This window comes from Gnatocerus cornutus, chromosome 5, assembly GCF_029298725.1.
Source record: "Gnatocerus cornutus isolate USDA-ARS CGAHR chromosome 5, icGnaCorn1.1, whole genome shotgun sequence".
Lineage (NCBI taxonomy): Eukaryota > Metazoa > Arthropoda > Insecta > Coleoptera > Tenebrionidae > Gnatocerus > Gnatocerus cornutus.
In genome coordinates, this window is record NC_142237.1 from 17,074,938 (window position 1) to 17,147,026 (window position 72,089).

Here is a 72,089-nt window from a genome sequence, read left to right on the forward strand (position 1 = left end):
TAAATTTAAAACCGTCTGAATATTGTGAGAGTGGCGGTAAAGCCGTTGGAATAACTCCATAACTTCGGTAATGAAACGACAGCTTGAGTTTTAGGTAAAAACTTAACGAGTCTCAAACTTCATATACATGAACTTACAGATGATTGTGTGTACTTTGTGATTAATAGATTGACTTTGGACGCCACCATCTATTTTGGAGAAGTTTTAATCGACATTTTCAACTTGGCTATATAAACAAGTAAGTAGAAATTAATACGGTACCTTTTTGAGTTTATGCATATTTCATTAGTATACACATTGCTTAATTTATCTCTAGCAAAATTTAGTTTGAAATTTCTGAGCGATCCTTTAATCTCGTTGAGCGTACAGCCATTTAGAACAACTGTGAAAATATATAGGTTCCCGTATCTTGCCATTTCGAATAATTTAAAAGCCATAAACTTTTGAAAATAAACAAGATTAACGCAAGCTTTTAATAAGTAACTACGTTTATATTAGTTTATACCTTTGCGTAGAATTTCGATTTTTTTTTGGTGATAATGTATTGCGGAGCAGACTGTGAATGCATGCAGCAAGCATTTGCCATTTCATAAAATTTATTAAGGCAATTTTTATTTCCTTTGTTGCACAAAAGTAAACTTTGCACGTTCAATGTTTGGAGTGGTGACTAGAGTGCAATCTTTCTCACCTGCATTCTGTTGCAGATTTGAATAATTCTTCGCTCAGAGATTTTTATTGATTTGTCACGTACAGCTTCTGAAGCAGTCATGCTCAAGACGTTGGAATTGACACAAATTATTAATTTATGCAAATATGATGGCTGCTTGAAACATTTGTTTTCAAAATTGGCGATTTGTTGACTTACTTTATTTTTAATTGGAAACGAAGTTTTTGGTGCTTCATATCTTCGGAACTATGATAGAAATACATATACGGTTTTCCTCATTGTATTTCTATTGATTTTGTTGCTAAGAATTTGCTCTTACATTATCCCAAATTCAAAGCTTTGAATATGAATTTTTTGACTAAAACTTGTAAATTAGTAAATTTATCTCGGTATTATGGTCGTTACTTTACGCAGATTTTCGCGCAAAATCAAAAGTTACTTTATTTTTTCTGTACGTCAACAAATGACGGAATTAGAGGCCATTGATAATACGGAACAATAATTTTAAATTTCAAATTTATTTTTGGTCCTACATTTCCGAATCTAAAACAGCTAAAAAGATACAATGTCATTTTTTTAGAGTTTTTAGTGCTTAGAATCCGATTTCAACTATTCAAAATACTATTCGAATTTTTTTTGGAAAAAAATCCAACTTAAACGATGGAAAAGTTGATCAGCCAATATCTCGTTTATTTATGAAGGAAACTTAAATTATTGGTACTCATTTAACGCAGAATTTCATGCAGAATTCAAAATTCGTACGTCAACAACTAACCGAGTTACAGTTCACCAAACGATCTAGTGCGGTTATGGCTTTGACTTTTTAAATCTGTTTTTAAGCCTATTTTTTACATAATTTTTAGTTTTTTTTGCATTTTCTTTAGATTTTTGATTTTTTATAATTTCTAGTTTAGATTGTCTTACATTATAAGATCTAAAGAATTTAAGTGATTTAAAAAAACGTCTGAAGTTTTAAAAATGTTCATTGTTTTTAAAAAAGCCAAATGGAAGAAAGCAAAGTGCATAAATGAGTAAAATGTTGATAATATAAGAATGAAAAAATTATAGAAACATACTTACAAAAACAATAAACTTACCATTTTTATTTATTGCTGTTTACTACTCGTTAAATGAAGTTGTAAGAACTAATTTATACACAGCGAGAAATTGTAAGCACGCACACATAATTTAAAAATAATATCAAGATAAATACAGTAACAACACAAAACAAAAATAGCGAATCAGATAAAAAATCATGTAAAAAAATATAAAGTACAATGAAATTTTGTGATTAGAAGCAAACAAGTAGTTTGTACTTTCGCCATTAAAAATTCATGTTAATTGTACTTGAGCGTGAGAAAACTTGGCTCTAATCACAGATAAAAACTGCCCACACCTTAAGTCCTCCCATCAACCCAAACATTGAATGAACGCCTTTTTTATTAATTAAAACGTCAAATATTTAATATTCATCGCAGTGATGAGTCGAAATTACTAATAACACCCTAGCAAGTTTCTCATAAGGAAATCGTTGAATTCAAGTCTAAATAATTAATTAAATTCGGCACGGGATTTATCCTCCCTAAATGGCATAAAAACATCTATTTAATTATTCAAAAGCGACTTGGTAAAATTCAAAGAAACGTTACTAGTTCATTTATAAGCCTTTTAGAAAATGATTAAATTTTAATGAGCAACTTTTACCATTATATTAGACAGGATTATTTAGTTCTCTTTGTGAATATTGAAGTTCGATCCTATTTAGGGTCCCAACAACCAGATTTCGTAAATGACACTTACCGTTGTGATTAATTTGAAGAAGCTTCTGTTTTGAACTTGAGGTCTGTTTTACTTTAATTAATTACAGAAACATCAAAAAGGAGTTAAAATAAATAGTTTTTTCATCGCGCTCTGAAGCCACTGAACTCAAAATCTCACTAATTATAATTTTATTGGTCTTGAAAAATGTTGTGTCAACATAGTTAAAAAACCTGCATATCCTTCGAACTTGCTTTCAAAGTTATATTTGAAAATTAGCCTGTTTAAACTTTATCCATTGTATGAAGGATTTGGAGAAATGAATTCAGCTCTATTATGTTGTGTCAATATAAGCGCATTAGCTATCTCTTCTGTCTAATGCAACGCGACGCTAATGGTGACAAACATTCCAAGTTATACCTACAATACACATTGACAAGATATTTCCATTTCAAATATCGTCTTAGTATCGCGACGAGCGACATCCAGTTTATCTTCTTTAAACAACAAATATTTAACAAACATCAAAACTTCGATGTATCTCTCAACTCATCATATTTAAATTAGAAAAAATCTATGGAAAAAATATGCTTAATTTGTGATTCCACGTACATTTTTGATGATTCGCAGGCATCATTAGAGGAGTAATTAATTATTGATTGAAACGGTATAAGTGTTAATCAATATCGGGCTGATTAAATGACGCTGAGCCTTAGTCCGTGCCATAATTTAAATTTAAACCGTGGAGGAAAATGTTGCTGATTTTGACCATCCGAAAAGTTTTTCTTGTTTGTTGTTACAATCGCAACGATTAGATCTTTGTAATAAATTCCGTTTCTGGTCGTATTGTTACCGAACCAAATTAATAATAAATGAACTTTGAAATAATAATTTCCTTCTGTAAAGTGATTTGTGACCTATATCATTAACCGTTTCGTGACACAATCAAAACGCAAATCGATTTTCTAAAATGTAGGGCACAACCTGCTACAAGAATGAAATTATCTCTTTTCTGAAATGAAAGTTTTTCCGCTTGTCGTGAAACGACTATTATTAGGTAATTAACGAGCAATTATTTATGTGCATATGCGGTGCAACCTGCAATCAATATCCCCCCATAGAAAGGAATTAGAATGATGTAGAAATTGTATTTACCGTCACCTGATTATGTCCAGCAATAATTTAATGTTAACAAGCGCAATCTATATTTTACGATATAATTTTCCACTTTTTTCCATTGCACAACTGAAATAAAGCAATTACTTGCTTCACAAAACCACGCAAAGCTCGCTCGAATTTTTTATGTGAGCACTAAAATGTATTATGAATCTTTGTAGTTCAAATGTTTGTCTGCTAAACCATTTTCTTTCTCGTTAGAAAAACTTTTAAACATTCAGAGCTAGTCGATAGTCGAATACCTGCATTGTTTTCCGAATGAGTTGGATCGCATTATAAACGAATAGAATCGCATACCAGACGAGATGTGCGAACGTTTTGGGAACATCAAAGACACATTTTTTCGGTTTTTAAACTTGTGTAAAGGGAAAAAAACTTGCTCGAAAATGTGTTCTTTTCGGCGGTTATAATCGGGCGCGACCTGTCATCTATCATTCAATGTCCAATGGTTTTCGGGTCTTTTCTTTGCCGTTTTTTTCGCGGACGAGGATCGAAGCGCAGTTATCACACTGTTTAATGGCTAATTAATTTACGAAATTGATTCATTTTGTGCAGGGGATGACTTTTGTACATAAAGTTATTATTAATGAGACTGTAACCGAAATTTCAGACTTTTACTACCTTTAAGTGTTTGACAGAGACGGACTAAGGTCGGTTGAGGCCTTTTCTTTGATTCTGTTTGAATTTGCTAGGTTTTAAATTCTCTCTAGGTTCTCTAGATATACAGGGTCCGGCAACACTTGTGTCCACCCCCAAAATCGTCTTAAATTTTAAAGTTACAATTTTGAAAATTTGCATACGAGTTGACAAAGCTCTAGAAAAGCTCTAGTTTTTTATCACAGTTTGGTTGGCGTCGCGACGCCTAAGAAGTATAATTTTTAGCGATTTTTGGGTTTTTGCAGAAATATTCGCGAATTCAATATTTTTTCAACATAACTGTGATACAAATATCTGAGTTTTTATCTTAAATCTAATGCAAATTGTGTTTAAAATATGCGAAAAAAACGTTGTTTTATCAAGTTAGTTTACAAAATTATGACAGCGCAGCGGCAAACTACGTTTACACCAAAATTTCACAAGTCACTTCATTCACTCTTATAAAGATTAATTTTGATTAACACGGGCATGTTGCACTTTATGGACACCAGAAATCGTTAATTAACATCGACAAAGCGACAATTTCACCAAGTAAGACTTTTGTTACAATCTAAAACGAGCCAAAGGATAAATGTCATTAGTGACACAAGATCTTGACAGATGGGTGTAAACGTAGTTCCCAATTTTGACGTAATGAAATTGGAAACTAACTTGATAAAACAGCATTTTTTTCTCAAATTTTGAAGACAATTTGCATTGAATCTAAAATAACAACTGAGATATTTTTAACACATTTATATTAAAAAAAATTAAATTAGAGGTTGATGTCACAAACTCTCACAATTAACTAAAAATTACATTTTTAAGGCGTCGCGACGCCAAAACTATCGGTGATAAAAAACAAATTTGTGCGTCAGCTTTTAGAGCTTTGTCAACTGTGAGCGAAAAATGCAAATTTTCAAAATTTTATCTTTAAAATATTTAAAGTATACAGGGTCCGGCAACACTTGTGTCCACCCCCAAAATCGTCTTTAATATTAAAGTTACAATTTTGAAAATTTGCATCACTCATAGTTGATAAAGCTCTAGAAGCTGACGCAAAAATTTATTTTTTTATCACTGATAGCTTTTTAAGTTAGATTTTTAAGTTTTTGCGGAAATATTCGCGTATTAAATTTTTTTTCAACATAACTGAGATACAAATATGTAAGTTTTTATTTCAAATCAAATGCGGTTTGATTTAAAAGGGGTTTTGTTTTTTTTTTTTTTAATAAATTACATGTTTAAGGAGTCGTCACGCCAAAACTATGACTGATAAAAAACAAATTTTTCTATCAACTTCTAAAGCTTTGTCAACTGTTGAGCGTATGCAAATTTTCAAAATTTTAGCTTTAAAATTAAAGACGATTTTGGGGGTGGACACAAGTGTTGCCGGACCCTGTATTTCTAGATTGTACAAAATTATTATTGAATTTGCTTTGTATTCACGAAATCTCTATTATTTTTTTTTGGCTTTCCCTAAAATTCTGTTTTCTTGGATTTTTTCTCTACATATATCGTGCTTGTATTTGTCATATATTATCTTAATGTTTAGAATTATCCCTAAACTGTTGTTTTGATTTTTTTGGATTAACTTATTTAGTTTCTGGATATTCTTGAGTAGTTTCCGTAAATTTTTGTTTAAAGTTTTGAATTTTTCTTGCACATTTTTTTTTTAGTGTTTTACATTAAAATTTTTGGTGATACTAAAATGTGTAAAAATTTTTCGTCTAAAATCCGCCATCTGCTAATTTACAAAACTGTTAAATGATCGGGACAGCCTTGCCAAAACTTCAAAATAAAAATTAAATTTTGAAATATTTTAATTGTCAAATATTTATTTTCGTCCCCATTGTTTATCCAAAACCCCAATCACAACATGTATGACCCCAAAATATTAATTAACATAAACATTTTGATTTTAATTCCAATTATTAAAACGGACAGTAGAAACATGTAAAAATGCGTGCCATCATATGGGCACAAAAAATCTCTAAACAATTCATTTGTAATTTTCCGGTCTCACTTCCCTTAATGTAATAAAAGAATGGGTCTAACCATGAAAATTTCTCATTATAGCTCTTTTATGGAAGAAACATCTGTTGATAAGTTATGGAAGGGTTTCTGTCCTCAGCTCTGTTAGACCATAGATAGAGAAAATAGGGTCACTATCTACCTGAATCACGAATTATAGCGTTAAATTTTTTAATAAAACCTCCACGATATTAGAAATATTTTACATTAAGTGTATTTATGTGAAATACATTTGTGACATTCGTTTAAAATGAGTGTTTACCTTGCGTTTATTTATTGCTTTTTCATTTTAATTTATTGCTGTCACGTAAATATAAAAATAACCGCATTTTTAGTTTTAGAACTGTCTGTTATTCATTGATTGATATTTTTAAATCGCGTATGAATAATGTGAAGTTACATCCGTTTGCTTTCTGCAATGTGCGAGTCATGTCGGCACGATTTGTCAAGTAAATAATTATGTTGGGGTAAGGAGGGTAAAATGTGCCGTGTAATTTTGTTTAATTTTCCATTAAGGGACGTTATCGGGAAACAAGAAAGAGTTGAATGATTTGTTGATAAGATGAAGATATCAAAAACCGATTCTGTGTTATAAATCCTAGCTGTGTTAATAATTTTTGTACATCAAATAAATTCTATAATGCGCTTTTATGTATTGTAGAATGATAAATACCCCATTTCGCTCGGTGAAAATGCATTGGTCTTCGAGCTTTTCTTATTTGAATGTAGACCATAAATTGTGATACCGAAGAAAAGAGAATAAATTAAGAAACACGTGGGTTTCAAGTAAATTATATTTTAGTAAAATTGGAAAAGCAGAATTTTAATAAATCTCTCCTTATGTCTACACTAATATTTCGATTATTCTGCATCCGCTTTGATATCGTTTCAATAAGCTACAAAGGAAATAAGAAAATGAAAATCAATATGATTAATCTTTTTGTTTCATTTGTATGTAAATTTTCGTTTTTCATTTGCCTCCTAAATTGGGACTAATAACAATAAAGGACTCTACATTACCTGCCGAGTTGGATTGAGAATTGTTGTTTGTATTAAAATATTTAAAATTCTTGGGGCGTCGCGTACTGATTTCCTCCAGCATCAAAGAAAATTGAAACATTTTATTTCGTGCAGGTATTGATAAAAATTAATGAAACACAAAAAGCTTGGGGCGATTTCGTGATATCGAACGCGTTCTGCGATATTTTATATTTGCTGCTACCACTTGTACACCATAGCACTGTCAATTAAACGTCAAATTTACGATACGAGTACAGACAAACGTTTCCTACATTACAACCACCTTTGTCTGGAATGTTTGTATGTTCGGTGTCATTGGTATATAATAATAACACTCACAATAAACAAACAACGAGCAAATTTATTTCATCGTGCCAAACTACTGAAAAACAATTCTATGACATGACTTATTGTTTTATTTGATTTTGCAAAATAACGCAACTCATGGCTAGGTCGCAGGATCAAACAATAGCAATGGCATTATAGCAACCAGTACCTTTCTGGGGTTACTTCATCACCAATTCATTCACTGGATAAATGTGCAGTTTCTGTGGCCATTGTTAACGAGTGAATAGAGCCGTAATATAAATGTAAACAAACAATCGAAGAGGAGTTCCCGCCCATCGACGCCCAACTCCGAACGAGTTCCGGAACGGAGAACCGCATCCGGTGCGGCCGTCAAATTTAATAATCCGACACCAAAATGGGAGGGCAATGTTATGACAGGACCAACAGCAAGAGTCTTCGTCTGCCGGAGCCAAGCAGGAGATGGATGCTGGGGCGCACATTTATTTGTTTGGATAAGGGAAATTTCAGTAGACGATTTGGAAAAGCGGTACTTCGATTTTCTAGAACACATATTTTAAAATTCTTTAGAATTTCCGCAGGATTTATTTCTAATATCATACTATTTTGAAAAACTGCAAGTTGAAAGCATTTCTGGAATTTTTGCGATACTTTCATTCTGCGGACCTTATGTTTAAAACTCTAGAAAATGCCTTAGGTCTAGAATTTTTCTCTGGTTGTCCTTCAATAGAAAACTCGTCTAATCTCTAGAATTTGCCCAAATATTATGGGCACTGTTTTCCAAGGTTTTGCGAGACATCTTGTGATTTTTTAGGATTTAACAAGTAGTTATTTAACAAAAAAAAATTAAAAAAAACTGTAGGTGAAATGTTTTTTAACAATGAAAAGTTATGCGACCAGTAGGTAATAAGCTAGATAATGTATCTAAACTTTATTTCTGAACAATGTTTAAAATTTCAAAAAGATGCCGTTGTAATAGGCTTTGTTACAATTGACACCTGTTACAATTGACACCGGTTTCCCCTACTTTTCAAGCCAGGACGAAATTCTCGGTTTTAGTAAACGCGAACGGCAAGTCGAGTCACATTCTCCTCGATTTCCACCATAATTATTGCATAATTAATGTGCCATTTTAGCTACAGGAAAACTGCGGTAAAATCAGAAATTTATTTTCGAATAAAAGACGACAGTTAACTAAAAATTCTGTTGCTTACATTATTTATGGATAAAAGCAAAGAGTAAAAAACTACCAAAACATAAACAAAATAAGTTCTTTTTCGTGAATAATGGTGTTGTCGTTACCAGTTTACGAATATTGTAAAAGGAATAATTGTCTACAAATAATGGCTCCCAAAATTAAAAACCTTCGAACTTTACAGATTTTTTGGAATCCTTTAAATTTAGGATATGAGGCCTAAATTCTTTAAGATTGTTCACGACCACCAGGCGATTTTCGGAGAATTTTAGAATCTGCAAGCCTTTTTTAAATGAAGGTTTATAAATTAATTTGTTGTCAATTCTAATAGGTACATTTGATCCATCTTCATTGACAGATAGTCAGTCAGGGAATAACCATAAATAGACAACAAAAATATTTTATCGCTAATTGCCGGATTAGTGGAATTATAAATTTTCCTTTGGGACCACTATATCCATTTACAACAGAACAGCCTACGCGAAAATACAAAATGATGAAGATTACATTTTCAGGAAACTTCGTGTAGCGGATTATGCAAGTTTTCAGAAGTATTTTTTTAAGTTTTAGCTCCTTTTTAAGACGATACCAGGGTAATGAAAACTTTCAATGTTAGTGTAAGCAGGTAGATAAAGCTCTTTTTATTAGCACTAAAATAATACAGAATAGATTTAGATGTCATAGAATGCTCGGCTCGTTACTTTCTATCAGAATAACCAACAATGTAAGTTTAATGGGGCAGTTTAAGTTGAACTTGTTCAAACTTTATAGGACTAGTAAATTACGAGATAGTAATTCTCCTTTATCTTCAAATGTTATACTATCATAATAATTTTATTACGGTTTTTGGAGATGTGTTGAAAATTTTAGTTGCAAAATAGATATTGATCTATACGTGAGTCAAACATTGCAGTAGCTGGTGTGGATTTTCATATTAATATCCAAAAAGCACTTTAGCATAATTCAATCAACAAAGTGTTTAAATTATTAACCTAAAGTTAGTGTTTCAGTATCTTCTCTCTTTAATTTTGCAGATCATTTTCCGTGCAGATTTTCCCTGACGCTTTCAAGACAACTGTAAATAATGTATAAATACTCACTTACCTAAGTGAAGAAGAACGAAAAATAAACAGATATGACGAGACATCCTGACCATTATTTATCTTTTATTGTTATGTTTTATGAGCAAGTTTACGACGCCCATGTTATGGTTTTATGCCCTAAAAATGACTCACGTTAATCATGAATATGGAATTTCGTTAATAGTTTAATAGTGGATGTCTGCTGGAGTTCGTTAATATAATAAAGCACCCTTTGTATTGAATTCAGTGGATTAAAATACCAACGTTGCCCTCCGCAGCCTTATAGAGTCCCTTTTCCTAGTGCTTCTTCCCTGAATATTAAACCAGTGTAATAAACTAACGGCTGAAATCCAATTTTAGAAACTTTATTCGTTCACAACGTCAGAAAAATTCGTGACCACGCAATAACTTCTTCGTGTATGCATGATGCGTTTTTAAACACAGGTATTAACATATCTATCTGCAGGCACATCGCGGACTCGATTTAGCTCCTTCTACATAAAGATATCATCATCCACAAATGCAGGTAGAAATGGAGAAGTCGAACTTACATATTCATAAAGCAGCATTTAACGTCCCAACCATACATCAGATGTTCTTTTAATTAGAGCCTCAGATTTCAGTAAGAACCTTTGATGTTCGGAAGGGTTGGGGTGGCGTCGACACATTTAATCTATCGTTATTAAATTCATTCTGAAAACCCGACGCTATAAAATTCCGTGTTGGAAAAGTTTTCCGATAGTTTTAACAAAATGTGAATGAGCTGGAGCTACATTTTATCGCAATGAAGCGCTAAATTAAAATTTTGTACCAAACCACAAAAACTAGTGACATGTGAAGTTTTAACAGTTATGGGTAATGCTTATGTAGAATGCAAAAACGAATATTAAGTGGATAATTAAATTAGAATTTATATCCATCAAAATCTCTTTATGAGGAAAATGTAAAACCCTAATCAGCTGCGGAACCATTTTGGGAAGGGTTGATATTTATTTTGTCAAATTCGGGGGTATTACCCAATAAAAACCCTTCCTCTGACATACATTTATAATACAACAACGTGAGGGAAATATAAATTCAACACAAATATTCAAAGGAAATTATTTATCTATTGCTTGATTACAGTAAACTGATGTTGATTCACCTTCATCCATTAAACAGTAGTTTTGAAAATTTTAATGCTGCTCTTCACCAAAAGTTCAGGAAATTTGATACAGATATCTAATGCTTCTAATAATGACAGTCCGGATGGTAAATTATTTATGGTGGACGCATTTGAAACAGATTTAGAGCAGGATAATTAGATTAGTTCAATAGGTTAAAATACTATTGTCACCATATTGTTGACTGTTGATTTGAAAATGAATTATAATAATTCATACCTAAAAGTATTAATAGCTTGTACAGATCTATAATTGTTAACTGAATTATTTATCTAGTCGGCTAGTACCCTACGAACGTGTGTCTTAACTTACCCTTATCAGACTTCATTTCAGAAATTTTAAGTGAAGTGAGCCACCCTAAAAAAATTTTATTTAATTTTAACGAAACTTTGCTACCTTCGAGAACGTAATTCGTCTGTTACACATAAATTCTAGAAATAAGGCAAATAATAAATTTTTTGTAAGACTATAACCTAAAATGACATTTTTGACACTCCTTACGAACGTCAAAAGTAGGGCTTTTTCGAGGAGCGTTAATTTTTTTTTTTCACAGCGTGATAAAAAACTTGAACAATAGATTAGAACATGTAATTGTAAATAATTCAAGCTGCAATTAATAATTTAACCATTTTTAATAAGATTTTATTCGACATTCAAGTACAAATATTTAAAATTCTTAATAAAAAACATAAAAACTTGTTAACGAAAAGTAATGTGGATTGTACTATTTTGAACATTATTAATGTTTATTCCTAGAAGTAAAGCTTCCGAGGAGCATGTAATATTAGGGCCACGTATCTCACACTGAGCTGAAGGTTCTGGATCAGGAATATTAACTTCGCCTTCAAATTTCGCTTAATTTTAGCCACTTGTTGTATAAAATACTATTTATTTAAAAAGTATGACACTTAATTTTTTATTTTAAACTAAAGTATTCTTTTCAAAATTATTTTTAGAACCATGTTCGCAAATATACCAAAGTTTTGTTGAAATTAAACCAAATAATTTTTCAGGTTGGCCCATTTCACCTGGATTTTATTTGTACATTACCATTTTAATAGTTGTATTCCATAAATAAGGAACTTCAATCGGTCAGATTCTTTAAATTCTCGTGGTTCCACAAATTTTGTAACTTTTTTCTTCGAGTTTCTTAGATCCTGGAAATCCTTCAGATATTTTGGTGTGAGATTTCAATTTTAAAAATATCAGTAATATAACTTAAAAAAACAGACTTTCTGCCTTGAAATTATTTTTTTAAAACAAATAAATAATACTTCCAATAATTAATTTGTTAAAATTATTGAATTAACTCTCCAAATTGAATAATTGACAAAACAATTCCTGTCAAAGTACACAACTTGTTTATTTATAGTCCCAGAGTACATAAATAAAACTCCACGATAGGTGTCGAAACAAATCAAATCAAGCACAAAAATAGACTCCAACAGTATCAAATTCTAGTCAAACTGGCGATCAGATCGGCTCTACGAATTTTGAAACCACTTAAAAAGTTTAAAACCGATCTGAAATAGGATGACAAATGTAAAATAGAGGAGGGCCCTTCGATGCTCATCAAAACTGATACCCAATCGATACAGGATGAGTTTCAAAAATCTTGGCCGCAATAAACTGAAGCGCACCCGCAGTGGGAAAAAATTAATAAAATTTTCACAGATGTTCATTTTAATAATGCAATGGTCGCGCCATGACAAAACAGTGCACAGAAGGGGATCGAATGGCTCTGTGAAAAAGTCACTCTTGTATTATTTGTTCCTTTCTTTATGAATCACACAAAGGTTTGTCTGTGGATAGAGACACTCACATGTGTGTCTAAAAATAATAAGATTATGGCATATTTTATTCTGGCTCCAGTGTACATTGGGCTAATTAACATCCGTTTTTTTATTCTTTTAATTGAGTAGGGATTTTCGTCTGAAGGAATTCATTAGCATAAAGAGTTGAGCTATCTGGTAACATATGATAGATTGTGTTGATAAGGATATACATATAATAACTGTTATTAAGATGCATTAAAGTCGTGCATTAACTATAATATTTTAATTGACGTTAGCTCACTTAACTATAGAACCAGTAGCGGACAATTAAAGACCGACGAGTATCTTTACGAAGCCGCACATGTCGTCTGAAAGGCGGCAACAAAAAATCTGACTAAAGATAATATTTGATGGAGCACTTACGAGGTGCTTTGAAATGTCAGTAATTATAGCAATTTTTGTTTTTGTTGATACCACAAACCTGTATTTTATATAAAAGACGAATTTGAACAGTCAATAAAATAAAGTCGATGACTGCTCTTGAGAGCACGTAAATTACCGCTAATCCCCTTCTGCAAAGGTTTTACAAAGCAACTTGGAGTATGTAGCTATTTGTTAAACAAAACGTTTCTCAACTTTGCCCACTAATTACAAAAGCAAGTTTCAGGTCAGTTTCTAACGATAATTATAATTCCGTTAATGGATTAAGGGGTTGAACTGTTTCAAAAGTTTTGATTTTAGGCTTCTAGTTTGAATTAGCAACAATGCGCGTGCTGAAAAATTAGACTTTTGATATGATGACAACGGGAAGTTTATTCTGCTTTTTAACCTTTTCATGATATTTGAAAATTGTGGTAGTTAGCGGATTTTTTAGCTTCTCGTGGACATGCCATATACAGATTTTACTAATCTGATTATATGATAAATTTAATAGTGTCGTGACACATGAACTGCGATCCAATTGGACACAAAATAAAAATGTCAGTTATTATTATATTATAAATTGGTGAATAATGAGAAACGTGCAAGGATAACTGCTGAACTTTTCCTCTAACTGCAGCAACTGAATAATTTCAGATCTTTCTTTCAGATTCTTTCCTTCAAGTAAATAAAAATTTGTTCTTTAGATTACTTAACGTTTTCAATTTTTTTAGATCCTGTTCAGTTTGATGAAAATGTGGCCATTTCAGAAACTTCTAATTTGCAGCAGTGGTAAAGATAATCTCCGATTTTAGCCTTGCAACACGCCTAAAGTCTATCTTCCCCATATGTTGTTGTTTGGCGCAAGTAATACCCCAGAATTAATCAAACTAATGCACTATTTTTATTACCAGGCGTTTTAAAAAAAGAATAAATTCTTGATTATGTTTCCTTTGATAATAATAATAGTTGGTGTTATTTACGACACGATAAGGGTTCCCTGCTATTGGGGAGAAAAAACATTTTAGCTTGACACTTCCAATGAAATCGAAGGGGCTAGAAAACTACACCGAAAACGACTTTATCAACATAAACTAAATCAATGTTACAATCAAGTTCGGGTATAAATTATGACAAAGCGAGTAGTGATATTGAGACCGATAAGAAATAGAAGCTAGATGTAATAAAACCTGTCGCAATAAAACAAAGTTATTGTTTAGATAATTGTAATTTTAACTTTGAGAGTTTAGTTCGAAGCAAATTCTATTTAGTTATCAGTTTATAAATTTATCGCAACTTAATATATATGTATAATAAACGCTGCTCTTTAATTAACAAATACAAATGATACCAACCTCCATTTATGTGAAATTTTATTTAAAAATAATGCAATAAAATTGAATTTAATTTATCATTTAAATGTATGAATCCATTGTTTTTTGTGAAAACAAAGATTAATTACAAATTTCCGAAAATTAATTATTTATATTTTTCCACTTGTATTTACAAATTCCATGGACGCGTAAACTGTATCATGTGTAATTCCCGTGTCCCCACCTCCATTACATTTTACAAATTAAATTTGTTGATATAACATTTCCACAGCATTTTATCAGAAAATCAAATAAAATACTCTGGTAAGCATACTGTACAACCCCCATGGGAGTCTCGGCATGCTGAATCCAACCACAATAGTAATCATATCAAAAATAATCTAATCTTGTAGAGCCATCATTGATCAAGTCCCCAAATATTACATTTTGAAATGCAACGAGTGAATCGTTTGTGTGTTCTAATTACATTACTTACAATCATAAATTTCCGGACGACCCTTTCGTTATTAGCACAAAAGCATTCTAAAAGCCACAATTAACGCGACGTTCTGAAAACTCCACAACCATCTTTTAATGTGGAAATAACAGAATTGATATCAGGATCGATGAAATCATTATTTTCGGATAAAGTCTGTCTTATTACAAAGCTTTGACTTGGTCGGTGCGTTTTATTTCGCTATTGCCAGCAATTTATTTCGCTCGGAAAGTCAGAGATTTTTTGCATAATCTCAGTGATTAAAGTGACCATTTAGCAAATTTAGTCGAAGCGCGGGTTTAATTGAAAAAGGTTAAATAAATAAACATTCGTATTGACATTCTCCATTTATTTAGTTGACGGTCATAACCGATATTACCAATTTTAATCTGTTTTTTCTGACTTATGTTAAAAATTGTTTACCCACAATAGTGTTTGGTCAGAATTAAAAAAGCGACACCCGTGCTTTTGTCGTCGTATTTCACACATTTTAGCCACAGTTGTATTTAGTTTGGTATTTAGTATGATAGATCGTGTACTGCAACTCGGCATCTAAACTCGTTTAGTCTTTGGCTTTAAAGAACACCAGTTGTTTTTTATTACAGTTTGTTGTTATGAATCTTCACTTCCACAGCGATTATCTCGCAGATTGTTGCACAGAACGATTCCATAAAATTTAACAATCTCGGTTTTACATACCACTTTATGAGGGCGTAAATTAAGAAGAACAAGATAAAATGTTTCCGTCACTTTCAACTTTGTTTATCAGAAGTAAATCACAAAAAAGACATTCTTTTTTAACAAGACTATTTTAGTACTTTTTGGCAAATCTCATTTCGGCGCGCATTTAGCTCTTAGGTGGAACTTAATGGGTGATTTCGTCCGAACAAGAGCTCTGGAGGAAATGGGTTTTCTTCGCCTAAATATTTTAAGTGCAGCAGAAACATTAACGAAGCTTTTTCCACTCGAAAAATAGAGAGTTATGATCCTTATTTATAATTTGCATGTGCTTAAAGCTCTCCGATAAATATGAATTTCGCAAGAAGTTAGTTTTCCCTGGCACTGTTTTGCGGGACATCAATGCAATGTTTTCAAAACAGAACGAAAAATGAATGAATTACACTTTCCGTTTTGGAATCGCCGCGTTCTGTAATTTCATCAAGCACAACGATTTTGTTTTTGCGATTAAAATCCTCGCTAAATTAAGAAGTTGTTTTTGTCCAAAACGAAATTGCATGGTGATAATGGCCACCTCCAGACCCTTGTTATAACCAGTCCATTGCTCGCCCGATCTCCTTTTTCGTTTTATTTCGCCTCCAGGATGTCTGGGGGCAGTGTGGATTTTGGAGTTTTAACGAACTTTCAAGCACCTTAAAAATTTCACTCTGGATTATCCGAAAAGAATAAGAAATTCGAAATTATAAAGAAACGAACAAATTTGATGGATCTTAAAAATAAAAGCATTAAAATCGATACAAACGTCCTATAAAATATACAAGTAATACACCTAAACATGTAACGACTCCTGCATATGCAAGAACCACAACCACAACAACTAATCCAATTCTAGAGCAAATGATTAAAATTGTAACACACCCGCTCCATGAATCATTAAATATTAAAGCTCCAAACTCAAATGCTGCCACGTCCCTTGCGAGTAAATTTTCTATTTTTCCAAAGGGTGCATTTGTAAGATTCCTTATTGGAAGAGTTAGAAACTTTCTGTAAATTAAACAACACGTTGTGGTTGGAAGTTTGATCGCCATATATTCAGCCAGCGTGTAATAATTCTGTCGATATATTGTTTCCGTGAAATTAAGGGCTATTAAGGAGAAACTGTGCAAGTAAACACACTGTTTGAGACAATAAACGAAATCGGCTTTGTTGTTATAACAAATTGTACTACATTGAGATAAATATTCACACTGATACGTAATAAGACAAGAGAACGGAACAATTCCTATTAGTATTCATCCATAGATACTTTGACCATTTTCTGGAACAACCCGCTCTTTTCCAACAAAACTTGAGGACGATCAAACTCCGCAACTTCACCATTGTTAAGCACCAAGACTTTGTCACAATTCATAACAAACTTCATTTTATGAGTTATATCGATTATCGTACAAAACGAAAAATGTCTGCGTACAACATCATAAATCAGACTTTCTATTTCGGCATCTGCGTTTGATGTAATTTCATCAAACACAACAATTTTGTTCTTTTGAATCAAAATCCTGGCTAAATTAAGAAGTTGTTTTTGCCCAAGACTTAATTTTGAAGCGATTTTGTCATCAAGACTTTGAAAAAGAAGTCTTAGTTCAACGCAGTCGATTGCTTTCCAGACTTCGTCGTCTTGATACTTTCGTTCTGGATCTAGGTTGTCTCTTAGAGTACCATTCAGTACCATGTGGTCTTGTGGGATTACCGAAATGTTGGAGCGAAGAAAATCGAGAGATAGTGTTTTGATATCTTCTCCATCTATGGTGATTTTCCCTTCAAAATCGTACAGACGAAAGAGGGTTGATATTATAGAAGATTTACCACTGCCAGTGCGTCCAACAACGCCAATTTTTTCCCCGGCGTTGATGGTAAAGTTTAAATTTCTCAACACGCTAAACGTTCGTACTGCCGACGTACTGCTTGTACACACGTGTTGAAATAGACCCAATCTTTTTATTTTCCATATAAATATTATTTATAGGATCCACAAGTTGGCCTTCCACGCTTTCATCCCAAACGTCATGCCCATTTACGTTGTTAAAAATAAAACTCGAAAAACTATCCTTGCAAGTTTCCTTCTTCGCTATTTGCCAGTTGTGTTCTACTTCGACCTCACCATTACTTATAGTAATTACATTATCAGCGTGCTTCCTCAAACTTAAATTATCAGTTACCAAAAAAACTATTTTGTTTTTCAAAAACCCCATAATACAATTGGAAAATATAATATCAGCTACTATTGGATCCAAGTTTGAAAAACAATTGTCCAGTAAATAAATATCGCTGTTTTTGTAAACAGCTCGAGCTAAATTAATTCGACATTGCTGCCCTTTACTTAGGTTACTTCCTTGGTCTGATACAATCGTTTCGTCTCCATTTTCTAGCAGGTCCAAGTCGTACTGCAAAGCACAAACATTTATAACTTGGTGGTAGCGCCTTTGGTTAAATTCTTCTCCAAATGTTATATTTTTTCGAATTGTTGAAGGATATAACCATGGCTCTTGTGAGGCGTACGACACTGCTCCTCTTATTTCCAAACTACCACATTCAACCTCAATTTCTTTTAGAATAGTCAGAAAAAAGAGGGTTTTACCACTAGCTGTAGGTCCCAAGAGCAATGATAATCCTCCATTGATATCAAGATTAATATCCTTCAATTCGATACGATTATTCACTGTAACAAGCACGTGCTTGAAACAAATTTTTGGTTTCTTTGTAGTGTCTTCGTATTTAGTAATCACAGTTACATCTAAATGTTTGACTACTTTCTGCAATCTTTTAAGGGCAGCAACCGCTTGAGCTCCCGAAAACGCGCTGTATGGAAAAGCAGTACCAATAGCGAAACTCATCGCCAGAAAAGCACTATAGAGGAAATACATAGATTCTGCAGTTATTGTGATGTCGAGCCAAATACATGTCAACATAATGACGTAAAATGTAATATATTGAACCAGAATTCCCATGGCCAGGACGAGGAAAAGCACGATGCACATTCTCAGAAAGATACTTATTTCGTCTCTAAAAGTGTGTGCTTGTTAAAAAGTCAGTGGTAACAGGTACTCACTTCCGAGCTTGAATTATGATTTTCTCTAGATAATTTTCCCAAACGTACATTTTTGATGCTTTAATATCGGAGAGGATTTTCTGAACGATGTTGATTCTCTCGTCTGTTTTTTCTGAGGTTTTTATTTTTAGTCTTGATATTATAATTCCACAGTAGACTAAAAATGAGAAGTAAATTCGGAGGAAGAGAAGTGAAAGCAGACCTTACCTAGACATGGTAAAAATCCAGCAAAAGCGAGAATTACAACAATAACAGCCATTCCAATTCTCCAGTATATGGTGTAACAGATAATCAAAATTGTAACACCTCCACTGAAACTCTCATTCAATATTAAGAATAATTGCTCAAAAGCAGCCACGTCTCGTGTGAGCAAGTTCTCGATTTTCCCAAAAGAGGCATTTTTCAGTTTTCTTATAGGAAGAGTCAAAAACTTCCTGTAAATTAAACAGGACATTGCCGTCCGAAATTTGATGGCCAAAGATTCAGCGACTAAGAAGTAATTCTGTCGGTACACTGTATCAATGAAAGAGAGACTTATCAGTAGAAAACTGTACAAGTAAACACTCGATGTAGCCAAATTTGTTTGTCCAGGAACAAAAAAGGAAACCAGCTTGGCAATAATAATTGGCTGACAAATACTACAATAATATTATCAAATTTGGAAAACCACGAGTATCCGTACTTTAAAATAATCGAAATCAGTTTCGTACATCCAAGAAGAAGATAATATTTCCCAAAAAGATTCCAGAATAAAACAAACATAGCAGACTTTCGGTGTTTTTGTTTGTTCCATTCATCGACGGCGAGATTTCCCAGAGTTTGAGAGCTATATCCTGGGAGAATTTCATACAAGTCCTTTTCGTCGAGCTCCTTTTTCAAGCCTTTTTTGAACAGGGGTAAAGTATAGCTGAAGAAAATTCCTCACAACAATTTAAGTAACAAGGAGCGACTTACAGGAACAAGATTTTGGAGAAAACATTCGATGTTTGTCTAGGATTTATTTTTCTCTTCTCCATTCTCGTTGAAATGGAAAAATATCTGCGTGCTTTCGTTTTGTACCTTCAAGGGATCAGTTACACAATGCGTGGCAACATGTTTGTTAGGAATAATTAAGCATACATTAGAAGGCTTAAAAAAACTACACGTACGTTTTCTGACAAATGGGTATTATTACTACTATTTATTTGAAGTAGTTGTTTCTCATTGCCGTTCTAATTTTTTAATAAGTTGTTATTACGTCAATTTGCACATTATAATTAATTGTTTTGTTGTTCCGCGCTTTCAGGACAAATAGTTTTTTATTCTTTGTGGCTTGGTCACCACCTCTTTATGATTCAGACCAGGACTCCTACATAATTTTTTGCTCCATACGCCGCCCGTGACTAATTCCAATTTCTTTGGTTGGAATTGGAAGTATTCAATAAAACTGATTGCTTTAAAAGCACATGGGCATTACTGACGTCTTCCCTACAAACGCTCCGGAACATCGATCATGCATAGAAATAGTGGAGAGGGTTCTTTATTTTATTAACCGCAAAATTGACTTATCCTAAGACCCCAACGGCGTGACGCGACGAAATTACTAAACATACAAAGGATCCCGGCGTTGTCGATTCGAATAAACTTCTAATTTCATTATTCGATGCTATCGTCAAGCAACACCCGAATCAGTTGGCTATTATTGAATGCGATAGCCCAAGAAAGACCATATTTGTAACGGCTACTGCGGAAGACAAGAACTAAGCGTTTCATTCAAGGGGAAAAAGAAAGAATTTGTCTAAGACACAATGGAGGATGTTGCGTGTTTTGAGAAGAGAAGAGAATATGTTGTGGAACTGGAGGGCTCTTCGCGTGAGAGTGTGGTCATTCTAAAGCGACTGTCGTAAATGGCATAGTTTAATTGCAAATAGTTTACAGACGTGGAATGGTTTCTGCGGGAATATGGAAGGTATCGCCAAGATTACATTCTGATCATTGTTGGGCTCGTAGTTACAATTACCGAATTATGGTATTTGCATCGAGTTGTGGGAATTTAAGTGTGAACTGTGTTCATTATACTAAAAATATTGTTTCATGCTATTGCGACTTCCAATTAAATGAACGAAATCCAATTTTTTTTATTTTGACGCGTTATCTAAAATTCGTATTTTAGGGCATTTCTACCAAAGCGCTTAATTTGGGGCGTGTCAGTCGTAAAGAGCGTACAAATTAGTAAAGTTCCTTCAAAGACTATTACAATAAGCCTTTAGCCAAAAGTTGTAATTTAAAATACATGTAGCGCTTAATTTATGATAAAATAAATTGTGTTGCCAACTTGCTACAAATACTTAAAATATTCACAAGAATGAAATAAACTTATCCCTTCAGGATTCTCGTTACGACCCTCCCAAAATGCAACAAATTATATTTTTTACAGCCACCACATTGAAATTCCAACATTTTCCTAGTTTAAACATTTCTTTACCCAGCTTGTTTTAATAAAAACGTTTGGAATCGCCAATAAAATGAGGTCGAGAATTTTGATCACGTCTTAATATAGGAAATACTACTGGTCGTTGCGAGTGAAGGTAAGAAACGGACGGAATTGCAGCAATAACGCTGAATTTCTTACCTATAACTTGGCACATAAACGGGAAGTACCTTTGCTATCGGAATTTCCGAGATGCAATGTGAAAACACTTTCGCTGAAAAACGAGTGTAGAAACACTTTTCTGCTTTGCTAATAAATGCCGTTAAAAATAGAACGCTTTAAGTCGGCACTTATCACAAAGATATCGAGTAAAGCACATGGGCGGTTTTAGACGGCTTAATACCACACGGCTAGATATGTTAAACCACTTCTTTACGGTCATTAGTTGAACTTGAGATAATTGTTTTAGTGTTCTGGAGATTTTATAAGACTGGCTATAGATTAATGACGAGAGGGACTTCATAAATATGTATCTATAGTGAAATTAATGCAGCTGTCTGGTTTTTATGACTTCACTCCAATTATGAAATTCTGGGAACGGATTAAGAGCTGCCTCCTAAACCTGTAAAAAGAATTCAATCGCAATGGCTGCATCTCCAAACAATATTTTATCCCTTCGCGAGCAAATCATTTACCTGCCAAATTGTGTTGGCTTGATTTTGACGCGCTCTTTGCGTTCTATGAATACCAAAACACGAAAGATTAAAAAACTAACTCCAACCCCATTCGTTCATTTGCATCCCCTTTTAAATTCTTATCACCCTTTCTACCCCATATTGTTCTTCGTTGACATTTAAACAATGAGAGCCCTTTCACGGCTGCTCCATTTCGGTAAATATCGATCAATTTGCCAAAGACATGGTGTGACAAAAACTAATAGGTTCCAACAATGGTGGTGAGAAGGATAGGAGGGTTTATGCTCCCTCAAGAGAATAATCAGTTATGAGGGATTCTCGTACGCGTTCGATATCTTTATAACGTCTCCCAGGATGGTCTCCGAATGTTGTTTGGTTATGCTTGATTGAATATCGATTTTGATACGATGCGTTTACATTATTTTAACCACCACGTCTTTGTACTAAAAATATTACTTCTGCACGGTAAAGCGTCGCGTCGTTCCAGAAGAGTTTTAAAACAAAACTAAATATCACCTCATTCAGCGGCTGTTCAAGTAGCAGGCTAACACTGTAATGGTCGCATTTGTCTTGAAGATAAGTAGAAATGGCCGGATGAGTCGCTGATATAACGTCGGCACTAGCAATGATCTCAGTGGTCGCTTGCGGTAAGTAGAACTGCACATGCTTCCACACTTGATGCATTGTGTCCATTAAACCACCTACGTAATCACTTGTCTCATGTTGAGCTCAATTCTAACAGCATGCATTACAGTGGTCACGCAATTAGTTAAGCTTACATTGCAATAAGTGGTGTGTTACTCATAACTCCTCATTCTCCTTCAAAATGCACGTACTGCCATTTATTACCAGTCGTCATTCTACACATCGAAAGAAAAATTCTTCTTCAAATTCGCGGTGGCAAGACAGACATCTCAATTCCAGCGAATCTGCCTTTTATTTGTGCATGAATCGTGAAACCGCATCTGGAGAATGGGCAAAATCCCGCTTATGTCGTAGACCATACTCTGAATCAACACCAAGAGTTATGATCTGAACAGCAATTAATTTTAACAGCAGGTCGTCTTCAGTCGTCGTCAGATGCAATTTAAGCGGGCAACGTTTACGCGTATGATGCTCTTGATGGACACATTTCAAATCGTTTTTTTAACACTCTCACAAGACCGTGAAGGGCACAACTTTGGTGTCTCTGATTCGTGACGCTGTAAACTGTTTGTCGACATGAATGTAATTAAAATTGATTGTGTACAAACGATTTTGGATTGAGTAGATTTTTAATAACGCCACTTTATGAGTGCAAAAAAAAGCAAATATAATTACAGCAATTTTTTCATGTCAAATTTTACAAGTTTTGTGCTATAATGAATTAATTTGGTTTAAATTAAATCAAAACTGCACGAAAGAATTAATGAAATGCGCGATATTATCTGGAAATAAACGCAAATGAAACTAGAGTATTGAATACCACCGGCTAGGTACCTACATACTCCATACAGTACAGAAATAAAGATATTATGTAAACTGAAATAGACAGCATGTCATGTCTTTTTATGTCGTGGCTATATAATTTATTTTCATGTGTTAGTTTATTAATATTTAATTATGGTGACATACTTTGCACTACGAGTTATAAAATTATCAGATTTCATTAAAATAAAATTAGATATTGAGTTTGTCCTGTGAATATTAAATTTTAAAACATTTACCTGTTGATCTAATACACTCAATAAACGATTTTAAAGCAATAAGTACCACAAAATTGTGTTGCTTTATTTGTTAAAATTGCCGGAACTATAGAATTTACAATAAAATTTTGGAAATTGAGTTCAACCTCGATAAAAAACGTTCTGAATCTCGTACTTTGTGGTATAGAATCTGTAATTTTTTATAATCGATAACAAACCACTAAATTTCGTTGCTTTATCGTTACAATTGTTAGAGTTGTGAAATTTACACTAAAATTTTGAGTTTTGAGTTTCATCTAAAAATGAAAACTTTTAAATTTTGCCTTTTTTAAAATTCTCTAATTTTCTCTACTCTACTCTACCAAATTTCATTACTGTGGCGTTAAATCTGTTAAACAAACAAAAATTGAATAAAAACGTTAGATTCTAAATTCTACATACAAGTAAAAAATTCTAAAATTCTTAATTTTTGTTCCAATATTCTGTAATTTAGCACACTAAATAAACGCTGCTTAAACAATAAGACCTCCAAATTTTATTGCTTTATCATTAATCATTAGAATTGCCTGAGCTGTGGAATAGATAGATAGAAAATAGATTTTTTTACTTTTTGTTCCACAATTCTGTAATTTTCTATACTCAACAACTGTTTTTAAAAACAATAATAATAATAATAATTTTACCAAATTTCATTGTTGTGATGTTGGATATCTTAGACTAGAAAAAATCGAGAAGTTAGCTACAAATAAAAATTTTAAAATTTTGACTTCTATTCTAGGTATAATTTCGCACATTTAAAAAACGTTAATGCAGTTACAATTTTAGCAAATTTTAGGGTTTTAGCGTTAAAACTGTCAAACTTACAGATCTATAAAAAATGTTGAACTTGAAATTGAAGCTAAACAAGCTAAAAATTTATAAAAATCACATTTTTTCTTGTAAAATTTTGTAATTTAGTACACTCAGTAAACGTCTTTAAAGAAATAAGTCCACTGACGTCAGACGTTGAAAACCGCCAAGTTACATAAAACATATTAACACAATTACGAGCATTATTAATACTAATCACGCAAAATATTTCCGCTCCCTCGCAATGCGAACGAACAATGGCTAATGAGAATGAAACGAACTTACCTCTAAAAATGGAGTGCGTAATAAGTCAATTTATATAAAAATATTTTAAGGATAATGAAGCACGTTGGTAAATTACAGCTTCGTTTCACCGAATATAATTAATAATTATTACACCTGCGAGAACCTCCAGTTGCCACTTATTCCTGTTACAAGTGTCCAATTAATTTGTTCAAGATTTTTTGTCACCGACCATGTGTGGAAAAAGCTAAAAGCCGTGTCAATATAGCAACATGAAAGCAGACAAATTATATTTTGATGAGATTATAATGAGAGCCCGCGGATAACAGCAGAAAATATTAAAGGGCTAGCTCATATCGCACTTTCCGTTCCATTTCCTTTTTAAGAGTTTTTAAATGTGAGTTACCCCAAGCTTCGTTTCATATTAATTGCGTCGCCACTTACATGTTTAATGTTGGTAATTTAAAATGCAAAACTAAAACTAATACAAAAACTACACACCTTTACCCTCTGCACATTGAAAAGTCGCTCGGTATATTACAAAACATTAAATATACACTCGCAGGAAATTGAATAGAATCCTTTCAAGTTTATAAGATAAGATTGGTCCTTAGTATTTATTTGCCGCATTCATGAATTGTGTCGTAAAGAGCCCAGATTCGACATCGCGAGCAGACTGTCTTGACGTTACCACTTCTTATTAAAGGTGCTTTGTAAAAGTCCGCGCATACATTATGTACAGGAGCTCTTGGAGCAATAATTTCTCCGATGGACACACAATAGATCAATATATAATTAAAATTGACTTTATTTTCACTTAAGATTCTTGACATAGCTACAATTTGCATAAGTTAATACACGTCGAAAATTAAAGCGGCAGCCATACCAATAAAACTTTATGGGCTATTACTGATCGGTTTATGTCTCTTAAAAACATTCACATAGGAAATTAATGTTACTCTAGCAAGGGTTGTAGTTCCTGCATAGGTATAAACGTTTTATCGAGTGATTGGAACCGTCGGGAACGGGACAAAAAATTAATAATTCCTGCAGCTCTCAGTTAATTGCCCCAAAATGCTTAGCAACCGAAATTTTCGGGTGACCCTCGTAAAATAATTCGATCCTCCGTCGAAATGCCACGCCTGCGGTCCTCCACTTATTTACGAGAGAGATGCAAGATAATGATTAACATTCAGAAGACATTAGTGTCCTCAGGGATTCAGACACTGACCTCAAGGTTTCCAAATTTGCTTTCAACGCCGCGTTTCGTCAGTTTCTTTTCAGTCGCTTTAAATAAAATCATAAGGACCTAACAGGCTTTAACTTTTTGTGCCATGATATTTTTACTTGCTCTACATTTTTATTTTACTCAACGCGTTCTCGCAATTCTGCGAGCGCGTCTGAAGAGAAATGCGGTTGCCCGGAATTCATTAACTATGATGAAATTACTTCCCCAAAGTTTAGGATTTTATGTGGTTATTGACGTTATATTTGCTAGGGAAATTGGACCGGAGCTTCACCTGTCTTGGTCATCCAGATTTTGCTTTGAGGCTAGTTCACCAACATATGCTAAATAATGAATTCAAATTTTTGATGTGGTGTTCTGATTCGAGTTAAATAACGTCCTATAATTACATAATGACATAGTGAGGAAGAAAACTGAACATGACCTCAAGCAAAATCGACATATGGTTGGGCGGCTGACTAAGAAGCTATTTCGTGACACCCTGGGCTAACTATACGAGGGGTTAAAAAAATTCTTAAAATTGACACTAAAGACAAAGTGGACACTCCGGAATAGAATACATTTAAGTTGATTAAAAATTTAGAACCTCATAAATTGTTCAGGACTGTGTTCCGTACATAAAGAATGAAGCTTGAAATGTTTTATCAATCAATACAAACTTTCACAACCATTACAAAACAAAAGTTGCATTAAAAACCCTGAAAGCTTCGTTCCTGTATGGATTTGAGTACATTAGCAAACTTTCCTGAGCAAATACGAAAAGAATGTTTTAACCAAAATTTACTTCTTATGTTTCCAAACTGTCATAAGTATCTGATATATTTCCTAAACATTTTTTACTTCTATTACCGACTACTTTAGCGGTATTATAAGCTTACCGTTGAAAGGTCCTGAAAAAATCTCCAAAACAGGCTGTTCACACGTATATTAGATGAAGCAACACATCTGCAGGAAAAGAAAAAAGACCCTTTTAAGAAGTCGCTTCTGGTTTACTCATTGTAGGAACTATTTATAAATCGTCTATTTAAAACGAATTGTCTGATGAACGTCTCCACGATTTCATGTTTAAAATAGTTTAGTCAAGTGCTACAATCGACGTACAATTAACACAAAAAGCTCTTCAAATTGTTGCATTTTGTTGTGCACGCGAAACGTGCAGCACACATGTCACTACATCAATCAAGCTTTTTATAACTAAAATATGAAAAGTTTTAATAATACGGATACAAACACAAATGTGTTGAAACGGGTTTCAGCGAAATAAAAATCCCCGGAATGCGGATTATGGTCATTTTTACAATTTTGATTGAGCATCAATCATACAAAATTGTGTTATTTATGCTACGAATGTCAAGGTAAAACACTGATAAATTTGGCGTGAATTTCATCATCAATAAATTGGAAAATAATTGCTCAATTTCCAGACAACAAAGAGAAAGTTTTAATAAACACAAATTTTACTCATAGAAAGAAGAGGTTTTCGGTGCCAACTAACGAAATAATACAGACGGATTCAATTTGCAATATCTAAATTAAATTGTTCTTCAGAGTTACCTTTCCGCGGAAGCTCCCAGAAACAAGTCCGACTTTCGAAAATAAAATTTCACACTTTGCGAGCATTTAGGAGATGAAAATAGATATAAAACGTTTGGTGTCGCGTCAAAGTAAGAGAAACGTATTTACAGTTTGTTGATGTGTAAAAGACAAGTGGCTTGAAACAGTTCCTTCGTCCCCAAATTTATTTTAAATTTGAAGTCAATTCGGGGAACATTGATTCCACATTAAAGATCCGTTTAAGCTGATGGTCCACCATTTGTTACGCCGAGTCACATACCGATTCGGTGGAAATTGAAATTTTGACAAGTGTATTTATCCCGTCGTGGTGGGCTACCGTTCCTATAACCCATTCATCAGAGCCCCGAGTCCGTCGTTGCTCGATTCAGGACTATGCACACATGAATCGAGTCGCATGTAATATTTCATGGTCTTTTCCATCCGAAATCGAAACGAATGTGTTTTCTCAATCACTTTTATCGATTTACTCCAGGTCCACTAAATTACAAAAACACACCGAATCTGCAGTTACAGTCTCCTCGTTTTCATGGGTCGCGCCGAAAAAAAAGGATAAATTTTGCGGCTGAATAATTCAGTGGCATCTAATAAAAATGTAAAATTAAACGAATGAGCATGGTGTGTATCTGCAGTTTCCCGAAACAAAAATACTGTGTTCATAAATCTTCAGAAAACTTATTATGCAGCAGGAACGATTTAACCTGAAAGGTTTGCTTGCATACATTTACTCCACAGATAGTATCGCAATATATGTCGTAAACCAGCCTCGAACCCATTAAACGCGCATAACTGGTAGCGCCTCTGGAACGTCAACTGTCTCATCGTAAATATAGCGCTATAACTGAAAACGATCAGGGAAAAACTCAATAAAAATAAGATCTCAAAAGCGGTTTATGCAGAAAAGCGCGAGTAAACGAAGAACGGCTTTATGGGGATTTTTGTACTTGTAAACATTTTTAAAGAAGACCGAGTCACTCAGTCACTCAGAGTCCTTCCTTTTCCTTCCACTTTGCATCCAGTTCTTCATTTTGCCAGTTTCTCTCTTTCTTTTTGTCTACATTATTGTCCCTTTCTCGACCTTCCAGAGCAGCGCCAAAACTCCAAATAATCTAAAAAAAGTAAAACATTTAAAGAATAGGGTAAAACTACCAATAATCGGCACCATTAGCAGATTTCTTAACTTCCAACGCTGTATAAAATTGAATATTTGTTCTACGCTTGTATGATTGTTGTCATTTTCCTCAGAAAAACTTTAATTTGTTGTAAAAATAGTTGTAAACCTCCAGATAATGTTAAAAACTCGTAAATCTTTAAAATTCACAAGATACAGCATTAAGTTAATTATGGGCAACTATTTTGCCAATAATCGGGACCGCTCTCGACTAATGGTGGGCACCATTTCTAAACACTCTAGAAGATTACCAAAATTGCAAAATTGTAAATTGGTATAATAATAGCTATTATTCTAACACAAATTATTTATTGTAAAAGTCTTTTGTCCTAGTTTTTTTTATTTGGCTCAGAATAGCACTTTTGCTTCCAGTTTCTTTTCTCTCTCAATTTCCTTTGTCTTATTCGACTCTTAGACAATTTTCTTTTTCGCTTTCTTTCCCCAACTGATTTTTTTATAATCAGTAGTTGGAACCTGACTTTGGTATGAAATATGAACACATTACTAAGGAGAAATAGATTTTGACAGAATGTTACTTATCATTTTATCATTCTTTTTTTGAGTACAATTCACCATTTCAAAATAGATACAAACAGTGTTAAATAAATGTTATGTTAATTTTTATTTGAGAATTTTATCATAAGTAGGCATACTTGTTATTCAATAATCGGCACTGCCAGAGGCACTGCCCATTATTAGTTATGTGGTGTGCTGACATGTGGAAGAACACATGGGAAAACAAAATAGATTTTGCAAGTGATTTAGTAAACAACTAAAAGAAAATTAAAAACTTCAAAATCAATCGAAAAATATCGTCATCCAATAGTGAGCCTCCTATACCGACCATAGAAAAATAAGTTGGATTTTATCTAATACTGAAAGCTACAACCTAGGATAACACGTTGTCACGAAGAGCTCAAAAAATACGCATTGCAAGTCAAAAAAAAAAGAAAATATCAAGCAATTTCTTAGCAAACAATTAGAGACTATTAGTAGTTTTACCCTATGCGATCGAATCTAACAATAAGATATGAAAAAAGGAGGTTTTTTGAAAAAAGCCAGCAAAAAGAAGAAGGAATAAGCAAGGAATCGTGTTACATATTTGCATATTGTTTAAACCAGTTTAGAATAAAAACAGCAAGCTTTTAAAAAGAAAGTGAAGCTGGCTCGTAAGCCGCAATTATTTCTCCACTTCTTGGCACCTGCGTGAACATGTTGAATAGTCTTATTGTTTCTAATTTGACGTTTCATTTCTTTTCGAGGCGTCACTTGAGGCGATCCTTACATAACCGAGTTTTTGTATAGCTCCAAGATGTCGAATTCCTGTGATAAATTCTCGTCGAAGAAAATTATATTTAACATTAAAATTATAACGACTAATAATAAATCTGCCCGCGGCAGTGATTTCATGTGAAGAGAAATAGACGCATCGAACCAAACTAAAAAATAAGCAGCTGCGTTAGCGCAACCCCGCACGCACCCAACTAAATTACCATCACCAGAGGGTAGAGTAACGTGCCAGACGTAGGCCAGCAAGGACGTCGGCTCATCATTCATGATAAAGATGGTGATGTTTATTCCGTACGAAAGAAGGAGAAGAGAATAGATCGCTTGGGGCAGAGGTCATGTAGTACTTCCACCCGCACACCCAGGGTTCTCACGCCTCGCAAGCCATCGGATTCAGATGGACATCAGGTGCTTTGTGTTTCGTTCTTTTCTTGTCCGGCAACACACGCCTAGATAAATGTCTTCACTTATAGAAGGATACAAAAATATGTATATCGTTTGGGAGAGAATTACAAGTTCCAATTAACCCGGGCGCGGGCGGTGCACAATGCGCCAAACTTTCTCTAATATATCACACAATTTCACCAACTAAAAATAAAACTACAGATATAACCTGGGCTTTATTAGGGGGAATAAATCATTACGTGCGTCACATTCGAGCACACGAAATTTTCCAATTAAACTGCAACGCAAAACCTTTCATAAATCCATTTAAACCCATTTAGCAGAGAATATATTCCTAACTCGTTTGATGTTATTAGACGTTTTAACATTTCCGACACTTACACCTTACCTTAGACGTTACTACTGATAATTACCAGCATAACTTTAAACATTACTCTTGTCTCTTTTGCCACTTGCTTTGAACAGAGATGACGATAGAAGTTTTATCTTGACAGTTTAGGAAACGCAACTAAATTCAAATTTTAGGAACGAATTTATGAAAGTATGGAAGTACAATTCGGAAAGTTTGCTGTAAAAAACACTTCACTGTGTTAATTATGAAAATTACTAATTTAACTTTCACAACGAAATTTTATTTTTTTAATAAAGCTATTGACAGCAATTTTTTATTTATGAGGAATAAATACTGCAATAAAACGCCCTTTTATGTACTGACACCATAAAAACGGATATTAAAAGCTGAAATAAATATTCTTTTAAATTAAAAATTTAGCAACGAAATTAATGCACGTACAATAGGTACATACATACATACATTTTGGTATATCATGCAGACACTATACAAAGCAGTAGAAATAAAAAAATTAAAACCATTTTAGAATTTTTTTTTCTAAATTTTTCTAATACATTTTTACGTTTATACAAAGAAGTTCAGTTTTGCATTTTATTCGATGTTTAAATTTTTATTAAATCAAATATAGACACCGATGCAACAGTCCAATGCAGAACATTAGAACAATAGAATTAATTAACAAAAAATGCTGTCTGTAATTTCGTTTTCGAAATAAAATTTTCCTCTCATTTTCCATTTTCCCGTTTCCAAAAACATTAAAAAAAAGACGGCGGCCTAAAAATTTTATTGTTTAAAGGAGCGATTCCACTTGCTTGGTCTAGCCCAGACCGGACCAGACATCCAAGATTTTGAGAAACGTTTTTATAATTCTTCAGTCCTTTTCTGCGTAGTCAGGGGTGCAATTGCATCTTAATGTCTTATGTTTTTAACACAGAAAGGAGCTGAAGAATTATAAAAACGTCACTCAAATCTTGGATGCCTGGTCTGGTCTGGGCTAGAACAATCCAGTGGAATCGCGGCTTTAGAATTATAACTGCCCAAGTTATGAACTTTTGCAGGACACGATGGACATTTTTAGTTTGACTAAAAATCAATCGTTTCTAAAAATTCTGTTTCTTGTTCTAAAATTTTGAAATTTAGCACTGTTAAGAAAGAGATCCAAAACAGTAACTGTCCCAAATTTTATTGTTTGGGAATTCAAATTCGCCAAGTTACAGACTTTTACAAAACATGGTAAAATTTTGTAATTTAAATTAAAATCCAATTTTCTAAAAATATCTTTCTTACCCAAAAATGCAAAATTTTTATGTTTTGAAATTTCCAGTTTTATTTTTGTTTCTGGTCTTCAGTTTCTTAAGCAATCGAGCTTACCAGATTTTATAAATTTATTTTTAGGCGACTTAAACTAAAAATAACATTTTTAAGCGACTTAAACTGAAAATGGAATTTTTGGGCTTCAAAAGCGGCCTAAAAGCAAGTCTTTTCTGCCCGCAAACATTTTTGGCCGATCTATGGTGGCGCCATCTATCTATAGTTTTGCATATTACATCAAGATACCGACATTACCCCCAATTTTATAATTATTTGGGTAAAATCAAATCGACAAACTGCTGTAAAGTGCAACAAAAACGTGTTGAATTATTGAAGATGAACATGTCTAGCAGTGCTGCTGCAACAACCTCAAAAAGCATATCTATCCTAATTCATACAAATTGTGAAGCTACACATGCCGAAACTGCAAATGTTAATAAAGAAACTATAAACTTTTCTGAAGAATTCATAAATATTTACAATTATTTCGTTGTTATAAATAATTATATCAATAAATCATAAATAAACATTAATTAACTTGTAAATTTAATGATGTCGCCAAAAAAATCTTGTGGGTATCACGGTCAAATAGTGTCATTTTGCCCTCGGCCATTAAAAAAGGCTTGGCCAAAAAAGAAACACTTTTTGGCCTTGGTACACAAATAACTATTTTTTAAATTATAATAATAAGCTTTTTGGAAAGTGACACTCGGAAATATGATATCCTGGATGCTAAAACGTGTGTAGCCCTGTTTATATCCCTAAACAAATTAATTTGCACCCCTAAAACAACTAATTCTAGACAGCGAAAAATGTTCGCATGCATGCATGTTATTGAATTCTCATTATCCTCCCTATCCATATTTTCAATTTCGTCATATAGGTAATTTAGCTGTTTATGATGCATGATTTATGTTTGACATCACACACAGCTACCAGTTATACCTGCTTATTATTGTTTTGCGGTTTTAGTTCGTTATTAAATATGAATATTAATCCCCAATAGTAAATGTGATGGTTGTCTGGTTCAAACATTCTTAATTCATTTCGAAATGGCTTTATTTAAAATGCATAGATATCAAAATAGTTAATAACACCAGTTCTCTTCAGGGATGCAATTTTGTCGACTTTGTTGCAAGTATCAAGATTACACGAATACATAATTTAGTGGTCATATTCTCATGAGTCTTTTCATTTTTTCCTATTAATTTATGTCAATGTTCCGTAAAATATGTTAACAATGTGTTAAAGAAACGTTCTCGACGTATAAATCATAACACTAAGATAAATCATCTATCATATGTTAGAAAATTCGAGCCGGTGCATCCACACATAATCATTGCGCATTATGTAATGACATATCAAAGAGCCTGCTTATTGAACAACTTCATCATCAGAGTAGCTTGACTATAAATTTTCCAGTTATTTACAATGGTCGTATTTTTTCCTCGCTTCATTTAGAAATGAACGGGAAATTGCTCGAAGCAATTTCGGTAAAATGTAATCACTCAAAAGCTAAACGAAACTATGACAAAGTAATTTAGAGCAACCTTTCATATAGTTCTTTCTGAAAATGCAGGTAAAATTCCTGAAGAGCTAAACTAATGAAGTATTAAAAAGTGACGAAGGATGACAATGGACGAGATTACACGAATTCTTAGTAATTTAAATTTTACAACGCCCCAAGAGATATAGGTAAAGTTTGATAGCACTCATGTGTCGATTTCCGCATTATTGACTCGTTCACTGCCGTGTTAACGATGGCTAAATAGGCCGTCGGAGAATACACACAGTGTATTTTGGAAACTCCAATATGCAAATTTATTTAGAGAAATGAATCAATCAATCACCGTGAAGTGTCTGTGAGTCAGAGCTCTGTTGTCTGTGATAGATGGTGTTACGTTCCTACGCAGAGTTGCCTAACCACGGGGAAATAACGACAATTTCCAACTCTCGTGCCTGTTGTTCTGTCTCGACATGACATGGAAGAGTGTATGAAATGACAGCACAATGTTGAATGGTTAGGGCTGACACGTTTCGGCTTTTACTAAAAATCTGCAGCAGCTACATAACTTGCATTGTGACTTGTCACTTCCAAGGTGGAGGAACATGCAGAAATTACAGCGTTTTTGATTTCTGCAGATAAATATTCAACCATTCGATCCACAGTGAAAAGCTTTAAAACGAACGATCCTACTAACTCGCACCCCTGTATAAAGGTAAACACGATTTTGCTCTTCCCAACTTATGCAAATTTTCTATTTCAGGAAATTATATTTACCACAATTACCGCAAAGTTCTCCTTAATTAACAATTTTTAATGTAACGCATAAATTAGATCTATTGAATTTATAATCACCTGTAAATCTTCATGCAACAAAGTGTGCTAATTACCACTTTCAGCTAAAATGAATCGAAACAAGATTAAATTAACTTGTTACGATAACAACGATCTAAGTTTCTTTATCGCAGCAACCCTAATATCTTTCGGTTCGAAAAGGTTAATGCCTTAATGTAGTAAAGTTTAGATCGAACTGGAAATCTGGTTTAGCTTGGGACCGATCGGTGGCAGCTAGGTCTAAATTCGGCGGAAGTTAAATCATGTATACTATAGGAAACTTTAAATTGTACATCGAAAGTTTTACCAGTGTCTGAGAAAAGTCAGCTCTTCTTCGCTTATTAATATCAGTATCGTATTTAAGAACTAATTTGCATAATTTTTTTACTTATCTCTCTTTACACACGCACTGAGTTTGACTGTGCAATTTTTTCGTCCTGCCCGTTTAATGTTATCAAATTTTATCTCACATTGTTAATGTCGCCAATTTGTTGAAGCTCTTTTTAACGAGCGAATGAAGTGGGAAAAGTGATAGATCGTAATTTACCAAAGTGAACTACTTAATTTTTCTCGCCGGTTTTTCTCTATCGCACGAATTGAAGTCGGGAAAAAATCGATCAGTTTCTAAGAAATCAATTAAACGTAACCCATTTTGACAAATTACTAAAATAAATTGTCCAAAGATGACGAATGTTGAGGCCAGCTGGTCAATGCGCCATCACTCAATCACTATAATGTATGGTAAGTGACGCGTTTTCTTTTCGAGTCAGTTAATCAGAGTTACCTTATAAATCCGTTAACGAATCCAATAAATCATAGTTTGCCGTGGGTGGATATATATCGAATCTGATTGGTACATGGCTTAGGCGGAACCTGCATCCAAGTAAATAGAACGAAATTTATATATCGTCTGGGTGAATTAAATTTTGCCATAAATTGAGACAAATTTCTTTCTAGAAATATTAATAATAAAACATGTAGGCATCTTCGATGTATAAAAGCTTATCGTTGGAACGTGAAGCTTTTATTGCTGTGGAATATTAAACGATTAACCTGAACCTTGTTTTATGTCTCCCTGAAGCTTCATTCATTATTTATAGCCGACAATTTTAGCGATGGAACTTTTTTCCAAAGGGAGCGGATAGACGCGGTTTTTGGGCGAAATTTTATTTCCATAATCACAGGATAGGCACTATCCCGTTTCCAGGTGTGAAAAACGAGCACACAAATCATGGACGGAAAATAAACGTAAAAGAAAATTAATTAAATGACAAAGCTGAAAATCAAACGTGAAATAACTTCATATATTGTATAGGTAGAATGAAAAATGTGACGAAGCTGGAAAACAGGTCGAGCAGCTGGACCAAATCATATAAAATATGCAAGGTGGACGCTAATTATGACATAAATTTGTTAAACCTGTAATAAATTATTTTTAGAGAAAACGGGTTAATTTACACCAAAAGTAATTCGCGTCAGTTTAACATGTTTCCAATATTTCGATTTTTAAACTCCTTGGCTTTCTGGGGCTTCTGCAAATTTTAGAAGTGACTTAGAAGACGTATAACCACCTGTGCCAAAGATCGTAGCTACAACAGTAAAACTACAAAATTTAAGAGCTAAAACTAAAATATTGAAAAATTTTGGTTCGTTTTAAGAATATTTGTAAAATTTATACAGTCTGTTCTATAAATTTGTTATTTTATCAAGTTTGTAAGCACGTCTAAAGCAACAGGGCTTCAAAACCACCAGAAATAGTTTTAAATCTAGAATTGGAAATTGCAAATAAAAATTTCCAGAATTTTTATACTCTGCTCCACAATTCTGGAATTTAATTCTGTTATAAAGCCAATCAAAAGTAATAAATGTTATAAATTTCATTGCTTTCAGAGTACAACCAACAAGATCAGAGAATTTAACAAAATAACATGAAATCTGTCAAAAATAAACACTCAAATCAGAAGAATAAAAATTTTATCTTCAAACTTCGAAATTTAGAAACTGAAATATTTTGAATGTTCAAAACTAAAGAAGAGGAGCATATTTGGGAGTACAAAATCTCAGAAACTACCAAATTTAAAAAAATGTTTTTACCTCAAAATTATCAAATTTACATTTTGTGTACTTTCCAACTGACAATTGCTTAAAAAATCCATCAATATTTCAACCCAAAGGTTGATAACTTCGGTTATCCAAAATAAAAAAAAAAATCCATTCAGAAGTGTTGTTTTTAAATTCATGTACGATGAAATGATAAAATAGCTTCAAGATGAAGTATGACATTTACAGTCTAGTCTGTTGAGCCTTTAATATTCGAATTGGCGTCTGTTGTTGCACCGAACACCAAATGTTGTTAATAAGTCTCCGTCACTTACGTCTGTTGAGTGAATTAATCATACTTGGCCGCAGGCACGACGAACATCTCAGTCGGATTAAAACTCCTAGCGTGGTGGTTTTGCATAAGTTCAAGCAAGCTGATACAAACTACAGACCTTCATTTTTGCATAAATTACTATGAACATTCTTCAGAAGTAGGAGAGTTTAATCCCACAGCCATTTGTTTCATCCTGTTCCTCTTTTAAACGTTTCAAAATAAGTTGAGTGAAATATCGTATAAATATTAGCCACGTTGGCAACGATAATATCTTTGAATTCTGCGAAAGTGGGGCACACGATTATGAATTTTAATTTAAGGGACTGAATAACAACAAGATCGTGCCCGGAGTTGCGTTAGTAATAAGTTTTTATCTCGAGAGGAACTTCTTGTTTGTTCCCCACAATATTAGAGGATCTAATTGCTTGACTGCAATGAGATTAAACGCGCGAAATTATTGATTTAACACACCTTTGGGAATACACAGCTAAATCTTTCTACGCAGTTTTGAGTACATAATATAATGTGCAATAATGGGCCGTTTGTATATCCATATAAATAACACACGTTCATATTTATGGCAGTCATAATCTAGACCCACACACTGTCAATGGGTTCATACATCGTCACATTCCAGTCCAAGGTGAGGTTCGAGCTAAAACGTTCATTCTTCTTCACCCCCCAGCAAGACACTATTGGATCTTTGAAGAGGTCTTTTAATGCGAAAACGACTTTAGACCTGACACCAATGATGATTGAGCAGATCAGAAATACCATAAAAACGCTAATGGATTCTTATCTTGATTAAGCGGTATTGTTCTGCTGGACTTTGGGCATAACGGAATTAAGATGTCCGCAAGGCGCGATTTTAATAGAAACTCGAACATAATTAATTGGTATTAAAAGAGCGCGGCGAGCCACTAAACATGCACCTTTGAAACCATCGCTCTTCCTTTTTATGTAAATCAGCTTGGAGGACTCACGAAAGAGTAACGGTTGGGGCGGATATGAGTAAAAGGATGTTTTGGACAAGTTTTTTCCAACAAAAATAAAATTAAATCTGCCCGGATTCTAAAGTGGTACGGTTGTTGCATGTACAGTGGTGAGCAAAAAAGTTTCGCCATTCCATGCTTCACCTAAAATCTCAAATTATTCTCTCATACATTATGTTTCTACGAATCTTTGTAAGAACAGAGCCTTTAATTTTTTCGGTTACAGAGATCCATAAAAGTGAAACTCATCCCAAACCATTTTTTACTGTTTTAGCCGAAAGCTCCCTCATTCCCTTACATTTTATTGGGTGAAATGCAAACAAAAACCTCTAAAAATGTATGATTTAAGAGCTTATGGTTTCAAATCACAATTTATTCAACTCTCCTTTAATTGCTGTTAATTGGACTAAAGCTTATTGCGGTTTTATTGTTCACGGACCCAAATTTTGAAACCGGGAGCTTTCACCACAGAGCCAAATCAAATGTCAAAGGAATTGAGTCTAATTCAGTAGGTAATTCGCTTTTACGGCCTTAACAGTTGAGTATTTGTCCAGCAATATTTTATTGTAAGTAAGATCTAAATAATTCCTGATACTCTTGAAATCAATGCCGCTGCAGACGGATTTAACGACCGCCAGCGATGTGGACATAAATATCAATGTTCGTCTTGTGGTGCATGATGGCAATAAACAATTAAAACCGAAAATTACAATGTTGAAGGAAAATATTAAAGGTTATTCGTTAGCGGCGTTCATAATCTCGGGCTGTTTATCATTTTTCCTCATAAATAACGTAAAACATTACAGAGAAAAACACATTACGCGCATCTGACGTTGTCGCGTTCTCAGGTAAGAAGTGTAAGCGGCGGCTTCATAAGACAAGACGGGAATCCATTAGCGAGCGCGCCGCACAATTAAACCTCGACGGTAATTAATCTCACCACAGGGGCACCTTGGACCCCGAAATGCAGAGAGGACCGCGGGCGGTAAAGACTCATATTCGGTCAGGACCCATGTTCGTTTTGATTTGTTGTCCTAAGAGATGTGTTCGTTTCGACATTACGGTGAATTACGATGACACCAAGTCATCGCCCGACAAATTATATCATATTTCATATTCGGCTGGGCGGCGTTGGGGGCAGGAATTTAATTTATTTTAATATTTGTTTTGCAAGTAATGTGAAGTTAGCTGTGACAACAATCCAAATACAAAGCCGTTTTATTTATTCATCGCCAACATAATGGTAGGGTTCGAAAACTGAAATTTATCCTGCGTACCTGCATCACACGCTTATCCTTTCTGTTTGGATCCGGGAGCTTTTCCGTTACAAAATCAATAATTACGATACTGTCTCATATAAATACGTAATTTCTTGGGTCGCTTCCAAGCAAGAATTCTTAAATTTGATCCCTGTCAAGCGCGAACAATGAAAGTGTTTTTATAAATGAAATGAATTCAGAATGCCATCTGACCGCATTCATCCATCATTCTTCAGCGATAATTCGTAAAAAATATACACATAAAGGCGACATCCTGCGGCGAAAAGAAATTATAATTCTCTGTATAAGCAGAAAAACTTTCCATTTAAACAAAAAGATTTTCGGATAGTTTCATAGAACGTAATTTATAATACCATTATATTGTAAAATATCGCCGTGCAAACAGGATGTAGCAAAAAAATGCAACCGTAAATAATTAAAGCTTGAACGTCAAAATCAAATTAACATATTTCTCAGAAAACTTTTCTCCGCCATAATTTTTCATATAACTGACCGGTTTTTGCCACAAAATAATGAAAATGCAAAATCAATGACCATCTGGTCATTGAGTCAGCTTAAAATGTTGCGTTGTAATCCTGTCACTTTTTGTACAATTTGCTTTACATTGTACATCAAGTCAAATCATGTTCAAAGTTTCTGCTTCTATTTTCTCTATTTCCGCTTTTATGAAAATGGGGATTTATGTAGCTCTCGTTATTGGAAAGCCTATTAAAAAATATTACGATTTTACTCTCAAGATTTGGACTTTGGCAAGCTTCCAGTAGGCATTTGTATTGAATTCCGTTAAAAATCTCGTAAAAGCTAATAGTATCGTTTCCCCGAAAATTTTACCACAAAGTTTATAATTGTATCATGTAAATTCATGCAATTAAAACCAACAGTATTGCTTCGAGCATTAACAATAAGATCGTTCTTTATTTATCCAAAACTCTAGTGGAACCTCTTAGCAAGTTCCAGATTCATGATTGCTAATACCCAAAACTGCACAACTCCGCTAACAGTTTCGACACTAATACTGTCATCATCAGGCTCAATTTAATTAACGCTGTAACGATGATAGAAGCAGTGCCGCTGTCGAAGCACGTGCCAGTTCGAACCTCAAAACCCAAACGCATTTAATTCGGTTTTTTTTGCAAAAATATCTCGGCTCGCCAGACGTGCAATATTTGACTAAAAGTGTTGTGACATCGCAGATACGATAATTTATGTGACACTATAGATAATTCTCTGTATAAATTCGTCGGATTCTCGCTGGCACATGAAAAACTACTATCCGCAGCATAATTAATTTTCGGATCCAAGCTAAAATGCCGTCTTAAACGACCTCCGTAGACGATTTGTCATATCAGCTCACACATTTGTCGAAATAACATTACGAAAGTCGCGTTAATCGTACTCATAAATCAAATCCAAGGCGCAACTTACTTAATAAATCAATTACTACACAAACAAGAAATAAAACCGATGAGCACCGATCGACTCTGTTACTATTAATTATATTAGACGACGAGGAGGAATCCCTGCAGAGATTGCAACTGCAGGAGGTCGTGAGTGTGGGCAACGTCAATGTCATGCCTACCTTTGCCTTTTGATACATGATAGAGACAAACCACGACAACATTCAATGTTGTTTTAACTGTCGATTAAACGACGTTGTGAGCACGCATTTTTTGTGAGAATGGAATGCATCGACTTGAAATATTTATAATTAATGAGACATCTTTATATAACAATATTTAATTCTTTGTTTGAAACAGTAGTACACGCGGGAAGATCTCAAATTATCTCGCTGATTTAATAGTTGCTGTGCAAGATGCTGCTTTTCTCCAACGGAGACTTCATGTCGAGATCGTCTAAAGCGTGATGGGAAAATGCGCGACAGGAGTCCATCTTTTATTACCTTTACACTCTGTTTTATTCTCTATTTTGAATACAAATCGGACGAGTACAAAAACCGAGTCATGTTCAGTCTTAGAAACCACATGCCAACTCGTAAATTAGAGGTATTATTTGTCGTCGGTTTTCTTAATGATATGACGTCCATTACGGTTTTATGATTCCAGTTCTTTATAAGAAAAATAACACCTTATTAGAAGACATTTAAAATCTATTCGCTCGCCATACCGCCACATGAAATTTCCATATTGTTCATGCAGTCGCCAAACTACTATTTATACTGAAATGTTCACCGAGGAATCGCTCGGATTTCCACAAAAATTTGATCGATTTTGATTTGCATACCTTTAACCAAGCGGTGTAATCTTACAAAAATATAATCCTATAAACAAATCAATTATTTAAAGTGATTACACATTTTTATGAAAAAACAAACGGCATCACCAAACCTAAAAATAAAAATATTCTTTGAATAAAGAATATAACAATGAATAAAACGTTTTTTATTAATTTTTTTTTAACAACTCCACCTCTGCTCCACCAATTTTTTTCTTATGAAGCCAAAATTACAATAGAGATGAGTTCCGGCAGCCGTGATTCGATGCTTGCTGCCAGCTATTTTAATTTTTATTAAATAATAAATATTTATAAAACTCCCATTAATTAAAAATGCAGTTTTGTTGAACGAAAATACGATAATGTTTTATATGGCGCGAATAAAAACTGCATTTTAAATTTAACAATTTTGACTAGATAATGCCAGTATTTCGTTAGCCGTAAAACAAACAAAAAACTAGAAAAACAAATAAAAATGTTTTCACATAGTTAAAAAGTGCTCATTTTTAAAAGTTAGTGAAATCTAAACAAGTCAAAGCTTGAAACAGCTTTCTAACACCGAGCTTACGTGCGTTAATAGAATTTTGGGAAATTGCTGACACAAAAATTTACCACGTTGAAGATACAGAATTAATTTTGGTAAAGGGAAGTGTAATTAGCCTAGATTAAGTGTTTCACCTGTCGACAAATGTGTAATAAAATAACTTTCAACACGCAGCTACATTAGTCAAGTAGGTATGCATGTAATTTACACAGAATACGTGGCTGCACTGTTTGGAAAACCGTTGGCTCATGTTATGTGAATTTATAGAAGCCCGTAATTATAATAAGCACTGGTGATTTAAAAAATATGTTTCATCTTTCGTTGTTGAACTAACAATAAGGCAGAGTTTGAAAGTAATTAGGATAAGTTAGATACCTGCAGTGGATACATGACAATTCTGGTTAATATGTAGATGGCTCCACAAACAAATGTCAACTTTCTTGCTAATCACAAAATATAATGATGCAAAACATAAAATAATAAAATACCTGTTAATTTGCCCTAAAAATAATAAAAACAAGTTTATGAGTAATGCGCCTACAAATTAGTGACAATTTGACAAATGCAACGTTTTTGTTTGATATTCCGCAAGAATCAGCATTGTGCAACTCTCTCTGCTAAATGACCAATCACAATTTTAAACTTGGCGTTATTCAAATTTTACAACTTAATGGAAATAAACCTTCTGCCAAAATTAGAGCAAGTTGCGGAAGAATTTCGGGATTTTATATTCTAAAGGTTGATGATAAAATCGAAAGCATAACAATGATAACAAACAGTCCATAGAAGTCAGAGGGTCAACGAAATTAGAATTATTTCTCATCGAGTCGTAATTAATGTATTTCCACTTTACTTGCAATTTCATAAAAATTACCGCGTGCGTCAGTAGCTTCATATAAAAAATATAATTGTCCTGTTGTTTATTCGAGTGTTTTGCTTTGAAATTAAACTCTGATGACATAACTGTTGAATGGTTGTAAAATGTTGCTTCTTCTTCCAGTGCTCTTCGTATTGTTAACTGTTGGTGTTGTTTGGTGGCTACAAAATTTCTCACGCGTGGCCAGATATGTGAACAAGTTGCCAGGTCCCGGAATCCCGATTTTGGGGGTCTTTTTGGATTACCTCTTTGGAGACCTTGGTAAAGTACCAATTTTCCTACATTAATTCATAACAGTTTTTGTAGAACAAGTCTTCAAAAATGATCGGGATAGGTGTCTCAAATACTCTCCAATTTTTAAAATCTGGATTTTTCACAAATCATCCGTGTTTTTGCAGGATCCTCCTGATATAGAGGTAAGAGTACCTACTTATGATAACTATTCTAAAATCCTGTAGGTCATACTTTCAAGCACGAAACACATTAAGAAGAGCGAAATCTATGACATCCTCCACATGTGGCTTGGAACAGGGCTATTGACTAGTAGTGGCGAAAAGTGGAAGCTCCGGAGAAAGATGCTAACTCCAGCGTTTCATTTCACAATCCTCAAGAGCTTCATTGAGGTGTTCAACGAAGCTACTGAGCACCTCGTCCAGGATTTACAAGAACAGCTAAATAATGACTTTATCGACGTGATACCACCCATTACAGAGTTCACTCTAGAATCCATAGCGGAGACATCCATGGGTACTTCACTAGACATGAAGAAGAAAACTACCAAGAATTACAAAGAAGCCATGTTGGACTTCACAGACGTTGCCATAACAAGACTCAGTAGACCCTGGATGCAAGATGAGAATTTCTTCCGACTGTTTCCAATAAGATACCGAGCCATGAAAAACGTGAAAGTCCTTCACCACTTTACCAGAAACATAATCAATGAGAGAAAAAAAGAGTTTCAAGGAGCATCGTACACGGCCAGAAAAAGACTAGCAATGCTGGATCTTCTCCTGAAAGCACAAGAAGTTGAAAATAGCATTGACGACCTAGGGATCGCCGAAGAAGTGGATACTTTCATCTTTGAGGTACGATTGATATCTAAGAGAATTGTGGTAAATCTACGGTTTTAGGGACACGACACCACCGCCGTCGCCATTTGCCACCTTCTGCTCCTCTTAGCCAACAACCCCCACGCCCAAGTAAGTCGAAATAATTTGTTAATATCTTCTGACTCGGATTTTAAAGAACGAAGCCCGCCAAGAAATCTTAGACATTATTGGAGAATCTAACGCCCCGAGTTACAATGACCTCCAAGATCTATCGTTCACGGAGCGTTGCATAAAGGAGTGTCTCAGGTTGTTCCCTAGCGTACCTTTCATCGGTAGAGACATAAAGGAAGATGTAGAACTACCATCCGGGTACTTAATACCAAAGGGTACAATGGCACATATTTACATTTATGATTTGCACCGAGACCCACGCCTGTATCCTGAACCTTTGAAGTTCGATCCTGACAGATTTTTACCAGAAAACGTCCAGAAAAGACACCCATTTGCGTACATTCCGTTCAGTGCGGGCTCGAGGAATTGCATTGGGCAGAGATTCGCAATGTTGGAGCTAAAAGCGGTATTGTGCGGGGTGCTAAGAAAGTTTATTTTGGAGCCCCTGGATACTCCAGAGAGCGTTGTCTTCCAGTCGGATTTGGTGCTCAGAAGCAGAGATCCGATAAGAATTAAGTTTGTCGAAAGAACCAAACATAAGAGATGAAATTATAACCTATGATGCAATCACAAGCTTGCGTTCTTATTTTAATTCATAAACCATTAGATTCTAGAAACTTACATTTTCAACCTGGTCATAAGAGTTTTCGAAGCAAGACACGTCTGTACAAGAGTTTTATTTAGCGTAAAACCTAAGAAATAAATTTGATGTCGTAAAGTATTGCAATATTGAACCTTTTTCTATATTCAGATTTAATTCCCGATAAAGAAAAAGAATCAGAAGGGCGCTCCGATAACGGTCGGCTTCCTAATCAATATAAAGCTTCAGTCATAAGAATAATCCCAGCAAATAAAAGCAAATCTTAATCTTTATACAGAAAACTATATTTCAAGTTCGTTGGCTCCCCTTCTCAAAGAGATTTCCAGCTCAGATATTCGCCCCCTGCTTATTTAGCTACAGTATATATCACAAAACACAATATTTCTTAAGTGTGAAACCTAATTATTTTCCTGTGAAGTCATAACAACACCGAACCAGAGTGTTGATAATTCAGATAAATGGCGTTATTTTTCATAATTAACCGATAATTAGTCAAGAGGTAAAATTGGAGTTGGATTTACATGCAACGTAACATGCAAGGCGCAACATTCTAAGCAAATCCAGGTGACAATACACGGCTGTAATTACACGAGTTGGTATGTTAATGACCGTCCGTAGGGAACAACCTTTAGTTATTATTTAAAGCGGTTAGCGTTTGTCCGCTGCCATTACGTGGATTGCTTTTCGGGTTTTGTTCGCCACTGAGAAAGCCTTCAAGTCATTTTTCACATTGCACCTGAGGAAAACTACAACGATGACGCTTAGCAATGCGCAAAGTTGAATAGCCAACGTTATCGACGATCAATTTGGAAAAGCACTAATTCAACCGGATCATTCCTGCGCAAATTTATGGGCAATTTTTCAGCACAGTTTGAAAAGAATCCGCCTATTTATTGCCACAAATCGGTAGCATATGTTCAAAGGTTTATAAATTTTCGACAGCGAACAAAGAATATCGTGGCAGATCCTGTATCAAATGTCTTTTGAAAAATCGATCCCTTGCGTAGTTTTGTAATTAGATGAGCCTGACAAACACTCCTAAAATATTTGCTCTTCAGGTAGCTCGACAAACCTGCTCCAAAATAATAAATTCAAATTGACCAGCTCTAAAATACGTCCGTCTTGTGTGACAAGAAACCAATCAAACAAACAACACCACTGCGCTTGTCGATGGCATGCTGCAGTGAATTAATATGCACGGTCATAAAATCGAATCATGACAAGCTACAAGGTACAAAGTTATTTCGCTCTTTAGATTGTAAAAATTTCATGATGATTAACGTTTGTTGTTTGAAACGACAGAACATGAGGTTCGTTAAAAATCCACATTCTAAATTTAAGCTTCATCTGAAAGTTTTGCGGTCGCTGAAAAACTTCTTACTATTTTACAACATAATCAATAAAGTTTATTGTACGAAACCGAATTAATTAAACTTCACGTCGTATAATAAAGCACGTATTGACGAAAGGTAATAAAATACCTAATTTATTTTAACGTATAATAAAATACGTAAAAACCTAAGGATGCTGAATTTTTTAACGTTGATGGATCAGAGAGCCGTTTATGTTCGACTCGGAGACTCGGCCGATAAAGTAAAATTGTAATTAAAATTTTTTTATCACCTCTCAATTTGATATATGTCTCTATAAAATGCAGACGTAACTGTAGTTCCGTTTGTATTTATTCAGACTTTGTGACAGCACTATAAATATTAACGAATTGATTAACATAAATTTGCAAAATTAACATACACAAAACGTTTTAATTAGTGGCTCTCGAAGTCAGTTTTCGCTTTAATAAACCATATTTTATGAATTAGGCCGTTTCGAGTTTGTTCCAAATACTGGATAAACACATCTAATCTAGAAATGGTAATGAAAGACGAAATGCAGGAAAATCAGGCTGACAGTTAACAAAACGATGGTTTAGTTAGGAGCTTTCGTCGGTCCTTTATTCCCGATTCTGCCATCTGCAACTACTTCTTCGTCTTAGCAGTAAGAACTGCTTGATCTCTCCTACTACTTCTTCCTCTGTGTTGTTACTTCTCTTCTTTAATTTTTTGTGTCCATATGACGGTCTAGAAATTTTTTTTTAAAGTCTCCTCTGCCTTAACCCGGTGCTTTAAACTCATTAACACCAAACGTAATTTTTCCCCCAAGTTAGACAAACCTAGTTTTAATGGAAATTGTTTTCGACAAACAGTTAATTACTTAATTATAGAAGTTAAGACTAGCTAAATAAACAGACAACATCCTTTTCAGCCAAACCATACGAGGTTATCCTTGTGCTTGATGTGGGTTTCTACTGTCCTGTTTGTCTACAGATACGACAAACAGATATACAAATCTGCTCTTCATAGCCATTAAGCAAACAAAGAGGGTCAACAGGAGATTAAAATATTATTATAGTTCAACGCATCCTGGACTAAGACAATTTGCGAATTTCAAAGCAATTTACGCACATTCTCAGTTGAGAGGATTATTTTCTAGCCATGGTTGTGTGATGTATGGAGAAAATTACAGTGAAGAAACCACAAACAAATGTTTATCTTACAATTTAATTGCCATACATTAAGATATAAGGAGAATATTTTATGACAGAAAGACATGACATAAATGTTGGCGTCGCACGAGTCCAAACATTCCAGAAATTTTTATACGGGCAGGGAACTTTATGGGGACAATTAAAACAGCAGTGAAAGTTGCACTAGTTGCCTGATTTTCTTTTCGTGATGAAGTTTTCGGAAGAAAAATTCTTTTCTGTTCAATAAACTGAATTGCGTGATACACAAGATTAGCTGTAATTTTTTGCTGTTGACAGCATTACATTTATAATGTAGGAAAATTCAAATTTCGATCGATCGATAAGTAATTTAAGAAATATCGTGATTTAAAATAAAATATATCATTAAGGGTAGTTTAAATCACATACTGGCATGGAATAAATTAGGCCCAGCGCATAATTTGCATACATCTGCTCTCATAAAATCGGTTTAGATTACGTTTCAGTCAACTGAATTTTATTAAAACGTCTTTCTTAAAACCTTTCTCGTGTCTTATCTAGGCTCATAAAACGGTAATGAGACCGTAGACATACAACTATGAGTAATAAAAAGGAGCTAATTAGACATAAAAAATATTTATATTGTTATAAAGTTTTGTACGACCATTTATGGGCAATTTACAGTGCCATTAAGTATTAATTTGAACTATCAAACGCGTTACATTATGACCTTTGTTGAATAATTTACGCACATAAAAACGCGCAGAGTTTGAAGAGGTAAAGCCAGGAATAAAACGAGATTAAAACATTAGTGTTGAAGATCTTCTTGTTAGTTTTGACAGAAGGGTACGCAACTTTAAGCTGTATGGAACTGGATTGTAATCCCTTAATGGAGTCCCCTGCAAAAAACGAGTTAATTGCTCGCCCATACAAGTCATTACAGATATTGCAAACATCTGCGAAAATTTCCCATAAAAAATACATCAATACGAATATATTTCGACCAGAATTATTAATTTTACAAAACTAATGTTTCTACCCCAACATCTGTGGCTCGAAATGTGGCTGAATGGAGATAGGTTTGTTGGTGTATTCCTGATTCTCTCTGAGAAATAAAGGAGTTTGTTGGATAAAGCTGCTTGGCAAATTACAGTTCGCGGGATGAATTCCCGATGAGTTAGATCAGTTATTAGATGACAGGTGTTGGACCACCTATTTAATGCGCTTAAATTTCAGGACAAATACCGCTGATATAAATGCCGCTGAAATGAGAAGCATTGCGTAATTGAGGATTATTAACCGGCGCCCGAAATTCCTGCCACATAATTGCATGGGAGGTGTGCGGGAAATTTTTATGCGGCTTTGGGAACGAAATAGTGCAAATGCTGACCAAGCCTAAGATTATTTTGGCAACGAGCAAACCGCAACACCCCAATTTTTGTTAAGTAAGTCAAATTAAGATTTCGCTGAAGAATAATACAAAGAATAACAAGACGAGGATGCTGACTGAAATCTATCACTGCGAATTTCACAAATACTCATCAATTCGGTGTGAAACCGTTCTGAAAGTATCCATTAACAAAGCAAATGTTAGCTATACCTACCTAAAATGAATGATATCATTATAAAAGCGGCATTTATTCGTAGACAGAAAAAACTGGCAAGCCACAATCTACAATTATATTGACCATAAAATAACATGTCATTATAAATATCCCGTTAACACAATGGGCTATCTGTACAACTCGTCTTCTTTGATTGTATACTATTATCGACTTCATTCCGGTCTCCCAAGGGAGGTACTTGCACACCCTTAAATGGGCTTTGCGATGCCTCATATCTCCAATCTAAGATTGTTCCCGGTTTACTACAACAATTTGTCCTTGGAAGTAATTTGCCCTTTTTGCATTAAGTAAGTGAAGGGGAATACGTAATGAGAATGAATATAGCGAACATGTTGAAATCAAAGTGGTGTAGGGGATGTTACCCATTCATTCAATGGATTACAATAATGGATTTGTTTCATTATTTTCGACCAAACAACGACAGAGGAAATATAATAATTACCCGCAGTTTTGTGATTTATAAAAATTGTAATTTACGGTAAATCGACGGCTTTATCAAGCACCATTTACTTGCTCTCATTTTAGAGCCGGCTTTATCTGATTTACGGCTGTATTTACTCCGTAGAATTATATTGAAACCAATTTTTTGCCTGACATATCAAGAACTAAACGCTCCTGTCTAAAAGGATATAGCCAATAAGCTATATTTCAACCGGGAGATCTGCTGAATATTGCCTAAATCACGTCTGGTCACTGGATAACTTCTCGACCGACATCGTAAATTGTTAAACAATCGTTAAAATGCGTAGGCAAGCAGTGATTTTGATGGGAGAGCTTTCAATAAAAAATATTGTCTACCTATTGACGGTATTGATCTGACGAGCGCGGCTCTAATTCCAACAATTTGTTCATTCCGATGCCCTAAGGAACTGAAAATTGATATTCCTTCAAACCCATTTGTCACCGAAGTGTCCGTTATCGTTAAAAATTGTCTATTTTATAAAACGCCACGTTTACCTGTGACATAAATAAAGTTTGTTTTGAGAATATACGACAACAGTTCTACCTGCATAAATATCATACTTAGGGGTTTTTCGACCACCGACTTAAACATTTTATTAATCCCACCGAACAGGTGCAAGTTTTATAATTTTATAGCGACACCTTTCCGATAGCAACAGTTAACATATTTTATAAAGTCTGTCAGACTTTACTCTATACCTAAACAAATACTAATAAAATGAAAAAGATCCCAATCCATTCCTTTTGTTATTTAGATCACAAAGTGCTCCGAATGATCGGTTCATTTATTATTCCTGCTTGCAGAGGACAATCGGTCAGAACCATGGCTGACCACCCAGTGGACTTGATTAATGCTTCAATAAAGCTTCATATTTAAATTTTTATTATTATGTATATTTGGAGAAGGCCACTTTAATGCTCATTTTTATGTCGCCAAGGGAGAGGAAAATTGTTATTATTGTTTAGCCCCATAGACGATGCTATCAAGACTGGTTTTTATATCGCTATCAAACTAAAATTACATGTTTATGGAACTAATCAAACGTTTATATTGTCTCCTTATCTGAATATTGACGCCTTTGTTGTGGATATTGTTTGGATGCATTGTGTGTTTACAGAGAATTTAGAGGTAATATAGCATAAACCTTTCATATCAGATGTTTTAAATTTGTGGATCTGTTATTTCATAGACTTTTAAGCTTAAAAAAAAAATCTACATATCGCAAAATAAACAATTTAATAAAATTTCGATTTAAAATATGATTTTTCATTTTTGTCAAAAGAATCAAAATTTAAAATTATGTAAGTAAGGTACTTAAAAACAGTTTGTGAAACAATTCAAAAACAGAGTAATATACAGGGGGTGGCATAAATAAAATATTCATAATCACATCTTCTAACTGGAGTGTAAGTATTATCAAAAATTAAAAAAAAATAAATCTAAAAATATGTATAATTTAGAAAATTTGAGAAATTTAAGTTTTAAGTTTAAAAGTTTAAAAACCTAAGAAAACGCAAATATACAGAATTGAATTTTTACAGGATTTTTAAATATATTCGACCCAATTTAAAATTGAGGAATTTGTGGTTTGCGTGTTTTTAAAGTGATTGATCTGATACATAAATTATATTGGATGGATTAAGAAACAACCCTGCCATATGTTTAGATTTGAGAAAAATAGTTAGATATAACATTTTTATAATAAAACTTTTTTGAAATATAATTCTTTTGCTCTGTTATTATTTCATTTTAAAATTAAAAATATTGAAACAGTGCAAACAATGAACTGTTTAATAAATAAACAAACCCAATATATGAGATTTGTTATTTCCTATGAAACCAATAACAGACTTTTCGGTCTTTGAAATATTCATATAAATGAGCCCCACAAGTAAATAATTCAATATAAAACAATATGTTAATACGAAAGCGAGAGAGAATATTTTGATCTTTTGTCTAGATGAGGGTTGATATTGAGTAACGATGTAGCAAAAGCTAAGCCGCGGTAATCTGCTTCAAAAAACCAACGATGTTAACAACTTAGCAGGGATTTTGTAGTATTGTGAGGCGCAGCAGGAGGCTAGTGTTCAGTCTAGTGCGACAGTTATAACTTAAATTCGTTTGTGATTAACAGTGTAATTCTGTTCTCTCTATGTTTTAGTTTAACAAGACAAAAAACATGTATGCAACTTCGCTTCATCAGCATCTTATTAGATATTTATCAAAATAAACAGACGTTGTAAGAGGTACGAAAGCATTCTTGAAATACAAGCAGCTTTTTCTCCCCATGAGACAAGAGACTTCATTTCCAAGTATTTACAAGGAATACCAACTTAATATGCTCCTGTGCACTGCAACCCTCTTCAGCTTGAAAAACTAAATCGCACGAAAAAGATAAATAATGAAGCCAACTGTAACGTCTTGATATATTAAATTAACTTGTGTATACGTTATATTTGATTCTGTTTCGGTTCGCTTCACGTTTGCGCTATTATTTCTTAACAGGCTTAGTGGATTCAAAGATTGGCGAAATTTTCATTGAAGGAAGAGGTGGGGCACATTGTTTAGGATTGATGTAATTCTCTCGTAATTAAAAGGGGTGCGGAAGGACCAACGTTTATTTTGTTAAGGAGATGAACGGCTCCATGTAATGGACTAATTAAAGCAAACGTCAGCTTCGTTAGCTCGGTCGCCATAGGGTTAACATGTTGACCGAGACAGCTTATAGATTTTACATAGCAAGTAAATTACAGCTGCATCATCGTACATGAAATTTTTAATTTAACTTTCGAGGAGAGACGGCGAATGCTTTCCATGAAGAATAGTCCAACTAAAAATAGACACGTCAGAAGCAGTTACCAAAACTCGTGAATGGTGAAGACATGAGCGAAAAAACAGTGTTGAGGAGGCACTAGATTTTCCCCACATGTTGGTAACACTGTTGATTCTTCCGATTGCTCTCATATACGTCCACGAAAATTTATGTATTTTCCATTAAACCCATGTAATACTACTATTGTTTTGCACAGATTTTGCAAAAGCATACCTAACTAAACGAGACAGACCAAATCAGTACGCAATTCTTAACTAATTAGAATTAATGAGATCGTACATGCACTAGTTTCTAGAATTCACCACATTTCCTATTACAATCTCGTGCAGTTAATCCAGTGCTATGCTTTCATGTCTAATTACAGGAAGATTGCAGAACAAGTTCTTTTTCATATTGCATGTCGGTAATTCAAATTAATATAAAATACTCAGTTTGAGATTAATTTCTGTCTTTCTGGTTTAATTAGTCGCAACCAGTAGATTCAGATCATTATTTCCTTCTCAACATTTTAATAAGGCTTACTGTCATTTGTGACAGTTTGTGCAACAAATCAGGATTATCTTTTACCAGTAAAATTTTGTTGTTCTAGAAATTTCAATTTTTAAAAACTTCGTCAGACATTTTCCTTTCTAGAGCGAATGAAATATTCAAATCTATCAACAAAATAACAACCAACTTGGAAAGCAATTTTACGTTAGTTTACTTGAAGTATTGCTCTATTAAAAGTTTGTGTCTGTAGTACTTGACCGGAACACACTCATACAGTGCAATTACATGCAGATTAGTGCAATTAGTAACAATCCGACGAATAATTTACTTACAAAGAGGCAGAACTTCGTCAAAATCTTCCAACGAGAATCCCCGCACCAAGCTCTCTATTATTCGATTAATTTTCTATTAGTCCACATTCTTATTGTGCTGTTAGTTAATTTTCTGCTCTTGTTCGCTAATACTGGCTGTAACGAGGTATGTAGTCGTATTCAAAAATGATTTATAGTCGGCACGATTTAGTTTGATTGGAACCATGAGCTGACAAAACTGTAGAATATTTTAATTAATGAATCCGCTAATGACGATCCAGCTTCTAATTATGTTTAATAAACCATTAAGTTATAATAAGATTTATCGTGACAAGAGATTTTTAGTTAATCGTCAAACATGCCGCTCATTAGATTAGAATAAAAAAAGTGGGAGCAACTAAACTTGCTCCACTTTAATTACACTCGAAATTTTGAAAGATTTTAGGAATCAGAATGAAAATAATGTCATAATGGTCGCGTTCCAGTTCGGATTCCCGCAGGTGCTATAGTCTAAGAACGCAATCTTCTGAAATGAAAATTCCTCCACGATGTGCACTACTAGAATAAATTGCAGGAAACATTAGATTTAAACATTGTCGGGGGCTCTTAAAGTTCAAAAAAATTAAAGTGTTGGTGACAAAGTGTTCTTTCTTCGGGTGTCACCGCGGCGCAATAGTGTTAAAAGGCTTCAACTTATGTTTAGTGTAAAAACACAGCTTTATGGTACTTAAGATCCTCAGGGAAGCGACTTCTGTACAACACAAAGCTGGATGTAGCGACTTTACATTTATGATTAAAGTTATTACAACAAATCAAGCTTTTTTAATCATCCCGTTCCGTTATGAATTGTGCAGCTGTCTGTGGTCTCAAACGAACCATTGCGATTCTCGTGGGGTGCTTTTGTGTTAAATTTGACAAACACAGATGTAAAATATAACTACATAACGACTTTTTTATTCTACCTGACATTTTGGCCTAATTGATTGATGTTGTTTACAATCTAAAGAAAATAAGAAAAGTTAATTAATTTATGGTTCCCAGCACACAGTATCTTTCGATTACATATGAATGTGTAATGTACACGCACGTGTGCTTGCAAAGATTATCATGATGGTTTGGCACGCTTCGGAGAACTAAGGGGAAGCTCCACAAAAGATGGTTTTGAATAGATATAATTTCAAGGGTGGATTCGAGGTTTTTATTTAGTAGGTTATTCATAGTTGCAGTTTCATCTTTAGTTGGGAATCGGATGGCGGTGTTTACGTACAATGAATTAAAAGGTTCGAAGGTTTTATTCAGAAAGAGACAGGGGTCGAATAGTTTTCAGAATTATTTATGAATGTCGGTATGATGAGCGAAAAATTGTCAAAATGATTCTTTTTGTACTGCGTCGACGCAATTTTGCATTAGCAACTTGAAATCGACCCATTTCTTAGTTTTTCCATGAACTGTCATAATTTGAGCAATTACACTTCTGATAGGTAACTTTTGAATTGATATGATGCAGTGTGACCACGAACATTCTAGAAATCAATAAAAATTCTTAAGATTTTCTAAAATTCTAAAATTTTTCTTTCGTTTTCAACTCCTAAATATAAGCTTTGGAAATAATTGATTGAGGTTAAATAAACATTTAATCCCATGTTAAATGACATGTGACTATATTTTTGCTTTTCAGGTGTCAGAAATCATAAAATAAGATACGAGATAAACTTAATTTCAATTATTCTGTAAATTGACCCTTAGTTTAGGTTTACCAAAAATTATAAATTTTAAAAAACTCTTGCCATTTTAAGATGCTTTTTTAAATAAAAAAGCCTAACATATCCGGAATTTTTATTTTTTTTTTGAAATACAATTTTCTGGCTCAAACTATGTAAATCTAATTTGGTCAAAATATAGCTTATTCATGGAGCAAACTTAACTTATTGGTAGGTACTCATTTTAGGCAGGATTTCTCGCAGATTCTAAATCAGGGCTGAAAATCTTCGTACCACAACAAATAACTGAGTTTTGACCGATTACAAATTCAGATAGTTAGTTTTAAACTATTTTTTTAAGCTTAATATCTCCAAAACTAGAAACAGTTAGAAAAATAGGGTAGATCTCAAAATACTCTTTTGATTGATATGCAGGGTCCGGCAAAACTTATGTCCACCCCCAAAATCGTCTTTAATTTTAAAGATAAAATTTTGAAAATTTGAAAACGCTCATAGTTGACAAGACTCTAGAAGTTGACGTAAAAATTTGTATTTTATCACTAATAGTTTTGGCGTCGCGACACGTTAAAAATGTAATTTTTAGGTAATGTGAGGGTTTGTGAAAATATAAATGTGTAAAAATATCTCAGTTGTTATTTTAGATTTAATGCAAATTGTATTCAAAATTTCAGCAAAAAATGCTGTTTTATCAAGTTAGTTCCCAATTTCATTACGTCAAAATTAGGAACTTCGTTTACACCCATCTGTCAACAACTTGTGTCACAAATGACATCTGTCCTTTGGTTCGCTTTAGATTGTAACAAAAGTCTTACTTGGTGAAATCGTCGCTTTGTCGATGTTAATTAACAATTTCTGGTGTCTATAAAGTGCAACATTCCCGAGTTAATCAAAATTGATTTCATACGAGGGAATGAAGTGACTTGTGAAATTTTGGTGTAAACGTAGTTTGCCAATGCGCCGTCAGAATTTTGAAAACTTATCAACTTGATAAAACAGCGTTTTTTTCGCAAATTTTAAACACAATTTGCATTAGATTTAAAATAAAAACTCAGACATTTGTATCACAGTTATGTTAAAAAAAAAAAATGAATTCGCGAATATTTCCGCAAAAACTCAAAAATCGCTCAAAATTATACCTCTTAGGCGTCGCGACGCCAAACAAACCCTGATAAAAAAAACACAAATTTTTCCGTCAGCGTTTAAAGCTTTGTCAACTATGCAAGTGTGCAAATTTTCAAAATTTTATATTTAAAAGTAAAGACGATTTTGGGAGTGCCGGACCCTGTATAACCTCAAAGGTATAAAACATCGTTTTTGCCCCGAAAAAGCTTCTAAGAAATGACACACCCTCAGAAAATCTATTTCAGTTGAGATTTAGTTTATTTGTGGTAACACAATTAGAAGCCATCGAAATCTTAAGTAGCACACAGCAAAAATTTTGAAGCCCAGGAAATACTCGTGCTCCAAATCTCCGGAACTATGACAGATAGAAAGAAGCGGGATTCACCATATCGTTTTTCTAGGATTTTCGTTGTTGAAAATGCGGTAAAATGTATGCCAAAAATGCAAGTTTTTTGAAAAAAACCTATCTGAGATTTGACCTGTTAAAAGATCCTTGCTCTTATCATTAATTGTAAGTTAACAGATCGCCGTTGTTTTCGTCTAGAAAAGTTCCTTGAAAATGATCCCAAATGCCATCCAAAAAATCTAAATAACCCAATTTTAAACTAGATATTTTTTAAGCTAACATAAGGTATACATGAGACATCAAGAATCTGTGCATTTAAATTTTAAAAAATTAAAATTATAAAATTCCTAATACAATAGTTTTAAAATCTTGCAATTTGAGAAATTTAAAACATGTGAAAATACTAATAAAATAGAAACATAATTTAATTTTTCATATTTTAGTTGTAAATTCCATTAGCATTTTTTCTCTTGGTTTATGATTTTATTCCTGTCATTATTTCAAAGTACACAGCAAAATTTGGTTGATGGAAACTACCAACAAACTACCAAAATAACTTCTGTAATAATGGTTGAAACATTAAACAAATTCATCGAGATTTAGTTTGATGTAATTTCTAGCAGTGGAGTACACCCTCAGTGGATTGTGCTGATAACATGTAATTTTGTATACATGCTGTAATAAAGCTCGTACACATGAAAATGACGTTGTTTTGTAGCATTATTCACAAAAACAACAATTACTTCCAATAATAATTATCATAAATAATAAACTTAGTAGGATTTGAGATGTTAACGAATTTTATTGTGTTGCTTTAACACTTTTGTGAAAGTGTGAAATTAACAAGTTAGCGGAAGCGTCTCTTAAATTAAACGTGTTCTTCCATAATTCATCGTTTTTAGAAGGGTCATTAAGAGATAGGAGCTAATTTCGTTTTAAAATTAGACCTCTAATCGCTTAATAATGTCTTTATCTCGGAGGCGCAGAGAACCGGACACTTTGCAAATTTCAGAGAATGATAAGAGTGGTAACGAAAAATTGTCTGGCGTTATTGAAACACTGCATTCTCAGCGGTCAGTGGCTAAAACGTGATCATCAACTTGTGCGTGGATAGCAATACAAAGCTATTTGACACTTGAAAAGATGATCCGTTTAAAAGGATTAATAGTTGACATTATACTCAGCAGGGCAAATCGCGGAAACACGATTTCCTTATCAATTTAGTGTAGCACTTACTCTGAACTCTGTCACCTAATTTTCCTAATGTATTTTCGCCATATCCTTAGTTCGATCACTTGATCCCCAACTGTATCATTTCCCAAGGTTGTTTCGTTCGCACGTGGTTGCGTTCTTGAAGGATTAATCCAAAACCTAAGTGAATGTGGGGAATGATGTGCCCGGGTTAAGATCTCGCGTGTGTTTGCCAGGAAACTTGCTAATTCAATAACTGCTGCGTGAGAAACTGTTCGACTCTCAAAGCTCAACCGTGGGTGAGTTTTTGCATAGGATGATTGACTATAATCGGCGGTCTGGACGCCCTGACAAGAGCTGCACGCACCACATAAATGGTTAGTTTGAATATTACAGACATCCATAAATATGTAAAAACTTATGACCTAAATAGATGAGGGCGGTTAAGCTGAATTGTTTGTAACTTTTACATAATTGATGATCGTGTGGTCTTGAAAAGAATTAGTGTCTGCTCAATGTTTTGTTGGTGAAATTTTCGGCAATTTATGCGGGGAAAATGTAATATTTATGCTAATGATTCTTTAGGGAGCTTAATAATGAAATGTCGAAATTAGCTCCCGCTATTTAAATATTTTCCGTAAACAAACACACAACCATTTGAGTAAAGAAGTGAAACTATCTACTGGAGAATAATCGAGTGGCTCTTTAGTGCAATTATGCTCACAGTATTAGGTACGTTAAGTCTAAAATTTTGTTAACATTTTTAGTGTTCATAATGCATCATTTTCTGTCATTTAGATTCGAAGAGAATTTATCGGAATCAATAAGAACAAACAACGACAAAATCAAATACAAGAAAATAAAATTTCTAAACATATTAAGGAAAGCTAGGAAAAATGTCGAGACGCTAAATGATCCATATGAATGTAAATATACAAATTCAAAGAATTTAACCATTTTGAAATATCCAGAACATTCAAAGCTTGTATAGGATTTTAAAAAACAAAGAATAGCGTTGTCGATTTATGAAATATTTGACTTTGAAATTCCTAATCGGATTTTTAAGTAGATTCAATAAAACTTAAAAAATTTATTAAGAAGCATCAATATCAAAAATTGATAATCCGAATCAGAAAAATTCTAAAAACTGAAGAAGAAATTCAAAACCTGTGCAAATTGATATATTAGAAGGATTCCATACCAGAAAATAAAAAAAGATTCAAACAATATTTCTGGAAAAACTAAATAATTAAAAAAATCAAGTAGTTTGGATTTAAAATTTTAATTTTATGTACTATACATGGTGTCCCAGAACTCATGCCTAGCCGAAAACCGGGGATATCGGGAAAAGGTGTGAATGTGTAAATTGCTGAAAAAAAAGTTCCAGCTCCAACAGAAACTGAGAAAAGACATGACAAAGTTGACCAATCACAAGGCCGCGTGGAGATGGTCTGGAGGATACACTGGCGTGTTGCTAAGAAACCAGTTTAAATTTTCTCCTTTGAATTTTGTATGAACAATCTGGTCCGCTATAAATTTTACTGACGTTAGAATGACAGGCTTCAATAAATCTAACTCATATTGAACTTAGTGTGCAGAAACGGCTCAGCGTACTTTAGAAATTGACTAGAGGGTTGAAGACTACTGGTTGACGAGCGTTGAATGACAAGAGACACACCTGGAGGACAATTGACACAGTGAAAATCCAAGTGGAGTGTGAAACGGCGTTTCTTTTGGTTTCTCTTGCTTGCTGGTTTCAGTTGGTGTTTGGTGGTAACAAATATCCTAAAACGGTTCAGGAGTACTCGGCGGCAGAATGCCTCGAAATGCGTCTTATTTTTGAAGAGTGCTATCGAAATTAGTATTAGCAGCAAGAACGTACCGAGGACGTTTTCCAGGTCGTGATTATTATCCGGACAACAAAACGATTCTTAGTGTTGTTTCTCGGGCTGGACACACTGATCAGTTATTAACAGATCGGCGCGAAGTTGGTGGAGCACCAAGACAGGCCAGAACTGATGAAAATGAAGAAGCCGTTTTGGAAGCGGTTGATGAACACTCCACGCTAAGTATCTGAACTGTGGCACGCCAGTTAGAAATCGGAAAATCTTCTGTAGGAAAAATTCTCGCGACAGATCACCGGCACCCGCACCATGTCAAAGTTTGGTTAGAAGAGCTCATCTGTGTGTCCAAAATAATGGTGGTTTGTTCAAGCATTTGATTTAACCATTACATCATGTGCCTTGTTCTGTTTCTTGTTGTAATAAAAGGTTTCTTTTTAGAACCATCATTGTGTGGTTTTTATCTGTCAAATTGACATTAGATGTCAGTTATAAAAATGTAGTGGACCAAATCAATTTTCCTTTTTAGGATTTAATTATGAAACCTAGCAACGTTAATATTATTTGTGCTTGAGCGTCTGGGATTGGTCAGTTTCGTTAACCAATTTCCCAATTTTAATGCACATCAGGACAAAACAAATTGCATTTTTGGCGTCCTGATTGCTGTCGGCATCCGCCCTTTTTCGGCTAGGCGTGAGTTCTGGGACACCTGTATATACTTGTAGTAATATGTCGGATAAAATATGCAACTGAACAAACCAGAGCGAGATCTAGGCGGAGCAAGACAACAGTGAGATCTTAGCAATAACTGCATATTTAGTCCAAACTCTCCGATATCGAAGGTGAAATTGGCCTCCGCTGAAAAATGCAAATATGGCCAAAGCGACATTTTTGAAATCATTCATTTAATCACCAGACTCTACAGCAACACTAAAATAAACAAACGATGCCGCTTTGACCATTTTTCTATAACTCTGTTCAATTATAACGTGCATTCAGAACACAATTGAACGCCCAGCATCAAAATCCAGCACCATAACTCTAATAAAATTGGTCCTTTAAACACCAAGCTTATCCCTGGCCGCTAAATAGAGACATATCCATTTCCATTAAGCCGGTATAAATAGTCTAAAGTGCTACAATGATTCGTCATAAATTGTGAAGAATAATTCTTTTTCGAATGTGTGTGGCCCAGAGGAGGTGGTCTCATACCTGCACATACCCATTCAAGTTTGCAGGTGTTTGGCTCTAGCTCATTTAGAATATATTACCCATTCATCCAAGCAAAGAAAATGTTTACAAACACAGAAAAGTGAGATGTTTTACCCATACAATGTGTTTTCCATATCAAAGGGGGAGTTTCTTTCACCCACCGACTACGAAATAGTAATCATAATTAATATGCAGGAGAGTTAATAGTCCATTAATAATTTTTATCGTCTGACAGACAATACAATGGCTTTAAGTCATTTGAATACTTGAGCGTAACACAGGATTTATAATTGCTGTAATCGGACCGAGGTAGGTGTATAATTATAGACAAGATGGGTGTAATTAAATTAATTGTATTTAAATAAACTTTTTGCTGGATTTTCACTAAAGCTTACATGTAATTATAAGGCGCGGTTATATTTCATTAACGTGACAGATGTGAATGGAAATTTTGATTAAATGTCCTTCATAATTGACCAAAGCTTGTTTATAATTCCTCCAGTCGAAGTACCTTATAAAGAAATTGCATCGTTATTTTTAGATTTAAGCCGATGTGATTCAATGATAATGAATCTCAATAAAAACCAAGCCTAGTTATAAATTATCGCGAAAGAAACGCTGACAGGACGCAAAGATTATATCTTTTCAGAAGCATAAAGCACTAAATCTGACATCATTACGATACCATCTTTTCGCAACTTGTATGTTTCTGCCATTTATGGACACCTTGTTTTAATTGGGGTTTGTTTTTACTCGAGACAATACTAGAATTATGCAAACTAAAGGGCGCGTATCAATAACAAAGGACAAAAATCGACCACCCTCCAGTTGGACGACGTTTTTGAAAAACGAGCTTGCTCGCCTGATTTCATTACCGATACCGCTCTTTGTGTCTCGATGATTAACAACATGATCATGATACTAAAGACCGTTTTACACTGGAAACCGAAATAAAAGAGACAAGAAATTGTAAGTACCTGTGAGTTTGAATTTAAAATTACAATTAAATGTGGTAACAATGTCTTGATGACTAAACAGTTTGATATTTATATTGAGTACCTACGCTGGTAATATCGTAATTCGAAGCCTATTCTGTAGAAAACGAGTGGGCAGATCCTCTCAACTAAAATAAATTGTGTCTGCACCTACAATATTTTCAACTTTCTGCAACAATGGTTTCATATTACTTTAAGCGCTGCAATTGCGAACAACTTGATTCAATTAGTTCAAAAATCGAGGAACCAGAATAGCTACAATGTTCTTTATCCGGAAGTATAATAATGACTACTCATTCTAACAACACACACACATGATTTATTGGACGTTTTTGTAGCATACATAAAGGAAGCAGTCTTTTCATCGGGATATATTTTCTTATTTCTTTCGTATTTCTTCGAATTTAGACACGCCATGGGGGGTTGAGAAGCTGGTTGAATTACTTTACGATTTATGTCTTTATTTCCAGTAAAACTCTCAGTTCAATTCGGAACTCTTAAGATTTTATCGATGAGTATACGAACTTTAATTAATCATCTACTGACAGGATCATGTAACTAATTATTTCCACATTCGTGGAGCTTGTAGACTAAGAAACTTATTTGGGATGGGAATGTAAAACAAGAGAGAAGAACATCTTCAGCAAAAAATTACATAGATAAACCACTGCGTGTTAATTAATTATCCAATCGTGGTCGAGATTCGTATAAGAACAATACCGTAATTAAGTCAATAAGCATTGTTATATGCGTATAATAAACACCCGCATCTAATGTAGTTTAATGGCCCTCATCATAATCGTAATAAGCTACCATTTTAACAAATCTCCAGGGACACATTACGTTTTGTCACCATGTAAGTTTTGAAGTTGACAGGTTTGATATGAGTAATGGATGAGTTCTTATCAGGACGGTTCATCTACTTGCGGAGATTTTGAATTCACACTATTTGAATGATGTGCATCTTTTAGGGTTTAATTGATTGAAAAGCGAGAAGGGAAATTCCTGTTTAGGTCCTCGTAAAGTGCTAGATAGTGTACGATGCAATTTTCGTAAATTAAATTAATCAAAAATTTAGTAGTTTTATCGAGTTCGTTGCAATAAGACCAAAACAGAAGTTCTTAAATTTTCTTTATAAAATAATAAATTTTCAAAGAATAATTGTGAAACAAAATCTTTCGAAAGAAAGAATCTCCAAAGTTTCAAACAAGTCAAACAATCCAATGAATTTCCGAAAATAACTTAAGAATGAAGAATATGTATATTAAAAATTAAAAGAATCAATACAGAATTACCTTCAAAAAGTCTTCAAATAAATTCAAGAGAAACTCTAAAAAAAAGTAAATAATCTTGTCTATACAATAAACTTTGAGAGAAATTTTAAAAAATGTATAAATTATAAGATATGAGTGAATTGTTTGTCGGTGGTGCGGTATTGCTCAACTAATTAGTAATTACATAATTAAAGGATAAAATGATTACGTAAGACCCAAATTCATGCATTCCTGCACGGTGGCGTGAGATGAGTGTGGAAATTTACACAAAAGACCCAAACAAAAAGCAGAATTTCTAGTAACACGTCAGTCAAATGAATCTTACACACTGTCGCGATTATGAAGTTGAGTTCCAAATGTGCTTTCAAATAAAATTTAAATTGCAAAAAATGATTCCGTCTAAACTACAAAATTCCAAAATTTTAAGAGAAACTATTAAATTTTGTTCATGATATCAGTCAAACGCAGATCTTAGATAAACATACGTTAGAACCAAAAGAGTCTAAATGTATCTAACTTCCTTGAAACTCCTATTGTTACTAAGCATAAACACTCTGTATATTAAACTGCTTTAGTTAATAGTAACGAGCCGAAAAATGGACAATCAAACGCGCCTAAGTTTTCTCTGAACCGAAAACTCTCCAAAATGTCTAGGAATGAATATAGGCTGATACTTTACCTTACAAGATATTTTCTCTGAGCAGCACTCTGTAGCACAAATTTCCGAAACGACCGACTTTATCAAAAGTCAAAACACAACTGATTTCAATAAAGAAATTAATATGTAATTTCCTAATTGCTTATAACTACCTTTTTTGAGCGAACAAAAAATAATCAAAAAATCCGGAGATATGGAGCATTGAAAGTTCAGAAATAAATATCAACCAAAATTTATTTACATTCTTATTTAAAAAATCAAATTAATACACGACTGAAAAGTAATCACTTGTTTTCACGAAAATTTCACGAAAATTACGAGAGTAATTCTAAAATTTGTGTTGTAATTTGGCAGAGTTAATAAACAATTGAAAACTAGTAATTTCCCTAAATTTCATAACTGTAGGACTAAAATTACCAAAGATACGAATTTTAAGGGAGGATTTCTCATATTTCGATTTTGCCTTGAAAATAAAAATTTCTTCTTATCTTAACGTATCGTATCTTAACGAATTTCAAAAATAAAAGAACGTCCAAATCGTAAAGTGTAAAATCTACTTAAGTGTCTTCAATATTTTGGTATTTTTTGGCGTTGCCACCAAATTTACCTCCTAACGTAGAATCACCCATCTTTTATAAAATTTCTAAAAAATCGTATAAAAATCTTCAAAGAAACGGGAAAGAATCTTGAAAGAACAAAATTTACAAGATGCTCCAAATAATCTTCAAAAAACGTACAAAAAGTTAAATACGCTCCAAAGAATGAAAAACAATTTAATACAATTTCTTTGAAAAATCCCATCTGAAGAATCTTATTGCAGAAGATTATTAATTTGGTAAGTTCTAACCATTTTTTTACTATTATCATTTTCAGTTTTTCGTTCAGACATACTCGTATTTTTCACATTGTTGCTCTACGAGAAATGCAAAAGATTTCGAAGCACTCTTTCGATTGGTAACAAATCTAATCAAATTTTCCCACGTTTTCAAGAGCAAAAGAATCAAAATCCTCTTGATCGAAGCTTAAATGGCCTCAACTCTTGCAGAAAAAAAAACAGAAAATTGCATTTCGCATCGAAACAAATTGCCGACTTTCGGAGCGCAGTAAGACAAATGGCGCAACACTAGAATTAACTCTACTTATTTGAAACCAAACTCGAATTACGTAGATTTATGTTCTCTTTGTTTATTATTACAATGTTACTGATAATTCGAAATATATTGAAACCGCAAGGAGCGAATGATGTTCTTCTCCGAAACAAATCACACTGTGCTTACTCACTCGTAACCAATCATAACTCGCAAGCATTACCATAATTTGTTAGAGGAATATTTGTCTCAGTCACTAAGTGCTACTGGTATTCTTGTTTGAAATATAGATATTATAATGAATATTTCACAGTTGTTATTTCTATTAATACTTCTAAGCCACGCTTGTGGTTTCTACGACCAATCAAATGTGTTGGTAAATTAGATATTACACGGTCTTCAAATTAAACACACTTTATTACTCATAATAATTCGTTCCACGGCTATAAAATAATAATACAAGTTTGTATGTAGAATAACGAATCTCCCATGAATAACTGAAATAAACCGAAAGTAGATTCGTGCCAAATAAATTGATTATAATGTATTTGCTGAAAATTGTTAACTATTAATAATAGCGAGATTAAACGTACAGAATTCGTGAAAGTTTGAGTGTTATAATAAAATATCATCGAAATTTATAACAGAAGTTGGGATTAAATGTTTGTCACTGCCACATTTCAAAGCAAAAATTACTACTCTATGAACACAATAAACGTTGTCATGCAGTTGCACAATTTAAAAAATTCAATATATCTGTTGAATACATCAAAGCCGCCCTCAAAACTTAATTAACAGTTTGTGTTGTCTGTGTGATTTTGTTGAAACCGCTTTCTAGTTTTAAATGAAATGGACAATAAAAACTCTTCTCAATCAATCACTCACAGTGAATTTCATCTGTTTTTCTAAATTCCGAGTGTTTATGGCACCTGTTATTAAAATTAAAAACTGCAATAATTTTCCTTCAAACCTCATAATAGGTGATTAATATGAAATATCCCACCCCAAAATATACATTTTCTAAAAGAACCCGCTCGCTAACAATAAAAAATATTATTATCCCTCTCTCTGATTGATGAGCCTCTTCCTGGATCTATAGTAATTAATTTTGCTCAGTGTTTTATCGTAGTAATGATTAATAATGTGTCCGATAAAGAGTTAAAATGGTGCCATTTCCGACAGTCCACGAATATATAAACGTGCGCTATTAGTTCGTTGTGTGCGAGTAATGGATTTGTGCCGATAAAATCACGAGATCTGTGATGGTGAGACCACAAACCAGCCATTTACCACAAATCCGATCATCGACCAATATTATACGAATGCAGCCCCCCAGGATTGCTGATGTCACGTTGCAGTTGTATAAATTGTTAGCTCGCGTTTTGCTGTTAAATTCAGTTTAGTCCAGTTATTTACTGCAAACTTTAAGGCGTTGGATAATTCAATGTGGTTAGCACGCGGAGCTTCACTTCGAATCGAAAACTTTGAGGAAATTGGCGGAAATATTATTATAGGATAACTCAACTAAAATCGGGGAAACAAATTTGTTTTGTTGGGTTTCAACTTTATTTTCATTGCATTTTTGGCCAGAATCACAAATACGGTTGAGTGCCAAATTTAAAAAAAAATGAACGAATCAAACGTGTTCAGGATCAAATTAAGATTCAAGTAACTCTCTTACATTTTAATGTTATACCTAAAAAACAAATTTCAAATTTGGAATATGTGGACCAGATTCTACAACAGCAGTGCCAGAAAAACGATGGCGCCAACTGTGTCTTTCTACTTCTCCTAGTACCCGAGGCAAATAATTCCGGAAAAAATATTTTCCAAAATAGATGTATACATATATTACTAAATTGTACTTTTAACACTGCACCTGATTACATAATTATTTTTTTTCTCAAAAGATGCCATATTTTCTTATAAATCCTTTTATTACCAGGACACATATTTTTATTAATGTGAAACCAAAAATTTTCGCGAAAGAAACATTGTGTGTGTTTGGTAATATGAAATTTATTTTATTGAAGCCTTTTTTTCGCAATAAAAATACTTTCCTTCAAAAGGTCATATTATAAAGAGGATTATATTGCTTTGAGAAGGTTTTATTACTATAAAACATAAAAGTAACAACCTGAAAATTTTTCTGTAGAGCTCATAAATTGTTGCCCGACATAACTGAACCGAGAAAGTTCACATAAACATTCCAAATGTATACTAGTAAAACGTTCTTTTGAGAGCAAACGTTTAGGTGGGCATATATCAAAAAACTCGTATATTTTACTATTAGAACATTTTTCGTCTATTTAGACAAGAGCGACGCAACAAAGTACTATATTTCTACATACTCGTGTGCAAACTCAATTTTTAAGCTTTGATGCACACATTGCAGCTTCTGTCACGTTTGGTGGCTCGTCAAAATTAAATTCAGTTCAATTGCAATAACAGTGTCTGTAATGACTAGTATTATACTTAATTATACCCTTTTTATTACATATAATAATAATACCAACACAATTGTCAAAGAATTAATTATCCAGTTATGTTTTGGCTAGTTAAACTTAATACAAGTAATTAGGTATAATTCGTCCATACCAACCCACATAATTTCTCGCCCTTCCTTCAGCTTAACTTTGTTCATAATTCAAGTAACAAACTCTAAATAAAATAAAAACAGTTTTGTCTAGCGTTTAATTTCAAATTCTTGCACCCATATTTCCTTCAAATATCCCATCAAAATTAAGTTTTCTTTAATGTTGAGTAGATAATTATGAAATTCTCCAGAACGAGAAGAAAAAAAATGAATCGATATAAAAATAGATTTTCCGCATCAATATCCTCAACAAATCTTTTTTATTTGGATTAAGCCCTAATTTGTGACGTCATTAGGGATCGATTTGCAGTAATCTGAGAACGCCGCCGTCAAACCTATATTACTGTAATTAATTGTGTAATTTTATTCGAATATCTCTTGATTTATTAGCTATTTACGTGCGCAATTTCATACCCGTTTTCTTATAAATTCTACGTTACAACATTGAGACTGTACGTTAAAATCAGGAGATAAATTCAAGGCACCAAATCCTTAATTATGGTTTCGCAGTTTCGTGTTTTTCATATTTTCGTTTAATAAATGTAAACAAAGAGACAAAAAACAATCAATAAAGCCCCCAACTTTGCTTGATTGTCATTAAATGAGGGCATTGTGGGGAATAATTAATATCACATTAGGATAATGATACACTCTAATTATATTCTCGGAAAGTAGTTTGTAAAAATTGGTAAGTCACTTTGTCAGTAATATTAGGGTAGAGAGGCGGTCATCAAGAATATTTCTTAAATTATTTAAATTTCGACCATTATCTATTCAAATTCTGCATTAGATTACGGATTTTGAGCGCACATTTTTTATTAAACATAGCATTTCAGTGTTATAACGGAGCAAATTGCTGGTTCTGTCTTTATTGGCCTTTAGACAAAATCGATTCAGGTTAAGTGGTTGGCAATTATATTCTGTCTCAGGTATCAATTTTAGACAATTTACATGATTTTGTGGCCAACTCCAATGCAAGCTTTAACTTGATTCTTTTTAGTCGTTTCGTCTTCTTTGATTTAGTCTTTTTAAATTGGAAAGGTAATAAAAGTATGATCTATTTCTCATTTAAATGACTCTTGCTTGATATTGCGAAACACAATAGGAATACACAAGGAGAATTTAATTCCAGGGGAACTGAGCGTACACAAGTCATGTCGAACTGTAGTCTAGCTAGATTTCTGAATTGGTTGAATATCGTGTCCCGGAAGTTACGAGTTATAAAGAATAAAGGCTTTTCAAAGAATTGCTGAAGGCTTGAAATTTCCTAATATTAATCACATATAAAGTGATTTCAAATAAAAGAGAATTTTTCTCTTTTTCTGCAACAGATTCAACATTATTGATCTCTCTCAAATTAATTAAACTTATAACTTATAAGTTTTACTCTTGGAATACAACCTTTTTTAAATATCTGAGCACTCACAATCAGCTCATGTATATTGGAAATTGGAAACCTTTATAGTCTGGTTAGAACGAGAAAATTCCTGTTTTATAGCAGGACGCATTTTCTAGCAGCGATAAATTATAATTAAGCACACTTGCTGTAAATTTGGCAATAAAGCTATTCCAATCGATTTTGATTCCAATTTTCACGAAAAACAAGAAAAAATAAGTTCAAAGTGTTATTTTAAGAGAAACAAAATTTTGCATTGTTTTGATCTATTTTGCAAGGATTTCCACAACGAAACTAGTCCAGAAAGTTCATACGGCGTAAACTCGATTAACATTTCAATCGCATTAAAATTGACAAATGTTTAAGCGTAAAATGGTCACATCAAAGTCATTGTGTGTGCATAAACAAAACCAGCAAATGGGCTGTGAAAATGGCTAAAAGTCATGTTATTTACATTGAATAATTCAATTTATTTCGCATCAGAGCTGCACCAATAATTTCGACTTTTGTTTTGCATTTTATAGGTACTTTGCAGTTTCAATTGAGAAAAATGAACCATCTTATAACACCAAACTCTTAAAGAAATTGAAAGAAGGATAATTTTATTCCGGAATTGATACCCAAATGAGGTCATTTAGGTGCGAAATCTATTAGTTAAACCACAATAGTGAGCGGGGTCTCATAATTAACCGAGAGGTCAATTCAATCAGAGCTGAATAGTTGCCATTTGATGGCATATCAGGTTAATTCCATGATTATTTGAAACCTATCCAAAACTTTTTATCTTGTATTTTGCTTATGCACTAGAAACGCTCAAATAAAGAGGAAATCGAATAGATACGCCAGAATTTGAAAATACCACGACTATCACCACATAAAATGAGACGCCGCGGCGAGCCGAAAAAATCAGAAATATTTGAAATTGTTGCGAAGCAAAACGTCAGTCTCTCTTTAAACGATTTTTCTCGTCCCATTGTGTAAATAGCGCCGAATCTGTCATTATAAAACGCCGTCGAGTTTAATTGTAGCTGGAAATTATAATAATTAAGCAATTTCTCGGTCAACTGCATTCAATCGGATGAAATATCAGAACGTAGGCAGTTAAATAGCACGCTATAGAAGGGTTGGGTCGGAGGCCCTTCAGAACGTCTTCGTTTCGTAGGCGTGAGAAAGCACGGGTTAATATTTTTTCTATTTATTTCCATTGTCTATATCCATATGTGAATTATTTCGAGGTAATTGAACAATAGTGGGCGTACGGCATCTACCTTTTAAGACGATACATGTAGGTTTGAAAAGTACGTTGTTCGTGCTAGTCCAAATTGAATTTTACCGTTTCATGGCATCTCTACGTATTTGAAAAATTGACCGGCCTGCGGCTGTACTTCTCGCTTGAGATGAAATGAACATTACAAGAGCCTGCTTTATTTCATTTAGAACCCGAGCGGCGATACTGATATGCCTTTGAAATACAAATATTTGAAAGAAGTGTGTATTCGACTTGTAAATTTTCTTTCTATTTGTTTAGAATTTTAAGTACATCCAATTATATTTCGCTAAGATTTCCAATGGGTACCCTTCAGGTTCAGTAATTCGATAATCAGTTCTTTTGTTTGTTATTAATAACCTTTCTTTTGAAAAGGCCCGATTCAATTTCAATTATGCCACTCATCTTGCACTTCGACATCATTAGAATATAGGTAGTACCCCCATTCTCTCCATAACACGCACGATATTTAAAGTAAGCAAATTCAAAACTCCCGCCACCCACCCTGTTGGTAGGCCTGCTTACTGGCGGTTCTGTCATTCTTCATTTTCGTGCCATAACACGTTCACGTTTTTTTCCCGAGTTTTGAAGAAATTAGCCAACAAACGTTAGGCAATGGGAAAATATCGTAAAAGAAGACATCGTGACCACAGTTCGAGTTGCAGTCCGTCCCCAGGAGCGAGAGAGCACAGCGAACTTGGTCAGAAATTTCATCACCTAGAAAATGAGGTTATGTTGCGGCGTCACCGCGGCGTCTTCAGGAATTTGACGACACTCTTCGGACTTTCTTGACTCCAGGCTCGTCCCAGAAAGAACAATTGCAACTGCAGTTTATCCTGTTGATTGCGGTGTACTTTAGCGTATACCTTTCCAGTAGACATCGTGGCCACAGTTCGAGTTGCAGTCCGTCCCCAAGGGCCAGAGAAAACAGCGAACTCGATCAGAAATCTCATCGCCTAGAAACTGAGAAAGAACACAATTGCGCTTTCTTCTTATGGAGATTTGCGTTGCAACTTGCAGTTTATCCTGTTGGTTGCGGTGTACTTTAGCGTATACCTTTCCAGTAGACATCGTGGCCGCAGTTCGAGTTGCAGTCCGTCCCCAAGGGCCAGAGAAAACAGCAAACTCGATCAGAAATTTCATCGCCTAGAAACTGAGAAAGAACACAATTGCGCTTTCTTCTTATGGAGAATTGCATTACAACTGCAGAATATCTTGTTGTTTGAGGTGTACTTTAGCGTATACTTTTCCAGTAGACATCGTGGCCACAGTTCGAGTTGCAGTCCGTCCCTAGGGGCCAGAGAGAACAGCGAACTCGATCAGAAATCTCATCGCCTAGAAACTGAGAAAGAACACAATTGCGCTTTCTTCTTATGGAGAATTGCGTTGCAACTGCAGGTTATCCGGTTGGTTGCGGGGTACTTTTGCGTATACCTTTCCAGTAGACATCGTGGCCACAGTTCGAGTTGCAGTCCGTTCACAGGAACGAGAGAGAACAGCGAACTCGATCAGAAATTTCATCGCCTAGAAAAAGAGGAGTTGCAGCATTTTCAGGAATATTCGGACTTCCTTGGCCTTGAATGAACGCAATTGCGCTTTCTTCTGATGGAGAATTACGTTGCAACTTGCAGGTGTTCTTATTGGTTGCAGTGTACGTTTTTTGTATGACCTAGCAGCGTTGTCTGAGGTGACCTTTCTTCACGTTGCGCTTTCTTCTTATGGAGAAATGCGCTGCAAAATTGCTGATTTCCCTGCTGATTGCGGAGTACGTTTTACGTTACTGAGATTTATCTTCTTCAGAGTTGCTTTCTTGTAGAGAATTGCGTTACAACTTGCAGGTTGTCCTGCTGGTTGCGGTACGTTACTGAGACTATCCTAACGGATGAGGTGAGCCCGAGGATGCGCCTGTTTAGAGCAAGAAGTGTTGTCACTTCTTGTGCAGATTCCAGTTGGGGCGTCAACGATAGGTGATCCTGTTCATGCAAATTTGTCGGCGCGTTGGGCCTCTATTCTAACACAAGGCTTGCCTTCTGTATCTCGCTCCACTTTGGTCCCAAATACCCATTGGATGGTAATTGTCCTTTGTTCAACGCGCAAAAATTTAATCCAGAATCAGTCGTCTCTGTCCCTGAATGGGTAATCTATCGCGACACTCGTTAAGCTGGACTTCAAGTTCAGATGAGGCGGCCCTCTTCAATATCAAACGGTTTTATACCACCTTTTGCAAAAGGAGGGGAGGGGGCGACAATGATGTGCAGATTATAGGATGATTATCGGATGCAGCTTGCCTTTTGGCAAATGTATATCACACTCAAATCTGCTTTCCGTCTAGAATTAATTCTCAAACGTTAAAAAGTCGAATCTCGTTCCCTTTTTTGGCAATAATCTTGAAGAACGACTTTTAGGAAACAAAAACACTTGGAAAGACGGCCTCTCCAAGGGATCTGACTTTGTCAAGGCGTCCTTAAAACTGCCGAGGTTCATACCAGCACTGGTCATCCCGTTTGGGCGCACCAATCAGAAATGGACGAAGAATTTTTACCCAAGAAAACACAACTTAAACGATCCGAACCACAGAAGACCAGTCACGGAAGTTTGAGATTAGCAGTGGCGGCCTCCACTGTAAGATTTGCCGAACGACTGCAG

General features: G+C 34.1%; 2 protein-coding genes across 2 annotated transcripts; one reads left to right on the plus strand and one right to left on the minus strand.

The window, feature by feature from the left end:
- Positions 1–16,979: 16,979 nt before the first annotated feature.
- LOC148175201 (ATP-binding cassette sub-family C member 4-like) lies at positions 16,980–19,908 on the minus strand. The gene is made up of 5 exons (XM_088037017.1): positions 19,783–19,908; positions 19,511–19,735; positions 19,036–19,466; positions 18,829–18,985; positions 16,980–18,782 (listed from the first exon to the last, which is right to left on the minus strand). The coding sequence occupies exons 1-5, from the start codon at positions 19,842–19,844 to the stop codon at positions 17,657–17,659; spliced, it is 2,001 nt and encodes a 666-aa protein (XP_087893143.1). The 5' UTR covers positions 19,845–19,908; the 3' UTR covers positions 16,980–17,656.
- A 2,635-nt stretch (positions 19,909–22,543) lies between these two features.
- On the plus strand, positions 22,544–44,632 carry LOC148175202 (cytochrome P450 4C1-like). The gene is made up of 6 exons (XM_088035811.1): positions 22,544–22,580; positions 42,815–42,952; positions 42,998–43,107; positions 43,150–43,776; positions 43,822–43,890; positions 43,937–44,632. Exons 1-6 carry the CDS (start codon positions 22,559–22,561, stop codon positions 44,456–44,458), a joined length of 1,488 nt encoding a protein of 495 aa, XP_087891937.1. The 5' UTR covers positions 22,544–22,558; the 3' UTR covers positions 44,459–44,632.
- The last annotated feature ends 27,457 nt before the right edge of the window (positions 44,633–72,089 follow it).

Coding starts and splice junctions, on each gene's coding strand:
- LOC148175201 (XM_088037017.1), bottom strand. CDS start 19,844: ATGGAGAAGAGAAAAATAAATCCTAGACAAACATCGAATGTTTTCTCC. Junction 19,736..19,782: donor TTCTCCAAAATCTTGTTCCT/GTAAGTCGCTCC, acceptor AATTTTCTTCAG/CTATACTTTACCCCTGTTCA. Junction 18,986..19,035: donor TGGATTTTTACCATGTCTAG/GTAAGGTCTGCT, acceptor TCTCATTTTTAG/TCTACTGTGGAATTATAATA.
- LOC148175202 (XM_088035811.1), top strand. CDS start 22,559: ATGATCTCAGTGGTCGCTTGCG. Junction 43,108..43,149: donor AGGATCCTCCTGATATAGAG/GTAAGAGTACCT, acceptor AAAATCCTGTAG/GTCATACTTTCAAGCACGAA. Junction 43,891..43,936: donor CCAACAACCCCCACGCCCAA/GTAAGTCGAAAT, acceptor CGGATTTTAAAG/AACGAAGCCCGCCAAGAAAT.